At 41.6% G+C, this 60,948-nt stretch overlaps 2 protein-coding genes across 5 annotated transcripts in view; both read right to left on the bottom strand.

Moving 5' to 3' along the window:
- Positions 1-200: 200 nt before the first annotated feature.
- On the bottom strand, positions 201-27,496 carry LOC137286240 (uncharacterized). 2 transcript variants are annotated; one of them, XM_067817974.1, is made up of 4 exons: positions 27,204-27,496; positions 24,281-24,542; positions 10,529-10,672; positions 201-4,477 (listed from the first exon to the last, which is right to left on the bottom strand). In XM_067817974.1, exons 2-4 carry the CDS (start codon positions 24,537-24,539, stop codon positions 4,278-4,280), a joined length of 603 nt encoding a protein of 200 aa, XP_067674075.1. In that variant the 5' UTR covers positions 24,540-24,542; positions 27,204-27,496; the 3' UTR covers positions 201-4,277. The 2 variants fall into 2 exon arrangements, with proteins under 2 accessions (XP_067674075.1, XP_067674084.1); XM_067817983.1 differs by having other exon boundaries at positions 27,200-27,472.
- A 26,721-nt stretch (positions 27,497-54,217) lies between these two features.
- Positions 54,218-60,948, bottom strand: part of LOC137286211 (uncharacterized) — a 22,390-nt gene continuing 15,659 nt past the window's right edge. For 2 of the 3 annotated variants that reach the window (XM_067817942.1, XM_067817951.1), the window contains exons 2-3: positions 58,216-58,376; positions 54,218-56,224 (exon numbers count right to left, since the gene is read on the bottom strand). In XM_067817942.1, the coding sequence (XP_067674043.1) occupies positions 56,075-56,224; positions 58,216-58,376 (311 nt within the window). In that variant the 3' untranslated portion in view covers positions 54,218-56,074. Of the gene's footprint in view, positions 56,225-58,199; positions 58,377-60,948 lie in introns of all 3 variants that reach the window. The other variant, XM_067817934.1, reaches the window with a different exon arrangement.

Genomic DNA, 60,948 nt, shown 5'->3' with positions numbered 1-60,948 from the left:
TTCTAGAATGCCAATCAAAGAAGTTCTAAAACTTGTTGCCCCTCGTGGAGTCGGAGCAGTGTCCGGCATGTGTCCAGACCTGTACATCAGCCTCAAACCCAGCATTTGTTATTCTGGACTTCAGAACTACCCTTATCTATATCCCCTAACCCTCCGGGATCGAAGCCTGCAGTCTGGTAGACATTAACAAACACAAGGGCTGCATTTCGGTTGTTTATTATACACAATACAAATCAATACTAAGTATCTAAAATAGCCTAGTACATCAGATTACAAACAGCTGGGAGCACTCCCAGCATAGGCAGGTACAAAGTCATGGACTAGCAGGCTGGCTGGGTTACCTCCCCTGACATGACACCCGCTCAACAAAACATCTTCACATAAACAACCTGTTGGGTAGCTCCGACATTACTGGTGAATTTAAAAAAAGAGTTCACTGAAGACTTGCCATCAAACAGTGAGTGGAAAGAGTTCTGCCCGTACCACCCTGTTTTCACATATTGGTGTAATATTCCAACACAGTAAAAAGGTCACTGATTGTGTTTATACTTGTTCTAGTTTACTGAATGTATACATTGTGTAAGTATGCATCATTGCATGTCAGTTTGTAATTTTGTTTTTTGAATGGTGTTGGAGGTACAGGCAGAACTCTTACCTAGTGAATATTAAGAAACTGATTCATACTTTAATTTGTGGCTAATAAAATGTTCAGCACAATTCAAATGAAGGTACCTCAAGGGACCTCTTTGTGAGGTCCATCAGCCAAACATCGTCCAAGGCAGGAATGATGCTTGACCTCTGTACAACAACATTCTCATTCAACTTTTGTCTTAGTATTTTCGATGCCAGACATGCTCTTAGCAACACTGAAACTAATTAGGTCTATCACAAACAGTTCCTGTTATAACTTTAAAATAACTTAAAAAAAAGAGCACCACTTTTTCATTTAATTATCCAAGATTGTTTTCTTGGCTTTATTTTGGCAGTCCATAAACTGTTGATGAAAGTGTGACCCAATATTCCCATTGTAACTGTAACTATTGTGGCTTATCGAACACTGCCAGGTAGGGGAGTATTTGTCAGTTACAATAGTTAAGTGACCAGTTAAGCGTAAACATCAGACAGAGACTTTACATGACATTCTGTAATGTACATGGATACACTTTATCACTGTACACCAGTGTACACAACCACGTTGTTCCATTACAAAGTGTGCAAATACAGATAAATGTTCCCTACTAACAATCTTTACACTAAAAGTCATCTCAAAATCTTTTGACTAGAAAATTTTATCTCATTCCTGAGGTAAAAATATAGAATTTAACAATTTACAAAATACTAGTTTGATAGTGATGGAAGCACAGTATCACATGACCCTGATCGATGCTCTCCGAAATACAACATATACTTACATGTATATCCAAACCTTAAAATAACTTCCAAGGCCTTATTCAAGTTCAGATGTTTTATGAAATAAATGATATAATGAATTGTTATACAAAATAATGTAAGTATAAAACATAAAGGTCTAAAATAATAAATATATTATGAATCCAAATATTGTGAAGAACTGTCACCATGTTCTCATATAGAGAACCAACAGAAGCAAATCAACGTTACATCATAAAGTCTGTTTAGGAAAATAAACCATTTTTTTTCACAACACATAATGACAACATAATATTGAAAGAAGATTAAATTTTGTAACTGGGGTGATTAAAATCAACATTAAAATTAAAATCAAACTAAAAAAATAAGAGGTAACCTATAGAAGAAATCCTGTGCAGATGAATCTCATTGTTCTGTGACTAGAGATGTGACAGAAGACAGCTATGGACTCATCATTGTGGAACACAATGACTGACAATCTAACACAACATATGACCGCCAATAGTACCGCAGAGTGTATAACAGAAATATGATGATGAATATATGTACATATATTACCACAGCAACCATCAGTGGGTTCAAGTCAATCAAGACGACGCAATGGCACAAACATTTGTCACTTACAAACTAGCACACTTTCACCAAATGCCAAAAGTATCATACTATATTTTGAAAAAATCCCAATTGTACCACTCCAGTGATATTCCAGACTTTGATAATGTAGTTTAGTCACACAAGAGGAAGCGCCACTGTGAGTTCATCACGTACTAAAATGGCAGGCAGACAATTGGAAATAAAACCACAGTGGACACATTTAACTTCAATTTCCTGTCTTTCCCACATGACTTGATCCACCTGATAAATGTTAACACATTGGGTCAACACAGCCAGTGTAGTGTGAAACACAATGTGTTAATGGGTGGTGTATAATCTCTCTGGTACATATTCCCCACGGTGACTGAGCACTGATTTCAAGCACAGAAAATGTTTTCAATCCAACAGCAGAAACAGACATCAGTACACCTGTTTTTGTCAAGATGAAGTAAACAAGAAATTGTTCTCATGCCTAAAAAGAAGCTCCTTTCATTTGAGCTCCCATTTAATGGATGATATCCCAGCCCATTCCACACATTTGTCAATCAACATCAGGAGTACAGAAAGGCAAGAGTTTCACAATGTCTTCACCACATGGTGGTACTGATATCCATCCCAATGTTGCTGATACCTTCAGGAGTCCTCTCAATTGAGTTTGCATAACCATGATATCATGTTCTTAGCATATGACATCTGATCATGCCACCATGGTTACAAGAGTTCCAAGTTCTCCCAGTCATCCCCAACATAGAGGAAACAAAATATTGCTTCACTTCATCACAAGTTGGAAAACTTCAAATTTTTATACATTGTTAAAAAGGTTCCCAAAATTCCCCACTTCTGACATTTGGTTACATTTTCCCAAAGACAAAACACAACCAATTTTAAGGGGAGGTAATCCAATGTTGGCCAGATATAAGCACAACACCTCATGTTCCCCTTGGTGTTCAGTGTAAGGATCTGGTACATACAAAACAAGATTACACAATCCCAGTATACAACCGCTACACATGCTCAGGTACAAAATGTAAGAAAGAATATGTTATAAGAATATCTCATACGTAAAAATAAAGCATCAAGGTGATGATGTGTATACAAATGATGACGGTAGGACTGAATGACATCAGTGGAAACTGATGGCATGGAAGAAAATAACATGAAAATTATGACACCAGGTATCACATGATGTACAAGCAGGCCAACATCTTGAGTGAGACCACACAACCTTAACACAGACAAATGTCCAGAGGAAAATGTGTATTCCTAGAAGATCAAATATGCAATATCTAGTGTTGCATACACAGAAAACCTTCAGATCCTGAAGTATATATGTCGGATACATAGGTGTAAGTGATACTGCCAGTGACACAGGTCCAGAGTCTGATTTGATGCGGCGGCTTCACTTTAACCCTGACAAGACAGTGTGACCCTGACAAGACAGTGTTCTGTCAGTGTGACCCTGACAAGACAGTGTTCTGTCAGCATGACCCTGACGCGATGGTGTTAAGTCAGTGAGACCCTGACACGACGGTGTTCTGTATGTACATCATGTGACCACCACCAGTGTTCAGCACCAGGGAAGCAGGCATCTCACTGGTGTAAAAAGCTCTGTGACACTAGCACTTAACACCAGTGTGACACCAGCACTTAACACCAGTGTGACACCAGCACTTAACTTTGTTCTCCCTCAGACAGAGCATCTCTTTGTCCTCTATGCACAAGAAGACATCATGGGTGTTGTCCTGACGCCCTGTGTTAAGTCCATCTTCAAAATACAAGATCATAAGTGAGTTCATGACCAGAAAATTACTATTTGTACAAACTGCCATAATTTGACATATATTCCTTTTATCTGAATTTTGATTTTCTAGCTGAAGTTCATCCCTGTCACAGGCAGTACCAGGGTAGAGTAGACTTGAGAGCCCCTTTCCACCAGGAGTTTTGGAGTTGTGCCAACATAAAACGATGCCCAACTCGCTGGACCACATAAGTAGTGTACATACAATGAAAACTTCAGGTGTTTACATAAATACAGGTAGCACAGATTTACTGTGCATTAAAAGTCTGATCATGTTTGTGAATTTTCACAACAAAATCACATCCCAGGATACTTTGAGCTTGATAAAATGTCAAATTTCTGTTAAAATTAGTCTCAAAAAGTATGTTTTTGTTAGTTGTTGGAAGAACATTATCCCTGTTGCCTTGGAAGGCAGGCAAGATGACAAAAGTCAAATGAATTCTCAATTTTGCCCTCCTGACCATGACTTTTTGACCTTGACCTACATGTTGACACCTCAGCATGAGTAGTCATCAGCACGCCCAACACAGAAGTAGAGGACACTGGAGATGAGGGACATCCCAGTTGCGCCCACAGCGCACCAGAAGCTCCAGTTGAAGAGAGGCTCGGTAGTGTTGGGTTCCGCTAATACCCGTGCCCGGTTGTCCATGTGGGCCTTCGCTCCGAACACGCAGACACCCGCTGCCAGAAGTAGGACTAAAACAAGAGCAGACAAAAGTTTTGCATAACTGTGAACTTACCCGGAGTGAGTGAGTGAAAGAATGAGTGAGTGAGTGAGTGAGCGAGCGAGCAAGTATAATTTAATGACCCTTTAAAGGGGCACTGATGCCGAGCGAATAATGTTTCTCACCAACAATCTAATTATGAAACCAAGTTGCAAGTTGGTCAGCACCTGCTCCCTCCACCGTGACAGACACAGGGACTGGACTACTGTCCACATTGGCAGAATTTGTTCACCCTAATCATCACTGTATGTCTGAAATATTGCCAATGTTACATAAATATTAACCCACTCTTCACCCTAACCAGTGAGAAGGATGGATGCCCATCACATGCTCTTATTTGAAAATATCCCTTGTATACCCTGTCTCATTGTAATAAAGTATCCCAGCAGCGTAGGTTTTCCTAATGCCCCCATGGTATGGTGACTGATCCAGTTAGATCCTATTTCTGTGTTGTTACCTCGATATTTAACCTTGTCATGTAAAAATATGATGTCTACAGCATGTAGCAAGTCATTTGTTTCGTACAAGTCCAATAGATTGCAAAGTTTAAGGCGTAAATTTTGGTAGCTACGCCCTTGGTCTATAAATACATACATTTGATTTATTTGAATCCGTGTACTAATATGAACTTTGCCATTGGTTCCGAAAAAATATTTAGAAAATTACTGATAATACCTATTTACCCAAGTACACAGCAAATACTTGTATGCATTTCTTATGCAGAAACATAGTTCCATTGGTATCCATTGGTATCAACAGTTCGAACCCATGTGTTTTCTGGCTGCATGCAATGTGGCGATTACTTCTCCTTTGCTATAACCAGCGTTTGGTGGTATAAACCTACATGTTATTTGTCATTCACTTGACAGTCAGTTAATGAATTCATAACAGGTATAATTAGTGGTAACACTACACAGATTATTCGACAAAGGTTACTTAGTACTTAGAATGGCAGACATTACACAATTAGTTACCGGGTTTGCTATCTTGTGTGACTAATGAGACTATACGCCACTGTGAACAACCTGAAATGATGTATCACTTTTTGGATGTTGACAGACACACAGCATACAGCAGGATTATCTACCAGCTGCAGATGAATGGTATGTTCTTCCTTTATGTGGATATTGATGGATACATTCTTGAACAAGGTAATACCCTGACATTGTTGCTTACAACTTTAGTCTGTTTTAAATTTGCATTTTGTTACAATTTATTTGTTGTAGTATTCAGCAGAATCTGTATTACAGACAACATACACTTGGTCGCACATAGTGCTTGTGTTAATCTACTGAGAAACCGTGAAAACGCAGAGCCAAGTTTGATATGAAAAAGGATATAACAAGACATGAAGTGAAATCAAATGTTTATTTTTGAAAAGCCCATGGAAAAAACATTCAGTAAACAGAACAAGAAATGCAATGGTGTCAACAGGACAAGCACTGTGTCGTACCCCAATATCAACAGTCAGTATCTTGTGTGGCCTCCCTTGCACAAGCATGGATATGCTGAGACACAGAGATGAGTGATAAATGACATAGGAATGTTCCTCCATTCTTGATGCAAGGACAAGGGCAAATCTGCAATGGTGGCTGGCAGTATCAGACGTCTGTCCACTTGTCTTCCTAGTTCATCCAAGAGGTGCTCAATGAGATTTAAGTCTACTGAATATGCAGGCCAGTCCATCACACTGATCCCAACTTGTTGAATGACAGCTAGTATCACTTCTGCAGCATGGGGACATGTATTGTCATGCTGGAAAGTCAACTGATGTCAATGTTGTTGATGGCGGTGCAGCAAAGGAAAGACTTCAGCCCATAGAATTTCATCCACATAGCACTGTGCTGTGAGACTGCCCTTGATAACATGAAGATCACTCCTGAAACCTGCCTTTACGGCTCCTCAAACCATCACACTGCCATCGCTGAATCACTCCTGAAACCTGCCTTTACGGCTCCCCAAACCATCACACTGCCATCGCTGCATCACTGTCTGAAACATGCATTGCTGTAACATTCACCATGTCGCCAATAAACCTTAATACTTCAAAGTACCTTGACTTGTCAGAGAACATAATTCTATGTAAGAAAAGCCATGTTTGACGTCCATATACTGGTGGCAGGCTTGGCAGTGTCGGGGCTGCAAGATGGGACCACAGTAGGAGCGTCGGGACTGTAACTCTGTAGTGGGGTGGATCTGTCTCCCATGTCGGCCTATGCTGTTTGCTGCTGTTGTTGCTGTTGTCCTCAAGCAATCTCTGAATTTGTCGGTCACTGCCTGTTTGCTGATGTCTGACTGGTTGACATGGAGACGCCTGGCAACAGCTGTTTCTGAAGTCCCTGCTCTCCAGAAGCACATTGTCGTTCTTGTAATGTCAGCCATGTCATTATCTGAAATGACTGCTCCCCCACTGACAATGCACATGCATTTCCTTCTTCACAATCATACTGCATTTTCCAAGCAATGAGAAGTTGTGTTTTAACGACTTGGACTGTTTCCGACAACATGGAGCAGATTTGAACTTTCTTCAAGCATTTCATTTCAAATGTTGGATACCTCATATTCATTTGGTACGTTTTTTAAATTAATATCCTCAAAAATCCTCTATGCGTTTTCAAAGTTCTTCAGTATATGATTCACACTGGCAATCTGTCCAGTGTTTCGGTATTACGATCATGTTCTACATGCACTTCTGTCCTGTCCCATTTATCCGAACACTTGTGGTTTTATTGAAATCATCCGGATAAGCAAATTTTCAGATATCTGAATCACAGGCCATATGTACAAAGAAAAGTACAAAGAAACAAACACGGTAGGCATCAGACATAATCTTTATTGATTACACATGAATAAATATCAGTGCATACAATTACAATGTCTCATACGTGTTCATGGTCGCTTAAAAAACAATCAGTCATAGCCTTTTGCACTGGCTGTATAGAAATTAAAGCAAATAATATGACTACACTGGGCCTGATCGGCTGAAGTGTATCTATGACGCTTTTCCTACGAAGTGTACTCATCAGACAGAGATACTGGAGGCGGCTGATTAGTCGCCCCTCTTTAGACTGCTACATCAGTTAGTGTCAGCAGCATAGACGTTTTAAGAATGTCCTCGTGAGTGGCACCAGGTATGATTTCTTGGTATTCCTTTAGAATGGTATCAAACTGCGAGGAACTGGGTTCGCCGTAGCCGGTTTCCCCTGGGCGGATCCTGTTGGGGACATCATCTCAATTCTGCTGTCTATTTACCACCCATGGTTCGGTGATCAGTTGATCCTCCTTTATGGTATGGGACCAGTTGCTGAACGGTGGGACAGGCGTGAATCCCATGTATGTTGCATCTGCCGTTGCTGGGTGTTTCCAGACATTTGTGGTGCCGGTGTCGCGACCGGGTCCTGGTTTGGGATTGTTAGTGGGGCAGGTCTTTACCCAGTAGTTGAGGGTGTCAAGGTTAGGGCCGTGGATACAGCAGATGTGCGACAGACAGTCGTCCTTCCGACAATAGGTTTTAGCACAAATGGTACACTCATGTCTGACGTTTGAGTGCTGGTTATTTGAGTGGTGTGTAAGTGCGTCCTTACGAGAGAATTTTGTACAGCATACCGCGCAGATGTATGGTGTCTTGTCCATATTGGTTGATTGTGACGTCAGCTGTTTGTGACGTCACATTGTGACGTCAAGGTTTGTTGTGTATACGTTACCGGGGGTGTTGATGGTTTATCAATGTCATCATTTGGGTAACGTAGCAGAGTGAGTGGGTGTCTGCTATGGAGGACTAGGTGTCGTGTTTGTCCATAAGGATTGTGACTGATAGTATCAGAAATAAAGAATAGATAAGGCAAAAGGGATATTTCAGCCTACAATCCAGATTCCGGATTGTCTTTGAGTTGGGTGATGACTTGAAATTTTAAATCACTTTTGCCATGATGTTCCAAGTTGAAATGGAGTGCGACGGGTTTGTCACGCTTGTGCGTGATATCAGCGTAGTTTTCTGTTAGTCGGATTCTAAAACATCTTTTAGTTTCACCTACATATTGTTTCTTGCAGCGTTTGCAAGTAAGTAGGTATACTACATTGCGGGACTGGCAGATGTAGCTTCGTGTTTTGAAGACCTTATTGGAGACTGAACTGGTGAAAGTGTCACTGTTGCTTAAGATTCTGCAGATTCTGCAGTTCGCTTTGTCGCACGTATCGTCGACAAATTTGACTGTCTGTCCACTGATTTGTGGTAGTTGTCTGGGATAGGTCAGAGTAGCTTTGACTAAGTGATCCTTAAGGGTTTTATTTTTGCGATAAGCAGCAATATGTGGTGAGGGGAAAGTGTCTAGGCAGGCGTCTGAGGCACTTAAAAGGTGCCAGCGTTTTCTGACAATGGCTTTGAGCTCCATGTTCAAGGGATTATAGTTGCTAACTAGAACCATTCTATTATTCTTTTGTGGCTCTTTGTGGAGGAGGATAAAAGAGATTTTCTATCCTTTGAGTCGGACCTATTTTTGTTTTGTTGTATATATTTCTTTGGATATCCTCGCTGAAGGTAATGCTTGATGAGGTTGAGGCTATGTTTTTCATATTCCTCAGGGGTAGAACAGATGCGCTTCAATCGTAGAAACTGGCTGAAAGGAACTTTCATTTTGATATGTCTAGGGTGACAAGAGGTATACAACAGGTATGAGTGCGTATCGGTGGGTTTGCAATAAAGTGTAAACTCCAGTTTGTGGAGGTCTTTATTGTATGAGACCCAAGTGTCAAGAAACGCAACTTTGTCTCTTGAAAAATCAGCTGTGAATTTGATTGTGCGATGTGCATTGTTGAGAAAGTCGAGAAATGATTGTAGGCGTGTTTGTCCTAGTGTCCACATCATGAAGATGTCATTGATGAACCTCAGATAGAGGTGGGGTTTGTCTGGGTATTGGGCTGGAAATTTGTTTTCTAGTTCGCACATGAAGACGTTAGCGTAAGAGGGTGCAAGTTTTGTGCCCAATGCGGTGCCCCCGGTTTGGAGGTAGTGAGTGCCATTAAAACCAAAGTTGTTTTTGTGGAGGACCGTTTTAAGTAAGTTGAGGATGCTGGTAGGGGTGATGTGCCAGTCGGGTTTGAACTGTCTGATCGCCTGGGCGACGGCTCGTAGGCCGTCGCTATTGGGAATGTTGGTATAAAGGGACGTGACATCCATGGTGACCAGGAGTATATCTGGGCCATGACGGAGGTTAGTAGATTCTAACCGTTGGATAAAGTGGGTGGTATCTCTGATGTAACTGTCATAATGTTTGACGAAGACCTTGATGTGTTCATCTACTAGACTGCTGATTTTCTCAGTCGAGCTGTTGTTACCACTGATGATGGGACGCCCAGGGACTTTCCCGGGGATAAGGCATTTGTGGATTTTGGGCAAGAGATAGAATCGGCCAGCTTGGTAGTCATTGGGGAGAAGGCCCAGAAATACTTTGAGGGAAATTTCGTCCTTTAGGTAGAGGTTGGTGAGGTCTCTACTGATTTCTGCGCTAAATGATTCGGTGGGATCGTGGTCTAACTTGCAGTAGAACTGTCAGCAAGTTGTCTTTCGGCCTCAGCGATGTAGTCCATAGTATTTTGGATTACGACCGCAGAGCCTTTAGTGACTTTTTTAATGATAATTTCATTGTTATGTTTAAGCCGTGCTATGGCAGAGAATTCGTTGCGGGTGAGATTCCGTCGTCTGAATTGAATATCTTTAAGTTTAAAGAATCGTGCCATTGAAACAATCAATCAGAGGGAAACTACCTCCAATCGGGTGGTACTTGTGGGTACCTTTGTTATTACCCATAACAGTACCAACAGGTGTGGTTGTGTACCAACAGGTGAGGTTGGGGCGTATTTACAGGTGCCGTTGGGGTATACCTACTGGTGAGGTTAAGGTGTATTTACAAGCAAGGTTGTGAAGTGCCTACAGGTGAGGTTATGTTTTACATACAGGTGAGGTTGCGGTCTATTTACATGTGAGGTTTGGGTTTACATACAGGTGAGGTTGTGGTCTACTTACAGGTGAGGTTGATGAAAGCTCCAGCGGCCTGGTGGGGGTTGCAGCACTTGCAGCTGCAGCAAAGGGAGAAGAGACCGATGAAGAGGGAGATGAGAGCACATGCCACAGCACAGGACATGAGACCCTGAACAGCCTTGAACCAATCTGAAACAAGCATACCACACATGAGACTCTGAAAAGCCCTGAACCAGTCTGAAACAAAAAGGCCCACCACACATGACACCATGAACAGCCTTGTACCAGTCTGAAACAAACACACCATAACTGAGACCCTGAGAAGCCTTGAACCAGTCTGAAACAAACACACCATACATGAGACCCTGAACAGCCTTGTACCAGTCTGAAACAAACACACCATACATGAGACCCTGAACAGCCTTGGACCAGTCTGAAACAAACACACCATTCATGAGACCCTGAACAGCCTTGGACCAATCTGAAACAAACACACAATATGTGAGACCCTGAACAGCCTTGTACCAGTCGGAAACAAACACACCATACATGAGACTCCGAAAAGCCTTGTACCAGTCGGAAACAAACACACCATAAATGAGACACTGAACAGCCTTGTACCAGTCTGAAACAAACACACCATTCATGAGACCCTGAACAGCCTTAGACCAGTCTGAAACGAACACACCATACATGAGACCCTGAACAGCCTTGTACCAGTCTGAAACAAACACACCATTCATGAGACCCTGAACAGCCTTGTACCAGTCTGAAACAAACACACCATACATGAGACCCTGAACAGCCTTGTACCAGTCTGAAACAAACACACCATACATGAGACCCTGAACAGCCTTGTACCAGTCTGAAACAAACACACCATTCGTGAGACCCTTAACAGCTTTGAGCCATTTCTTGTTTGAGTGGAAATGTATCAAACACATTGATTGACCTGCTAAAGCCTGCCTTGGTCGTGACACAGAGCAGCACAGAGATACAAAATCTGCAGTGAACACATTCCTCCAAGACAGCAAAATACAGAAGCATATACAGTCAACACTCACTTCATGGTAAGCAACAAAACTGATTGTTGTTTAACGCCACTCTCAACAAATTTACAGTTACATGGCAGTTATCTGTAAATGAATGAGTCTGGACCAGACTATCCAGTGCTCAACATCATGAGCATTGATCTACACAACTGGCATACAATTACACGTGTCAACCAAGTCAGTAAGTCTGACCACCCGATCCCGTTATCCGCCTCTCACAACAAGCATGGGTTGCCGAAGACCAACCTTAACACAGATCAAAAAGATTGTTACATGCAGGGTAAGATTATTGTTGCACTGAGCACAGTGGAAACATACATTATCTAGCCTAATGTAAGAATGTCGAGTTTTGATTGGTCTGCGTGACTCTGATAAAATACCATGTACATCCAGGGGGAGTATAAAAGTCGTGTACTCCCGCTACGAAAGTCATATCACCCCGCTACGCCTCGGTGACGACGCGAAGTGAGAAAAGCGTGCATCGACAAGCCTTTAGAAACGTGCGGTGCACTGAGGTCAAACAATCAGCTGGTGTCAACATGGCAGCAAGTCGATTCGATGCATGTTGTTTTGTTTTGATTTAGTGAAAACATTCAGCTAGATAAATGCGTCATCACATCGTGTCGAGGGAAATACAGCGTTTTATCAGTCCCGAGTAAGGTTGTATTCCCCGAGCCGGGAATAACTTACAGTATCCCTTAGAAATTTTTATGCGGACAAAGGGTGATAAATTTGGGCCGTAAATATGAAATGATGTAAATATGTAACCAATGATAAAAAACAAGAAAAACAATTTGGACTCCTCGTAATTCTGACACAAAAGTCAGTCCCACTTGAGTCCGAATTAGACAGCTTCCACTTTATGACGTAAATATGTAACAATAATATCTACACAATAGTGACTATGATGTAAATTAATTATGTATTCCACACCCAGTAAGTGGGACAATATACTTTTTATTCATCAAGTGAATTAGCGAACAAAGTTTTATGTATTTATGCATTTCCTTTCACTTAAATATTGTCCAGTAGGTGATGTTCTGGCTATCTGGAGTGTGGACACCTGGTGTTCCTCTGGAACTAGAGGAGGATAGTATTACACTCCATGACTCACTGTGTGACAATCAACACCTTCAGACATGACATGGCAGGAGTCTGGACACATGGCCTCACAACATAACCAATGTAGCAGGAGTGTGGACCCATGGCCTCACAACATAAGCAATGCAGCAGGAGTGTGGACACATGGCCTCACAACATAACCAATGTAGCAGGAGTGTGGACACATGGACTCACAACATAACCAATGTAGCAGGAGTGTGGACACATGGCCTCACAACATAGCGACTGTAGCAGGAGTGTGGACACATGGCCTCACAGCGTGGCCATGTGGCAGGAGTGTGGCAGTGTAGACACGTGGCCTTGCAACATGACCAATGTTGGTTTGTTTGAAGCGACTGACAAAGCAGCTACTTTAACCTTTCGTGACAAATTTTTGGCCATCTTGAAAAGCAATAGACAGCTATCTGGTTGGAATAGCTCACCAACATCCACAAATTGCTGTCTCCAACCTTGACTCTCTATCTCACACATCAGGTCTGTATGCAGCCGTGAACAGGCATTTTCCTGCATCTACTTGATCTACCTCCAGTGTTCCATGAAGCAACAGATTCAGTGTTCTATGAAGCAACAGATTCAGTGTTCTATGAAGCAACAGATTCAGTGTTCCATGAAGCAACAGATTCAGTGTTCTATGAAGCAACAGATTCAGTGTTCCATGAAGCAACAGATACAGTGTTCCATGAAGCAACAGATTCAGTGTTCTATGAAGCAACAGATTCAGTGTTCTATGAAGCAACAGATGCAGTGTTCCATGAAGCAACAGATTCAGTGTTCTATGCATCTGACCATATCAGAAGCCGAAAAATAAATTATAATCTTTGTTTTAAACATACTATTTCTGACTCAAAGTAATGCTTTGAGTTTCCAAGACCGTAGCTAAATAATTACATTACGGTGAATTCAATACAAGGATTACAACCAAACAGAAGGCATTAAAGATATAATTTCATCTTCTTTACCGCAGTGGAGAATGTTCTGTCATGGAAAACCCAAATAACTGTCATGACTTTAAGAAATGAGTTGCAGTCTTCAGGTCTTATCTTTTCAGCAAAGAACCATATCCATGTAATTTCAAACTACATTGTTTGGTTTGTGTTATGTTCACTAAATACAAATGACAAAAGACTTTTAGAAGTTGACACTTAAACAATAATCTACACAAAATGAAGCTTTCAAATCTGTGCGTTTCTTAAATGGATTCCATGAACATATGTTGAATACTGCCTTTGAGTCACAGCTCTGAAATAATGAATTCTCAAACAAATATTACCTATTTCATTTCAACAGACAGAACACACTAAGATGGGGTTACTGCGACATAAGTCGTTTCAAGCAAACCTGAATAATATTTTCAAATCAGTAAATTCATCATGTACATATCCCACATCCATGTTTGACACTTCATCTCCCCACCATGACGCTCAGACATTACACAAACCTGAAGTGTGCTTCTCACTACATATTACGTCAATGCTTGTTTTCCCAGAATAACCGCATTTGAGGTTTTTCTTTTGGAGGTACAGGTTTTTCTTTTTGCTAGAAAGAGCTCTTCCCAGGTTTTACTTTTCGTAAGACCGCTTCCCAGGTTTTACTTTTCCTAACTTTATATGGACATCAACATTCAAATGATACATGAGTGTTTGAAATCAATTGAAAAATATCATTCAAGATATAATATAAAGATTTTCCGAAGTGGGATTAGAACAGCAAATCTCTTATCCGTTGGCAGATGTTCTACCGCACGGACACCAGGCTTACGCAGACGGAGGAGTTGAATTATCTACTCATAGTTACTGTCATTAAATTGATTTTACGTTCGCTTCAATTATTGTTATGTAGCTTCATTAAATGATCTTCTACATTGTAACTACCCATGATTGACGGTATATATGATGGAGAAAACACTTCTCCTCTGTTTTGGTAGACAATGTAACCATCAGGGTCCCCCTCTAGTCTTACATTGTCTACCAAAAAATCAGAGGCGTGGTTTCTCCTATATTTAAAATATGACTACAGAGCTAAAGAGGCTCCATCCCTATCCCGGTGCTCCCTCCAAAACTACACCTGCAACAAGCGTCAGTGGAGTTGCCAATCCAGCATCAGAGTCTACAGCCTCAGCCGGATTGGCCTGGTCACAGATTCACCATTGTCTCATGAGACAGAAGGATGCCACAAACAAGTGGTAAAATCTCCTAAAACCAAATCCACTCACTGTTTGACAGTCACATAAAACAAGACCCCTGTCTGTGAAGAAACTTAATGAGATAAAAAGGGATCCCCCAAGTGACTGTCCATCTTGGTCACTGTCTCGGGTGGTTGCTATAGTTGCTATTGTAATGTGTGCGGTTGCCATGGTATCTATTGCAAGTACTACCATGGTGACCAGGGATGGTGTGGTCACTGTGACCCAGCAAAAGGGACTACAGGAGAAATGTCAAAGCTGAAAGACTGCATCGGTGAGTGAGACAGGTTGACATTAAACACTGGTGGCACCAGCAACTCATAGAAGACTGACTGACAGATAATTAGGAGAAGGACATACATATATATGCCATATCTTGAAGGTCACATGCAACGTAAAACACAACTTTGCAGATTCTAGTACCTTTTGGTATGCACTTACCGAAACAAATCATAAAAAATGTCAATTCAACCTATGAAGTTGGAAAAAAAACACGATGAAAAAAAGCCCGCGAAATCGGAGTTCAAACATTTCACTAAATTCCCCCCAGCACTGGGGGGAAAACTGGTTTCAACAGCTGTGCTGCGCTGCGTTCATAACGCATGCGCAGTGAATAGGTTCGCGGAGCTTGAAACAGTATGCATGCCCAGCGTCTGAGGTCGTGAGCAGTAGTCTAATCTTGGTTGTGGATACAAACAAGTAAATAATCTACTCGTTACGTAAAAAACCTTGTTGATTGTGGTAAGCAGTCTCTGTCACAGAGAAAGTTCAGTGTCTGGTTTATTCACACCTATATGTCTGCCTGCCTGTCTGCTAAAGACAACATGCAATACACAGCTTCGATCATTGACCACGTGCAATTTGAACTTAACACCTATCAGACTATACGACATAAAGAAAATAAGTTGATCCATGACTCGTGCACCCGAGTCCCGTGTCTGCCACATTATGTATTTAGGCACGTGTGATACACATGACATGTTCAAGTCCTGCTTTGTACTTGGACGAATGCCAGATTCCAACCACACAGTAGTTTACCATCTTTTATTGGATCGAGCGCAAATTCAGAGAACATGTATCTACCAAACCCAACGACTTCTTTTCGTGTATATGATTTTGTTTGACAACAGTATATGAATCCATACTGAAAACGACGCATCAAGTACACAAAAAGAAGTTGTTATCCATAAAGAATCTTACTCTCTTGTGACTGGCTATACTTCTAACATGCCCATCAAACAGATCATCTTTCTGTATACAAAATGAACCCTCAGCATATCAGCAAATGAAACAGCCAATCGGAAGCCGTTGTTACACTTGAGTGCATATCCACCAGCTATGACTGGGTTCGGTCTCCCGAGGGCTTCGTTTCGGGGGACGTAAGCCCAAGTACAAAATATTGCTCTTTTGAATCGCGACTGTACGCTTATAATTGTGCTTATTTGTTTTTTTACAAGCAGCAATGTATATTATATGTCATGAATAAGAGATAAATGTGTTTTAATTACGTTTGATTTTTGGTTGCATGTGACCTTTAACACTGCCATCAAACGACTGAGTGTGTATGAGGATTCAACACTGATCCACGAGGAATCTGTTATCAATTATCTGTGTAGACAGTAGTTCATGTTATAAAACTTCCTCTCTCTACAGATGGCCGTCACACACGGGTTGCTAGTGAGCCATGGGGAAAAATGGCCGTACAAATGTAAACAAGCAAAACTAAATCCATGGTCGTATTATTCGCATAGGAGAAAACACACCTTGGAGGTTTTGGTAGACAATGTAAAACCGGAGGGGGATGGAAATCCTGAGGGATGGAGCTTCAGAAAACCTTTGTATTGTGAGTTTAATCTTGAACGATATTTTTCAATTGATTTCAAACACTCATTTAACATTTGAATGTTGGTGTTCATATAAAATTAGGAAAAGTAGGCCCTGGGAAGCGGTCTTACGAAAAGTAAAACCTTGGAAGCGGTCTTAATAATGAGAAGTAAAACCTGTCCCGCCAAAACAAAAACCTCAAATGCGGTTATTCTGGGAAAACAAGAGATGACCTAATATGTAGTGAGAAGCGGACTTTTGGTTTATATTTATGGCTCAAACTTGTATCGTTTTTCCCATACCTAAACAGGATTCCAGATGAGGTCCTTCATACTCCTGATTGTTCACAAATTATCTGGGGTAACAAGGAGCAGAAGAACGTCTCATTACTCTTGACTGAAGACAAACATGATCAGAATGTCACACATCTAACGTTCCCTAGACATGAACACCCTCAGGCTGCCAGGGGAGAAAATGTTTCCTTTCCAAGTGTTTCCTTTGGTTGTCACAGTCATGACTGGGATGTACAAATAGTAACCCACCCAGTATCACAGCTGTATACCACTGTTACAAGGAACTATGTATTATCAAGGGTTTAATCTCCACACTACTTCCTGTACACCATCACTTCCTTGTACATCAATACCACCCATAGCTGTATTAACAGCCTGACATTTATACTCCACTATATATTTCATTATGTCAGCCAGTGGCCCATGAACAAAGGCTGTATAAGCTCACTCATCTACAGGTTGGTACATGTAAAGGAGATCAACCATCAATATGTACTGATACGTTGCTAAGAAAACAATGTTGTATAAACTGTACGTGTCAGCATCCCATTCAGTCATAGTTTGTTTCCTCACAGTTTTGGTTTTTGTAGCAAATAAATGAAATTTCAATATCGACGTCTTTTGTGCTAACAGAAGAGTTAATACTGACTCTACCATATACACTTGCACCAATCTTGGGCAAAATGCCAAACTGACAACTTGCTGACTTAACAATAGATTGACTGCTAGTGGTTCTTACAACTTTACCTGTGTGTTTAAGACTTTCTAAAACACAAAAACATTTATTCAAATTAAAAGAAGCCAGGCAATCCTTTCAGCAAGACACAGCCACCAGCACATATCAGCAGCAAGAATTACAAACCTGCTGTTGTATGAATAACCCTGACTGCTAATACCATGAATACATTCTGTGTATCTGAGATCTGACAGACTGACACTTATGAAAAATGTCTCCAGTTCGACAGTCACATCAGCCACACATTGACAACAGACCTATCCATGGCTACTTGCATTTCTGAATAAGTTGGGGACACTTTCATACAGTTACACATGTTGGCCACAGTGTTGTCTGCTGAGCACAGATTACTGGGCATCTCCTGGACTATAACCAGTCTAGTCTATGGGTGACAACCCATGGTATTCAGGCACTGCTCCAACTATTGGTTGGTTGGTTGATTTGTTGCACTCAGTAATATTCCAGTATAGTAATTCTAGTATGGCTGTGGTCTATACACAGTGCAGTCTGGACCTGACAATCCAGTGATCAGAATCATGAACTGGTGCCTCACACAATCAGACAGACAGCAGAACTCCCGATAAGCTTTTGATCATGAAGGTAGGATACCATCATCATTTTAAAATCCAGGTATTTATTTCAAATAAGAAAAACAGATTTTTAATTCAATTATAAAATTAGACAAAAACCTTTCAACAATGCCAAATTATAGCTAACACAGCTTTACCCATGAGTAGTCCAAAAACTTTTAAAGTCAGTTTAGCTCTACATACCTTTTTCATCATAGAATTTGTTGTTTTATAATGGCAAAATGTCAATACAATCACACATGGCTGCTGTGATGGGAATGGTGTAAATCCAGACAGGGTCCATGCAGGTAGCCAAAGTATGGTAAGTCACCATGATCACTAGAAATTAGAATGGTGATCTAACTTCAGTTGCTGGCAATCCTCAGCATTTTTTATACTGTATTGTCCTAATCTGAAATCCTATTTCAGAGATATATGCCAGTTTTATTTCTTATTACTGTAATATACTAGCTGCTTTTACTGTCTCGTACTGTCCTTCTTTAGCAGGGTTTTGGAATTTGCACATTTATCATGAATTTACAATGATTGTAAGCCATGATATGGCTGATATACTGCCATTGTGACTATGTAAACCTTAAGTGTACCTCACTCCATCACTCGCTCATTACCCATGTGTGCTGTCAGAAATATTATCTGCCTTAGTCTGCATGTTTGGCGTCATACACGATACCAAGATGGCTATTTGATGATGTAACAGCCATGTATTCATTCTGTCAGTTTTCTTCAAAACCTTGTTCCCATTGTCTTGTTTCACTTCCATGCCACAAATAGCTGATGCTACAAGTTCATTTAAAATACAGCCAGCAATTGATTCTGATTGTGATACACACTACTTGCATGTTAATTTAACTAGTAGTAATCTAATGAAGTTGTTTTTTTTCTGTTTGTGAGGCATTAAAAACCAGACATTTTACTCTGACAGATAACCGCTATTTGATAGGTCATTATTTAGAGATGGGTAGATAAGTGAAGGGTTAACAAACCACAACTGGTATTCTATCTCTGTTGCAAAGTTTAATTGCCTTTAGAATTATTCAAGAAATTTTCAGTCGTGATTATTTAGAGAAGGAAAAGCTGTATGTTCGACTGGCTTGAATTGATATGCAACATTACTTTGATATGAAGCGCGTAAACATAAATATTTAGTGTTTTTTCATACGCTGGCATTCATTTTTCTTGTGTATTTCAACTTTTCTATAGCGTATTTTACACAAATACGCAGCTTATCTGAAGCTCTGAGACCGGATGTGTCTGTCCAAGGAGTGGATGAACTCACAAATACACACAAATATGCAGTTTATCTGAAGCTCTGAGACAGGATGTGTCTATCCAAGGAGTGGATGAATCCACAAATACGCAGCTTATCTGAGGCTCTGAGACAGGATGTGTCTATCCAAGGAATGGATGAATCCCCTGCCATCTCAACTGGTGAACACATTGGAATAGACTTGTCAGCTGATGCTCTGGCTCATGCTGTCTGTCATCATCACCATGGTAACAGGACAATTTCTGATACTAATTGTTTGTGTTGGAGAAGTCCCAGCATGGGCCTCTTCCCCTGGTGAATATACAGTGTCACAGCATCAATATCAGCCTTCTCACATTACCATGGTAACAAGAGACTTAGCCAGTGTTGTTAGAGGCTTGGTGACTTTCAGAAGGTTACTATGGTTTTTGCACTTGGGGCTCCATAATGTTTCAGAGTTGTGATCAGCTTGATGTAAATAGTCAGTGATGTGTACACAATAATCAGGAACAGACTATAGGTAAGTCTTGACAGGCAGGCTGTAGCTGACCTTTCTACACAAGTAGAAAAACATGTTGATCTGTCCCACCCTCTACCTGCTGTAGGCCTGCACAGCAGCCGGCCTACAGAGCTGCTCATAACCCGCTATTTCAAACCTCTGGCCATAAAAACTGGCATGAGAGTTGCTATAAGTAGAAGCCACTGATGTGCTGCTTCCCTCCATGTTTCCGACCTGTAGGAGATCCTGAAGCTGTCGCTGTACAGAGAACAAGCAGACATTCCCTCATCCCCAACACCCATACATGTTGGAATCAACGAGACCACACGCTCTTACCTCTCACTAGCACATACATCTATCTGGGGTCACACATACATCTATCTGACGGTCATAAATACATCTATCTGGGGTCACACATACATCTATCTGACGGTCATAAATACATCTATCTGGGGTCACACATACATCTATCTGGGGTCACATACATCTATCTACATCTATCTGGGGTCACACATACATCCATCTGGGGATCACACATACATCTATCCGGAGGTCAGGGAGATGATAGTGATGTCAGACCCCACCCACAGACAGGCCCAGACTGTTAGTGGGAGACTGCATCAAAATGGATTCCACAGAAACCCCTCCCTCTGAAACTGGCCTTGAACCTACGATTTGTGAGACACTGTTACAACACACACACACACCCAACCACTGTCCACATTGAACAAATGGGGATCTGGCCCATGTACGTCATGTTCCCCCATCCCCCACCACATGTTCTATGTTGATGTTGATGATGGCAAAGATCCAGTTGATGCTGATGTTCAAGCTGTTCTTGCACAGACTGTGTACTTCTCCAGAATGAGAATGGAAATCAATTACCATAAGACCAAATGACATTACAAATCAATCGACTCAGCCAGAGATGGAACAATATTGGTTTGTATCCTGTTAATTCCAGGGAGTTCCCAGTAACACAACTAACTGGCCGTCCTCATCAAGACGGTACTTGACTGACAGCAGCTCCCTCACAGAGCCTGACTAATGACCCTGTTATTACCTGCATGGCTGGACACAAGATAATGATAATGCTACACACACGACTGAGTCGGTAACTCACGTCAGACAACAGCAGATCCATGACATGACATGCATGGGTGAGCAGTTCTTGTATATCACTACTACCTGAACAATTAGCATCAAAACACTGCACTGCTACAGTTCATACATTCCACAAAATGTTCTACAGTTCACCTAATGGGACAGAAGTCATTAAGCAACCAGATCCAGCGAGGTCATCTACCTGGTGTATCCTGTCTGCCTGAGATGAGATACAAGTCAACATACACCCAGATCTAGCAAGGTCATCTACTTGGTGTAGCCTGTCTGTCTGAGATGAGATACAAGTCAACATACACCCAGATCCAGCAAGGTCATCTACCTGGTGTAGCCTGTCTGCCTGAGATGAGATACAAGTCAACATACACCCAGATCTAGTGAGGTCATATGAGAAAGAAGTCACCCAGATCTAGTGAGATGCGACACCAGTCAATATACACCCAGTGACCCAGATCTAGTGAGGTCATCTGCCTGTCTGCCTGAGATGTGAAACAAGTCAATATACACCCACTACCCTTTATACACAAGACACGTCAGTGAGTGTGGTCTGACACCAGCCATGTGGGTTCACCTGTCCCCTTCCTCAAGATGTCCCTAAAGATTTCCCCTACAATGATCAATGATGCCATACATATGATGGCAAGAGGCAGAACACTAAAGCTGTGTAAAAATGTTGTTACCAACAAGAAAGCTGTAAGCTTTGGCCCCCACAGAATCTGACTGCTACAAGTATGATGACAGAAGATAGCACACTTGTTTAGTTAACATCACACGGTCAAGTTATCAGTGTGAACATAACATCAGTATGACAAGATGGGGAGGAAATAAATATGAAAGAAAGGCACTTGAAGACAAATGTGATGCTTTACTTGTTGTTTTGTGGATGCCACAACACTGTTGTTATACAGAAGCACCGGCAGTCAGCTCACTTCCACATATACAGGAAGAAGCTGAGATGCCAGTGTTACTGTTAGGCTACTGTCTAACCTGCACAGCACTGACATGTATGAGGTGATGAAAGGAGGGATCTGTGTATGCCCTGTCCTAAACAACAGGTCTAACTTCATGCACCAAATATTCCAGGTAGTCATAAGTTGCTACACTTGCTGAGTCTGTCAGACTTGACCAGGTTAATCTCAAGTCCCTACATCTTCGACTCTGAATACAAGATGAGGCATGGGAAACTACTGATAACACTGAAAATATGTCAACACCAGTCTCAGCACAGACAGGAATATATGACAACACTTGTCTCACTACAGGCAGGAACATATGTCAACACTGCTCTCCCTACAGTCACAACTATATGTCAACACCGGTCTCACTACAGGCAGGAACATATGTCAACATTGGTCTCCCTACAGTCACGACTATATTTCACCACCGGTCTCACTACAGTCAGGAACATATGTCAGCACTGGTCTCCCTACAGTCAGAAATATATGACAACACTACTTTCACTACAGATAGGAACATATGTCAACACTGGTCTCCCTACAGACATGAATATATGTCAACACTGGTCTCACTACAGTCAGGAATGTATGATAACACCCCTTTCACTACAGACAGGAATATATCACAACACTGGTCTTACTAACGACTGCATATATCCCGTTCTAACGATAAATAAAAGTAGTAAGAACTATACATAACCATAGTAAACCGTGATAGCACAATTACAATTCATGCTGAAGTTTACAGCTATACTAATTTATTTCATTGTGCTTGACAAGTTATCAGAACACCAAAGTGTAGATTCAACAGGTCTCCAACCTCGGCCACATTTGGTAACTACATGTCTTTGTATTCCACTAGAATTTCTTAAAGGTCACATGCAACGTAAAACAGAACTTTGCAGATTCTGATACCTATCTGTATGCACTTACCGAAACAAATCATAGAAAATTCAACCTATAAAGTTGAAAATCTGAGTTCAAACGTTTCACTAAATTCCCCCCAGCACTGGGGGGGAAACTGGTTTCAATAGCTGTGCTGAGCTGCGTCCATAACGCATGCGCAGTGAATAGGTTCGCGGAGCTTGAAACAGTTTGCATGCCCAGCGTCTGAGGTCGTGAGCAGTAGTCTAATCTTGGTTGTGTATACAAACAAGTACATAATCTACTCATTACGTAAAAAACCTTGTTGATTGTGGTAAGCAGTCTCTGTCACAGAGAAAGTTCAGTGTCTGGTTTATTCACACCTCTATGTCTGCCTGCCTGTCTGCTAAAGACAACATGCAATACACAGCTTCAGTCATTGACCACGTGCAATTTGAACTTAACACCTATCAGACTATACGACATAAAGAAAATAAGTTGATTTATGACTCGTGCACCCAAGTCCTGTGTCTGCCACATTATGTAATTAGGCACATGTGATACACATGACATGATTTTATGTCTGTGGGTTGCAAACTAACTACATTCATTTTTTTCGGATGACTGGATCTGACGGAATCTGATGCAAACTCTTGTCAGCTTCAAGTCCTGCTTTGTACTTGGACGAACGACAGTTTCCAGTTCACCATCTCTGCTGAGATAATTTTTGATTGGATCGAACGAAAATTCAGAGAACATGTATTTTCCAAACCCAACATCTCTATATACATTCTCCATGGATAACGACTTCTTTTCGTGTATATGATTTTGTTTGACAACAGTATATGAATCCATACTGAAAAAGAAGTTGTTATCCATAAAGAATCTTACTCTCATGTGACTGGCTATACTTCTAACATGCCCATCAAACAGATCATCTTTCTGTACACAAAATGAACCCTCAGCATATCAGCAAATGAAACAGCCAATCGGAAGCCGTCGTTACACTTGAGTGCATATCCACCGGCTATGACTGGGTTCGGTCTCCCGAGGGCTTCGTTTCGGGGGAAGTAAGCCCAAGTACAAAACATTGCACTTTTGAATCGCGATTGTACGCTTATAATTTTGTTTGTTTTTTTAAAAGCAGCAATGTATATTATATGTCATGAATAAGTGATAAATGTGTTTTAATTATGTTTGATTTTTTGGTTGCATGTGACCTTTAATGTAATTCTAACCAGCCGTGACCATGATCAACTCAAACCTGCAAAATAAACACATATATATCCTGTCACATTAGTGTAAACGTACCTGGCAAGCTTTTCTCGATTAAGTTATCCTGGGCAAAGAATGTGTGGCAGTTGTCAAGGGACGCACCGCTGGCGACGTAGTTCCCCGCACAGTTCATCCATAGTCCACAGTCACAATCCCCACACTTACACAGGGTGCCAGCACTGTCAATGTTGCGGTCACGAAACCTGAGCCAGTTGGGTGTGGCAAATGCAACGATTGTTGCCACAGTGGTGAGGAGTACACATATTATAGCAGTCACCACCACGCAGGACGCCATGGCCTGCAACAAAACATAAAACTGTTACCACAGTTACCACACAGGATGCCATGGCCTGCAACAAAACATAAAACTGTTACCACAGGACGCCATGAGTTGCAACAAAACATAAAACTGTTACCACATGGGATGCCATGACCTGCAACAAAACATAAAACTGTTACCACACAGAACGCCATGACCTGCAACAAAACATAAAACTGTTACCACAATTACGCCCGGGCATGGAACAAAACAAGAACGCTTTTGCCATACATTACTGTATGCCCTGGAACAAAACAAAAACAATGGCTCCAACATCAAGGAAACCTGTATATTCTATTTGGGCAACGCCTCAGTATTGGCTGGTTCTACTCTGCAGCAAGGTGTGGCGGGGCAGCAAAGTGCACAAAGCATTTGCTCATCACCCCAAAGACCTAGGTTGGATTCTCCACATGGGTGTTTTGGGTATAAGTACTAAAACAATGTCCTCACTTCAGTCCGTTTGGGATATGAGACCTTACTTCCAGGAAAATAGCAGCCGTCTGCAAGAACTGCATAGATCTTGACAAAATGATTCAATTTCTAGACATTTCAGAAAAAGTTTCAGAAGGTTAATAAGAATAACGGTACAAAATCCGAAAATAGAGAATATCTGGATTGCATTACAATATACCAAACCAAATGCCTAATACCTTCATTCTACTGATATCGCTGTATACTTTTTCACCCGAAATGGGTATAATATGGGTAGGTAGTGATTCTACTTTTCAGTGTCCACCTGCTGTGATATTGTTTGAATATTGATAAAAGAGGCATAAACTCCTTCACTCACTTTCTGCAGCAGGTGCTTCAGATTTATTTATTTAAATCTTTTCATTCTTTGAACTGAGATGTGTCCAAAAGCTGATCAAAGAGGCACAATGCCAAAAAAAGCTCACTTAATAAATTACAGAGACGTAAAGTAAGAACACACTGTTACATGAAATGCCTGACATGGCTAAAAAAAGACGACATCAGATAAACTGCAAAGACATAGAAGACCTTACATGATTGAAGATTCATCCAGCAACAAAACGGGAAAATTTATGTCCATTCCTCTCACTACAAGCAGTACTTGTTCCTTGCAATATTGCTGACTGACTGATTTTGAGCGGGTCCAAATTGATGAAAATAATGTTTCTGGACCCCCCTCCAATGTTAAATAGATGGGGTCCTCACTGAATTTGATGAGTCAAAACACTCCAAAACCCTCTCTAGAGCAAACACTGCTGACTGCACCATATGATCGTACATGGAGGTTATCTCGCACTCCTCATGATACTGCCCCGGATGTCACCTGTACTGAAACTACTCGGCTGTTTTGTATCGCTTTGACAAAAACACAACTGCTTATTGATCATGTTTTGTTTTATATCTTCAGAACTTCAGAGACACAGAACTTGCTTTGGGACTTTCAAAAATCAACACATCCATTCAGGAGCTGACAGGCACTGATGACTATCGCAGAGTTAACACAGGTCACAGCTGTCAGCCTGTTCCAACAAACACCTCCAGTGAGTGAGTTGGCCACTATGTCGCTTATGCTCTTTCAGCGATATTCCAGCAATATCATGGTGGGGGACACCAGAAATGGGCATCACACATTCTACCCATGAGGGGAATAGAACCCTGGTCTTCAGAGTGATGAGCAAACACCTTAAGCACTAAGCTACCCCACCATCCCTTACAGACACCTGGATACTCCTGGTCCATACAAGCTTACAACAGATTGCACTGGTGATTTTAGAGAGAAAGTAGTTATTTTCTCAATGTTCATAAGTGTTGAAAGTTTTAAAACACTATTAATATATAAGGCATATGACAGAAGACTACAAAAGATATCTATATTGATATATCTCAATATATAAATATTATCTGGAATGGGGGAACCAATATGTTTGAGGTGACAAGTTTAAATATGACAACATCCCTTGATGTTCACAACGTAAGGCAGCATTGACAGAGTACACTGGTGGAGATAAATTAAGATAAAAATCACTCTACATTTCAAGAACATTTAGCAACGGTTGTTTTCTTGAGTCTGTTGTAGGACATGGGTGCAGAGAAATCTCATGCAGACAGTTGTGATGTATACTCTGTTGAGAAACATTTTGACATTTCTGTTTTTCCTGGTGGAGAGAGGACTGATATTTCGTTTGATTCAAGAGTCACTGCTGCAGCCTAGTCCCAGTCGTACACACAATTACATATCAGAAAGGATTTACCATCGCAGAATTACACTGAAAGTTGTATGATCTAAGTAAATATTCACACACGAGGAGCACAAATTGACCAGGGGCGTGTTTACACCTGGTAAACAAACTCCCGCCTTTCACTAAAACATCGTGCAGGACCACGTCCTCTCCGTACAAAACTGACAGCAGCCAGTATCTATGTGGCACATAAACAGATATAACGAACTACAAAACATTTTAATTCAACATGACCATAAATGGTTTTCCCAGATAAGGTCAGCAATATGTGCCGTATCGTCACAGCGCCATGCACGCTATTCCGAAACAGGCTATATCCAAATTTCCTCATCGCCTTCACAAAATTTAATTATTTTCAAAACAACATCAGACTAATCTCGTTAGCTAATATGACTGACAAGTAATGACATGAGTAAGAGTAGTTACGCACGTAAGAGAGCAGAAATCCTTTGTCTGTGAAAGTCCAACGCGAGATGTAACACAAGCTTCGCACGTCCCTGAACTTGAGCGTGAAGCTTCCAAACCAAAACACTGGCGATCCACGAAAAACCCTTGGTTGTTTACACTGCAAATTCAGTCAGTTGACAGCTTAGGGCTGACAAGACGTATTTCCACACACGTTGACGTATGGTTGCAGTATCAAGAAAGCAACATGAGTGTATTCCACGGACACGCAGTCGCTGTTAACTGCTTCCCGCTTCCTGCATTAACTGCTTGACAGATCAGTTCACGATACTGAATGCTCCCTCGTGCAGGGAGAAGTCATTATTTCATGCCTGTAGGTGTGCCCACTCTGGTATGGGAGTGGCTGGTGTCTATAAGTATATTGTAAGCCATATACATAATGCCAATGATTGATTGCGTAATTAATTGTCAGACAAACTAAAAATGGATTGGTGTGTCGTTAATTGTTATAAATGAACGAGACCTATACACAATTCAAACTTTCGGAAAGGACACACAAAATGTTATCTATTTGAGTAAATCATTTGAATGGCTTTGTATGCTTAATGTGATTCTGACGTCATAATACAAGGAGAGTTAATCATGTAGGGGATATTGTCTCCAGCGATATGTCGAATATTAGGAGGTCGAATTCTATTTGCTTGGCAGTTGCTGAATAATAAAATAAGGTATGAAACTTTCCGGATGGCAATTTCTGTATTATATTACACTGAAATACGGAAACATAGCATCATAATATCATAGAGATACCATTTTTTATGAGCAGTCAGATCAGTTACACGGCGGCGGTCTTTGGTGGCATGACGGATAATGGCCTATAGAAGTATGCGAGATGTAAATGACCTTCCATTGTCATCATTCCGCCATGAAACAACATCCATGACGTGAACACCAAGCACGTGTAATACAAAAGTTGATGCCAATGTGACCCTAGGTTCCTTGGGTGAGTTTGTACAGTCAGTGTTGGGGCATTACTGAGCGTAGTGGCATTACTGAGCGTTGTGGCATTACTGAGCGTAGTGGCATTACTGAGCGTAGTGGCATTACTGAGCTTTTGTATGCTGATGATCATAGTATATTGGAGTATATGGCCATTATTTTGTGACCCAATTCTTTTGTTTCTTTGGGCCGAGAGAGCAAAATGGGTAAAGCTAAAGTTGATATACCAATTAAACCACAAAAAAAAGGACATTAAAACAACTATTTAGTTATATCGTTCTCAGCTAGAGTGGGGTGGCTGGGTACCCTGGTGTTTAAAGCGTTCGCTCGTCATGCCTAACACCCGTATTCGATTCCCACATGGGTGCAATGTGTGAAGCCCATTTCTGGTGTTCCCCATTGTGATATTGCTTTGCTAAAAGCGGTATAAAATCCATCTCACTCACAATGAACGTGGACAGAGTGTAATGCTGGTACTGGTAAGCCGTCCACATTCGCCCGACAGTTTAAAGTTCGAGCTGTCTGATAATAGGACGATGTGATATGCGGGCGAAAATATGAGGTTTTGCAGAAAGAAGAGTTTTTGTAAAGGATGTGATTTGTCATGTTTCCAGTAAAGTGGCCAACTGTGTAACATTTACTATTTTAACCGACTGTAGTAGATTTAGTATTTCGACGGACTGTGATTAATATAGTATTTTGATTTAGCATTTGTATTGATTATTGTGTAAAGTTGGCAACGGGTACATGTTGTCAAGAATTTGGGCAATATTACACAGTTGGTTTACTTCCACTTAAACAGAAGAAATAACGAATTGTGCAGTGTATTCCTGGTCACTGAAGAATATCCCTGGTAAGATCAGCTTATCCCTGGTCATAGTGTAATTCTGGTAATATCACCTTATTTCTGCTTATATTAGCTTCCTACTTAGATTTCCCACGCTGGAAAGTATCTGAATGTCGGCCAAACAAACCGAGATACATTTTCATGTTTGAGCGTGAACTACGTCGCGCTTCCGGAAAAAGCCACGGTGGTGATCCAAACACAGATTAATTAGCATCACGTGTACACACGTCCTTACCAACTGTTGAGAGTACATTAAAGAAGCATGTGATACGTGTCAGTGTCTAAACTATACTGTCATAGAAACACATGCTACTGTATGACCATCTGAAATGTTGAAACGTTGAACAGGGGTCAGTGGGCAACCAAACCGAAATCCAGTTGATATTACGTATATCTTCCATTGAACAATGCGTGTAGTGTCATCACCACACCATCCAACAAGAGCAGTGGTCTGCTTGATGTAACTCTACATAAATAGATTTCATATCTTTTGCTGTGTATTAAGGAATATGAAACGATATATAATTAGATTGATATCATGATACATTATGTTTTCATTACAAGTATTCACCTGTCCTGCTCCATCTGCTTGTATATGTCAGCGACATACTGGAAGATCATATCCGCACGCACAAACGCATGCTGATAAATCATGATGATTCAACAATCTCATATAAGGACAATCTGTACATTCAGCACATTGATTCAGACTATTCACGGTCCACTTTGACGCAGTACTCTCAACCAGATGCAATCAATACGGCTGATTAGATAGATAATTCAACCACCTGTTGAATGACGGCAACATTAATTCCCATGAATAATGAAAACCCAAAATCGACATAATAATATAATGCATTTTAAAATAAAGCGAAACTCCGTGAACAACCTCAGCTGTGATCCAGGCGGAAACCCTCACTCACTCACTCACTCTGATGACGTTATTCACCTATTCACTGTCACTCTCATGATACTAAACCCCTATCACCCTTTCACTCTCTCACTCACCCCGAAAATAACGTTAAATCTTAATACTTTCAGTCACCCGCTCTGATGACGTAAAGAGCTCGCTCACGTTTTCACTCACTCTGATAATAACGTTAAACCTCTGTTAATATAATTCATTTACAGAGCATTTCACTTTCTGTTGTTGCGTCCAACTTATCACCCTGTGAAGTGACCACTTCCTTCTATTATCAAGCCGGCCTTCTATAGTTACACAAACTCTATTTATTATGAGCTGTGATTCACTAAGCTGTTAACATACTTGCCAGATTTTCCTCATTGTTAGTTAAACGTAGAAGGAAATGCGCATGCATACTGTGAACGTCAGATACCTGCACTGACTGGCCCACCCAGTCTTCAAGCACGCGAATAACATCCCTTCTTTGATGACGCGAGATGTGACGTCATCACAAGTGACATCCTAGACAGGACGGGCGCTCGTTTGTTTATGCGGACGAGGAATGAGCGTATTGGGGACACCGATGCGAGTATCATAGCAACATATCATCCAGTTACGAAAGTCACACGCCGCTTACCTGTAAAGGAATTAACCAGGATCCGAACCCACAGTCATCTTTTGTCCGGCACAACGTGACACGTGATGTCCTTGCACGTGTAAAAAACAAGTACCCGAGCTCAGTGGCAGACAAGTTTGTTTGGACAAGGCGATAGAATTTACATTCTCCAAGTTGTGAAAGGAAGAAAGGTACAGGTACATAGGTATAGACGGGAAGAAAGGTATAGTTACATAGGTACAGACAGGAAGAAAGGTACAGGAACATAGGTATAGACAGGAAGAAAGGTATAGTTACATACAAGGGTTTGGTTGTTTCACGCCGCACTCAGCAATATTCCAACTATATAGCGGAGGTTTGTAAACAGTCGTGTCTGGACCAGACGATCCTGTGATCAACAACAAGAGTATCGATCTACTGAACTGAGCTCGGTGACACATGTCCAGCAGGTCAGGAAGCCTGACTGCCCGATCTAAGTTGCCTCTTTTCTAGAAGCATGGGTTGATGAAGATCAATTGTAACCCGGATCTTCACTAATATGATATTTATATAGAGTTGTAGACCTATAGAGAGAGAATACGTTCCGGAAATCACCCGTTGTTCAACATCAATATATAGACTTTGACGAGATTTGATAAAATTAGTTTTCCACTTTTTTCTATGGTCATGTTTAGTTCATATTGTCTCATTTCTTCATCCAAGATTAGTGTCTATTTCCCCTACCATCGGAATCAAATAAATGTCACTTGATATTTTGTCTGTACGTTTCGCTGTACAACGCCAGTGATAGATTTCCCATTCATCGACAACTTGTGACGATATTCGTGTTGGGATCAGTGTTCCGTCCCCCGCTGCTTGAGCTGTGCTGACCGACATCTACGGGCTTGTCAACTACCGCTGAACACGCTGGGCCAGTAATGTCGCTGCGTGGAGTCACGTCACGTCGACAACCACATTCCTCAGTGAAAGAGACCTGTTTTGAGCCAGGCGGAATTAACCTGAGAAGAAATAAATCTTTTGAACTCCATTTTCGAACTGTTTCTGTTAATTTTAAAACGTAATAAACATGTTTGCTGACTGCTTCTGCAATAAATCAAAGTTTTCACACACCTCCCATATCTCGATTGTTGTTGAGTGCGGCGTTATTTTGATTTGATTTAAACATATTTTATTCAGCGAAGAAATGGTTTAGGAACAAGTTATGCAACTTAGGTAACCATCTGGCAGGGCAAGTCTGGACGATGACCCACGTTGTGGACTGACCTCTACAGCCATTAATGTAGAAACAGTAGAAGCTGTAGAAAAATGTATTCTTGCAGAATGTGACTATTGCTGAGGTTGAACGAGAGACGGGTTTAGACAATGCCTGCTTTGTTTTGATGCATGGTTTAACCAAGTCTAAGTAAACTCATTCTCAGTGTATTTCGTTACACTCGGAGTGTAACGAAAAATACTGAGGCTAAGTTAATTTAAACTGGGTTTAACCAACTTAAATTTCAGTTAGACAACGGCTGGAACTACTTTTCCAAGCATAGTACTTAACTTGGAATAGTGTGTTGAAATTTCCGACTGGGTGTATATTCTACTTCTGGTCATACAAGTAGCTCTTAAATGAGACTACAACTGACCAGAAATAGAATATGAAGGAAAAAAAACAGGCAAAACGATTACCCCTTTATTCAGCTTTACTGTCGATTTGCCAGCGCTTAATTCATTGAACAATTACGCTGCCACTTGTAGTTTAATGATAGCCATGTCACGTGAAGTTGACGCTGAATTCCAGCTGGACAGATCGAGGTCCTCCGGGATCCATCGCCGCTTTGTCGCTCCGGATCCTGTGGATGGTGAAGTCGTCAAACTTTCAACTGTACGCTTGCGAAAACCCTGCACAATCTTGCATATGTCGTTCTCCTGCACTTGCCCTCTTGTATGACCTGATGGCGAAACGGAATGTTCATCAACTCCTTAGTGGGAGAAGCATGTAGCACACGTCACTCACAATGAGTGGTTGGTGTAAAAACCTGTAAGATAAAACAGATTTTCTGGATAATTTTAGTGATTACTACAAAGTAACATCCTTCCGTTCCCCAAATCTAAACCTGACCCTAGACCTAATCTTTCCCCAAACTTGAGTTTTGGACATTTAGTGATGTTTGTGAGCTGTCCAGTAACTGTTGTTTCAGTAAGGAAGTAGGTTTTGTTAATAATGTAGCATATAATCACTGACAAATAGTATTTGGGGTGCGGACACATGACATAAGCAAATATTTCCATGACACGTTTGATTTGATAACGATATTCAAATATGTCCTCAAATACATTTCCCCGTGATAAAACCACGACGTGATGTTATCTTGAAAGAGCGGATTGAATATATATCACTTTCCTACTTCTCTTCCCTCCTAACCCGTGAAGGTCCCGGGGTAGAATAGGCCTTCAGCAACCCATGCTTGCCATAAAAGGCGACTCAGCTGTCGTAAGAGGCGACTAACGGGATCGGGTGGTCAGGCTCGCTGACTTGGTTGACGCGTGTCATCGGTTCCCAATTGCGCAGATCGATGCTCATGTTGTTGATCACTGGATTGTCTGGTCCAGACTCGATTATTTACAGACCGCCGCCATATAGGTGTAATATTGCTGAGTGCGGCGTAAAACTCAACTCACTCACTCACTCTTCCCTCCTTCCTTCCTTCCTTCCCTCCAACACCCCCGACACACACACACGCGCTAGCACACACATACACACACACACACACACACCCCTCCCTCCAACACACTTTCATAGCTCTTCTGCACAGACCCGTGAAGGTCCCGGGGTAGAATAGGCCTTCAGCAACCCATGCTTGCCAGAAAAGGCGACTATGCTTGTCGTAAGAGGCGACTAACGGGATCGGGTGGTCAGGTTCGCTGACTTGGTTGACACATGTCATCGGTTCCCAATTGCACAGATCGATGCTCATGTTGTTGATCACTGGATTGTCTGGTCCAGACTCGATTATTCACAGACCGTCGCCATATAGCTGGAATAATGCTGAGTGCGGCGTAAAACTAAACTCACTCACTCACTCTTCTGCTCAAGAAATGAGATGTATGTGTGCCCTGCCGCAATCTAGTTCGCGCAAAACTTATCAATATTGCTTTATTAAATAACTCGTGTCATATACGTATTATTGATTGGTAATAGTCTAAGTAAGTTAGAATAGACAACAGGCTCTCATGATCTAACTATTACCTAAGCCATGGATGGAGCCAGAAAAGTGATATTTCAAAAGAAAATTTTGAACTGATTGAGCATGATTTTGAATATTTTGAAAGTAGATAAGTAACAGGGGATGAAACATGGATTTATCGTTCCGATCCGGAGTCAAAACGCCAATCCATGGAGTGCCACCACCCCACTTCTCCTCCACCCAAGAAGTGCAAGTCTTCAAGGTCAGTTAAGAATGTAATGGCCACAGTGTTCTGAAATGCGAAGGGCATCATCCATGTTGACTACCTGCAGTGTCAAAAGCTATCACCGGTGCCTACTGCTCTGATCTACTCCACAGACTGAGAGTTAGTATCTACACCGAAACGTCGCATCCACTGCCAGAAAGATGTTGTCTATCCATAAAAGTCTTCATCCTCATCATACCAGCTTCTAAAATGCCACTTAAAGAAGCAAATATCAAAGAAAAGCGACATGGTTTGATGAGGGCAGGAGTTCCGATTTTTCATAGCAATGCTTCATCTCACACCTTTCGATTGGCAAAGTCTGCAGTACATCAATGTGGCTTCGAGGAACTTCCTCATCCTCCACATTCACCTGACCTGGCCCAAAGCGACTTTCACCTATTTCCAAAACTGAAGGAACACCTCCGTGAGAAACGATATGCAGATAATGACGCTTTCAAGTCTGCGGTAAAGGAGTGTTTGACAGGACTTCCAGATGAGTTATATGCACAAGGACTTGAAACACCGATATGAGAAAAGCATTGCAATCATTGGCGATTATGTGGAAAACTGAAATATTAAAATCTTACCAAATCGTTTGTTGTCTGTGTTAGGCTTAGAACTTTGTGATCATCTCTCGTATTGCAGAGATAGTTATGTACATACATGTATATGAAGATATTTACAGCAGTCAAGAAAAACGCTTGTTTTTTTATACACACATGCACCGCTGAACTGCTTTACATATTGCCCGGTTTTGAGTTATATGATAAGTTCTTGCTGCCACGTGATAATAAAACAAAATATAAATCTTTATCATGTACATGTTAAACATTTTCATCCTGCGTTCATTGATAGGAAACACTCAAGCATGAAGTGATGGACATTTTCATCCTGTGTTCATTGATAGGAAACACTCAAGCATGAAGTGATGGACATTTTCATCCTGTGTTCATTGATAGGAAACACTCAAGCATGAAGTGATGGACATTTTCATCCTGTGTTCATTGATAGGAAACACTCAAGCATGAAGTGATGGACATTTTCATCCTGTGTTCATTGATAGGAAACACTCAGGAATGATGGACTGAAGGACGGTTCGTGGAATGCGTATACGGACATGTTTAGTTCATGGATTTTTTGTTCTTGGACAGTGCGTTGTACTCGCTAACGCACTATGCTTCGCGGAGAGGACCTCTGCACGAGATTGCCATGCATGTGTCATATCTAAGAACAATTCGTGATTCTGCAAGAGAGTATTAGGGTTAGGTTAGGAGAGTTATGGGGTTGATTATATGACGTCTGTGTGTTGGATGTTGAACGGTTGACATGTTAGAAATTAGATGAGCTGTTCACAATCAGACTTCAATGGGATATTGCCAGTGTGCAATGTTTTACACTCGTTAGTTTATTGTAGACAGACAATTGTGGGGAAATAGAATTTGGGGTTGGATGATTGGATCCACTGCAAAACAAAATGGTAGCAGAGTGTGGTTGTTTTAGGTTAGATGCAGGTAAGGTCAGTTGCTGGTTAGTTCTGTCAAAGGTTTGGTTAGGTTGATTTTACATCATGTCGGAGAAAGCAGTGAAGCAGAAAGCTTCAGTGGATGAGGCCAAGGTTGCAAAAATAGAAGTTGGTGACAAAATCATCAAATTAAAGAAACAAAAAGCAGCAGCTAAAACTGCTTTTACAAAATGCAAAAACAAGCTGTATAATTTGATAGAACAGGCTGATGTTCCTTCCCGTCGGGAGGTTAGAGATGTAATTGACAAGGTAAGTTCACTTCATCTTAAAGCAGTGAATATCATGGTTGACTTGATTCAGGCATATTCAGATATTTGGACACTGAAAACAAAACGCAAGTCTACAAAGAACTTGCGTCTGTAGAAGGGATAAATAAAGACGTTGTTAAAATGGCACAAGTATATTTGAATGAGAGGTCAGATGCCATTTCTGTAAGCAGCATAAGAACAGGTTTATCAATGCTATTCCATCAGGAAAATCAAGTCGAACAAACAGCGCAATCTGATCAGAATACAAACTTCAAACAGAACATTGACAATGAACAAGACATAAATAAGAATGTTGTCACAGAGAAAAAGGAGGAGGAAGTCGAATGTTTGGATCCCAAGTTATATGTGGTTGAAACCTCTGGAGCACATTGTGATGTTCGCGGAGCAGATCCTATCACAACTAGACATGAGCATGGAAAAGATATGTGGAAACATCTCAAAAGAGTTTCCATACCCACATTTAATGGTGACATTAAAATGTTTGAGAATTGGAAAGCGGCATTTGTAGCTTGTGTGGACATGGTACCAGCCAACCCCGAATACAAACTGTTACAGTTAAGACAATGTCTTACCGGAGAAACCCGTGAAGGTCCCGGGGTAGAATAGGCCTTCAGCAACCCATGCTTGCCATAAAAGGCGACTCAGCTTGTCGTAAGAGGCGACTAACGGGATCGGGTGGTCAGGTTCGCTGACTTGGTTGACACATGTCATCGGTTCCCAATTGCGCAGATCAGTGCTCATGTTGTTGATCACTGGATTGTCTGGTCCAGACTCGATTATTTACAGACCGCCGCCATATAGGTGTAATATTGCTGAGTGCGGCGTAAAACTAAACTCACTCACTCACTTACCGGAGAAGCATTGAAAGTAATAGCTAGTTTAGGTCATAGTGCAGCTGCATATGACATCGCATTAGAACGTCTTGAACGTAAGTATGGTGGCAAAAGGCGTAACATCGCTTTGACGTTTGAAGAAATAACACGATCAGACCAATTAGGGCAGGTAATGCCAGGGACTTGGAGAAGGTTGCGGGCCTGCTTGATATTTTAGTGGCAAACCTTAGGGAATCAGACAAGTAGAAGAGTTGGGTAATGGAACCTTATACTCACAGTTGCTAAAGAAATTAACGGAGTCCATGGTAATACAATATCAGAGGTGGGTATTTGAGACATAGAGACAGGAATCTGTCGTTGATGTCCTCATAGGCATTGACTACACTGACCTAAGTCCGAAAGTGGTGCAAGACGTACACCTCTTGGGTGGACATGCATAGGACGTGTTCATGGTGAGAACCAAACATATTTTGCAAGTACTTTTCTCATTGATAACAATAGAACTGATCTGCAGAATCTCAATGCTTTAGTGCACAAGTTCTGGGAATTGTAGCTCAATGAATGACTACACTGATGATGAAATGTCTGCAGTTGAAAAGGTTAAACAGACACTTCAGCATAACAATGGTCATTACCAAGTAGGTATACCTTGGAAATATGACACACAGACGTTACCAGACAATTACAACATGGCTTTCAGTCGTCTTCTTAGCACTGAGAAGAAACTGTCGAAGGGCAAAGAGTTTACTGAAGCATATTTACTCAATTCTTGATCAGTATGTGCAGAAAGGATACATTCGTAAGGTACAGTCAGAGGGAAGTGACAGTCAGTGGTTACTACCTCATTTTCCTGTAGTTCGTTCAGACATGACTACAACCAAAGTACGCATTGTATTTGATGCTTCTGCAAAGTGTCATTGAGTTTCACTCAATCTTGCTCCGTTTTAGGGAAGCAACCCATAGCACTTTTTTGTGACATCTCAGATGTACCAACAAATTGAGGTGAAACCTGAAGATCTTAAATACCTCGGGTTTCAATGGCGATCCATGAATTCAAATGAAGAACCAAAAGTATATGAGTTTAACAGAGTGTTGTTCGGTTTGAATTGTTCACCATTCATAGCATAATTCATTTCTCTAGCTGCGGACACTATAGTCAACTTCACATACATGGACGATAGCATGAATTCGGTTGAAGATGACATGACTGGGACCGAGTTGTACAATCAGTTCAGTGAGTTTTGGCACACAGCAGGTATGAACGCTAGAAAATGGCTTTCAAATTCGTTAGATGTCCTCGATGGAATTCCATTAGAATCAAGGGCACAGAAGGTAAACATCAACAAAAATTAATTGCCTTCAGGGAAAACACTAGGTCTTATGTTGATTGCAAATGATGATGAATTCAGTTTCTGTATGAATGTTCCTGAAGACAATTTGAAGACAATAACCAAACAAATGTTTCTCGGTGAAATCGCAAGGATCTTTGATCCACTTGGACTCTTCACGCCTTTCACCATTGTGGGTTAAATGATGATTCAAGAGATGTAGATAGCAGGTGTCGGATGGGATGAAGAGCTTGATCCGGATTTGAATCTTAGAACTTTGAAATGGGTGAATGATGTTACAGAGTTATGCCATATCAAAGTATCACGGTGCTTGAGAACCAAATCTGATATAGAAAGCAAAACATTTCCTGTATTTACTGATGCTTACCAAGATGCATATGGAGCAGCAATATATGCAGTTTATACTTACCAGAGCGGGGAGGTGGTGAGTCATTTAGTTACCTCCAAAAGCAGGGTGGCTCCTCTTCACTCTGTAAGCATTCCAACGATGGAGCTGATGGCGGCAGTCCTTGGGGTAAAATTGTTTGTTGCTTCAGCAAAGGTGTTAGAAATGTCCAGTGTCAACACACATTTTTGGTGTGACAGTAGCAATGTGTTATGTTGCATAAAAAGCCAGAGTAGACAATACAAGTCGTTTATGGCAAATCGCATTGGTTACATCCAGGAACATACCAGTCCATATCAGTGGAAATATGTTCCATCTCAGTTCAATCCTGCAGACATACTTACCAGGGGTACATCAGTGAAGAACCTAGCCAGTAGTACATGGCTGACAGGACCAGCATTTCTGACACTCACGGAAAGTGAATGGCCAGACCACACGGATAGAATTCGTAGTGAAAGTACTTCAGAAATGAAGAAAACATCTAGCAAAAGGGAACCTGTTACTCTCCTGACTGAAGGTGAGGGGAATACATGGCGTCTTCATCCATCCAGATACTCTGACTGGAAGAGGTTGACTAGGATATATGCATGGGTATGCAGATTTATTACCAATGCACGGATTTCACCAAAATTGCAACACATGGATAATTTGGAGGTAGAGGAAATCCAAGATGCTGAAATGAGAATCATTGGTCAGATGCAACAACAGGAAGTTGCAAAAGAGTTTCATGCGTTACAACACGGAAAACAGCTTCCAAAATACATCAGACTCAATGGACGTAGGACCAATAATCGATGAAGACGGGATCAATAGATGCAGTGGCAGGCTGAAATATGCTGATTGCTTGTCTTGAGTCCCAATAATCTTGCCTCGAAAAAACTGGGTGACAAGACTTATTGTAAAACATTACCACGAAGCGGGTAAACATGCAGTAGGTACAAATCAAACTTTGTCTGCATTGTCCTCAAGATACTGGTGCTTGAGAAGAGATTCGAGCCTGGGAGACCGAATGTGCCTTTTGTCAAAGACGAAACAGTCAACTAAGACCTCAGATTATGGCTCCATTTCCAAAGCTCAGAGTTAGCTATTCATTGAGAGCATTTACTCACGTTGGAATGGACTATGCAGGGCCGTTTCTGACTATCCTAGGAAGATCAAAGAAAAGACAAAAACGATATTTATGTCTCTTTACTTGTTTGTCCACAAGGGCTGTACATCTGGAAATGTCATATGGTCTTGATAGTGACTCATTTTTGAATGCCTTCTTTCGTATGACAAATAGGAGAGGGATTCCTAAAGAGGTAGTATCCGATAATGGAACTAACTTTATAGGTGCTGTGAAGGAATTGCGGGATTTGGTTAAACAACTTGGTGTGACTGCTCGATCATCCTTGGCTAACAAGGGAGTCATCTGGAGATTCAACCCTCCTCATGCACCACATTTTGGTGGTGTCTTTGAATGTATGATTAAATCGGCGAAAAAAGCTATCTTTGCCATTTTGGGTAAAGGGGACGTCACGGATGAAAAACTAACAGCATTCACTGCAGCCAAAGCGCTCATCAATTCTCATCCACTCACTTATCAAAATGCTAACTGCCAAGATGATGTAACGTTAACCCCAAATCATATTATGCATGAACAAGTTGGTGGGACATTTTTGCAAGATAGTGTTGATACAACACCATACAACCCCAGAAAAAGATGAAGACGGATACAAGAAATTGTTCGGCACTTCTGGGGGAGGTGGTTGAGGGAACTACTACCAACTCTTCAAGTCTGAAAGAAGTGGAGAGAGACTAATCGTAATCTGAAGGTAAATGATGTTGTCATCTTAGTATCACCAGATTCTCCACGTGGAAGTGGCCTCTGGGGAGAGTCGTCAACACATATCCAGGCAAGGATGGACAGGTTCGGGTCGTGCAAGTTAAGATGGGGAAGACTACGCTGATCCGACCGGTGACAAAGGTATGTCCACTGGAGTGGAACTCAGGGAGGATTAAGCAGATCATTGATGCAGAGAAGACGTTAGGACGTCGCCTGGAGAATGGATTAATCGTTGTCGTCTGGAGGTATCAAGAGGATGGCACATTGAAGACAAGGATGGAGCATGGATGATGGATCAAGTTCGTGTGGATAACTGGATTCGATGGACTTCTGTATGGAGGATTGGCTTTTCAAGATTAAAATAAGGATACAAAAGGACTATTTCCGAGGATTTGTGTATGTGATGCTCATTAAAATGTACATTTTCATTTTGTGTGATTCATGATTCTTTGATATCTACGTAACCTCTGATAGACAGGAGTCTATCATGGAAGGGGAATGGACTGAAGAACGGTTCGTGGAATGCGCATTGGGACATGTTTAGTTCGTGGATGTTTTGTTCTTGGACAGTGAGTTGTACTCGCAAACGCACTATGCTTCGCGGAGAGGACCTCTGCACGAGATTTCCATTTCTTATATAAGAACAATTCGTGATTCTGCAAGAGAGCATTAGGGTTAGGTTAGGACAGTAATGGGGTTAATTATATGACGTCTGTGTGTTGGATATTGAACGGTTGACATGTTAGAAATTAGATGAGTTGGTCACAATCGGACCTTAATGGGATATTGCCAGTGTGCAGTGTTTTACACTCGTTAATTTATTGTAGACAGACAATTGTGGGGAAATAGAATTTGGGGTTGGATGATTGGAATTTGGTTTTGTTTTGTAAAGTCCACTGCAAAACACATGAAGTGATGGACATTGGCATCCTCTGTTCATTGATATGAAACACCCAAGCATGAAGTGATGGACATTGGCATTCTCTGTTCATTGATATGAAACACTCAAGCATGAAGTGATGGACATTGGCATTCTCTGTTCATTGATATGAAACACTCAAGCATGAAGTGATGGACATTGGCATTCTCTGTTCATTGATAGGAAACACCCAAGCATGAAGTGATGGACATTGGCATCCTCTGTTCATTGATATGAAACACCCAAGCATGAAGTGATGGACATTGGCATTCTCTGTTCATTGATAGGAAACACTCAAGCATGAAGTGATGGACATTGGCATTCTCTGTTCATTGATATGAAACACTCAAGCATGAAGTGATGGACATTGGCATTCTCTGTTCATTGATATGAAACACTCAAGCATGAAGTGATGGACATTGGCATTCTCTGTTCATTGATATGAAACACCCAAGCATGAAGTGATGGACATTGGCATTCTCTGTTCATTGATATGAAACACCCAAGCATGAAGTGATGGACATTGGCATTCTCTGTTCATTGATAGGAAACACTCAAGCATGAAGTGATGGACATTGGCATTCTCTGTTCATTGATATGAAACACTCAAGCATGAAGTCATGGACATTGGCATCCTCTGTTCATTGATATGAAACACTCAAGCATGAAGTGATGGACATTGGCATTCTCTGTTCATTGATAGGAAACACTCAAGCATGAAGTGATGGACATTGGCATTCTCTGTTCATTGATAGGAAACACTCAAGCATGAAGTGATGGACATTGGCATTCTCTGTTCATTGATATGAAACACCCAAGCATGAAGTGATGGACATTGGCATTCTCTGTTCATTGATATGAAACACCCAAGCATGAAGTGATGGACATTGGCATTCTCTGTTCATTGATAGGAAACACTCAAGCATGAAGTGATGGACATTGGCATTCTCTGTTCATTGATATGAAACACTCAAGCATGAAGTGATGGACATTGGCATTCTCTGTTCATTGATAGGAAACACTCAAGCATGAAGTGATGGACATTGGCATTCTCTGTTCATTGATAGGAAACACTCAAGCATGAAGTGATGGACATTGGCATTCTCTGTTCATTGATAGGAAACACTCAAGCATGAAGTGATGGACATTGGCATCCTCTGTTCATTGATAGGAAACACTCAAGCATGAAGTGATGGACATTGGCATTCTCTGTTCATTGATATGAAACACTCAAGCATGAAGTGATGGACATTGGCATTCTCTGTTCATTGATATGAAACACTCAAGCATGAAGTGATGGACATTGGCATCCTCTGTTCATTGATAGGAAACACTCAAGCATGAAGTGATGGACATTGGCATTCTCTGTTCATTGATATGAAACACTCAAGCATGAAGTGATGGACATTGGCATTCTCTGTTCATTGATATGAAACACTCAAGCATGAAGTGATGGACATTGGCATCCTCTGTTCATTGATATGAAACACCCAAGCATGAAGTGATGGACATTGGCATTCTCTGTTCATTGATATGAAACACCCAAGCATGAAGTGATGGACATTGGCATTCTCTGTTCATTGATATGAAACACCCAAGCATGAAGTGATGGACATTGGCATCCTCTGTTCATTGATAGGAAACACCCAAGCATGAAGTGATGGACATTGGCATTCTCTGTTCATTGATATGAAACACCCAAGCATGAAGTGATGGACATTGGCATCCTCTGTTCATTGATAGGAAACACTCAAGCATGAAGTGATGGACATTGGCATTCTCTGTTCATTGATATGAAACACTCAAGCATGAAGTGATGGACATTGGCATCCTCTGTTCATTGATAGGAAACACTCAAGCATGAAGTGATGGACATTGGCATTCTCTGTTCATTGATATGAAACACTCAAGCATGAAGTGATGGACATTGGCATTCTCTGTTCATTGATATGAAACACTCAAGCATGAAGTGATGGACATTGGCATCCTCTGTTCATTGATATGAAACACCCAAGCATGAAGTGATGGACATTGGCATTCTCTGTTCATTGATATGAAACACCCAAGCATGAAGTGATGGACATTGGCATTCTCTGTTCATTGATATGAAACACTCAAGCATGAAGTGATGGACATTGGCATCCTCTGTTCATTGATAGGAAACACTCAAGCATGAAGTGATGGACATTGGCATTCTCTGTTCATTGATATGAAACACTCAAGCATGAAGTGATGGACATTGGCATCCTCTGTTCATTGATAGGAAACACCCAAGCATGAAGTGATGGACATTGGCATTCTCTGTTCATTGATATGAAACACTCAAGCATGAAGTGATGGACATTGGCATCCTCTGTTCATTGATAGGAAACACCCAAGCATGAAGTGATGGACATTGGCATTCTCTGTTCATTGATAGGAAACACTCAAGCATGAAGTGATGGACATTGGCATCCTCTGTTCATTGATATGAAACACTCAAGCATGAAGTGATGGACATTGGCATTCTCTGTTCATTGATAGGAAACACTCAAGCATGAAGTGATGGACATTGGCATTCTCTGTTCATTGATATGAAACACTCAAGCATGAAGTGATGGACATTGGCATTCTCTGTTCATTGATAGGAAACACTCAAGCATGAAGTGATGGACATTGGCATTCTCTGTTCATTGATATGAAACACCCAAGCATGAAGTGATGGACATTGGCATTCTCTGTTCATTGATAGGAAACACTCAAGCATGAAGTGATGGACATTGGCATTCTCTGTTCATTGATATGAAACACTCAAGCATGAAGTGATGGACATTGGCATTCTCTGTTCATTGATAGGAAACACTCAAGCATGAAGTGATGGACATTGGCATTCTCTGTTCATTGATAGGAAACACCCAAGCATGAAGTGATGGACATTGGCATTCTCTGTTCATTGATATGAAACACTCAAGCATGAAGTGATGGACATTGGCATTCTCTGTTCATTGATAGGAAACACCCAAGCATGAAGTGATGGACATTGGCATTCTCTGTTCATTGATAGGAAACACCCAAGCATGAAGTGATGGACATTGGCATTCTCTGTTCATTGATAGGAAACACTCAAGCATGAAGTGATGGACATTGGCATTCTCTGTTCATTGATATGAAACACTCAAGCATGAAGTGATGGACATTGGCATTCTCTGTTCATTGATAGGAAACACTCAAGCATGAAGTGATGGACATTGGCATTCTCTGTTCATTGATATGAAACACCCAAGCATGAAGTGATGGACATTGGCATTCTCTGTTCATTGATAGGAAACACTCAAGCATGAAGTGATGGACATTGGCATTCTCTGTTCATTGATATGAAACACTCAAGCATGAAGTGATGGACATTGGCATTCTCTGTTCATTGATAGGAAACACTCAAGCATGAAGTGATGGACATTGGCATCCTCTGTTCATTGATAGGAAACACTCAAGCATGAAGTGATGGACATTGGCACTCTCTGTTCATTGATATGAAACACCCAAGCATGAAGTGATGGACATTGGCATTCTCTGTTCATTGATAGGAAACACTCAAGCATGAAGTGATGGACATTGGCATTCTCTGTTCATTGATAGGAAACACTCAAGCATGAAGTGATGGACATTGGCATTCTCTGTTCATTGATATGAAACACTCAAGCATGAAGTGATGGACATTGGCATTCTCTGTTCATTGATAGGAAACACTCAAGCATGAAGTGATGGACATTGGCATCCTCTGTTCATTGATAGGAAACACCCAAGCATGAAGTGATGGACATTGGCATTCTCTGTTCATTGATAGGAAACACTCAAGCATGAAGTGATGGACATTGGCATCCTCTGTTCATTGATATGAAACACTCAAGCATGAAGTGATGGACATTGGCATTCTCTGTTCATTGATAGGAAACACTCAAGCATGAAGTGATGGACATTGGCATTCTCTGTTCATTGATATGAAACACCCAAGCATGAAGTGATGGACATTGGCATTCTCTGTTCATTGATATGAAACACCCAAGCATGAAGTGATGGACATTGGCATTCTCTGTTCATTGATAGGAAACACCCAAGCATGAAGTGATGGACATTGGCATTCTCTGTTCATTGATATGAAACACCCAAGCATGAAGTGATGGACATTGGCATTCTCTGTTCATTGATAGGAAACACCCAAGCATGAAGTGATGGACATTGGCATTCTCTGTTCATTGATATGAAACACCCAAGCATGAAGTGATGGACATTGGCATTCTCTGTTCATTGATATGAAACACTCAAGCATGAAGTGATGGACATTGGCATTCTCTGTTCATTGATAGGAAACACTCAAGCATGAAGTGATGGACATTGGCATTCTCTGTTCATTGATAGGAAACACTCAAGCATGAAGTGATGGACATTGGCATTCTCTGTTCATTGATAGGAAACACTCAAGCATGAAGTGATGGACATTGGCATTCTCTGTTCATTGATAGGAAACACTCAAGCATGAAGTGATGGACATTGGCATCCTCTGTTCATTGATAGGAAACACTCAAGCATGAAGTGATGGACATTGGCATTCTCTGTTCATTGATATGAAACACTCAAGCATGAAGTGATGGACATTGGCATTCTCTGTTCATTGATATGAAACACTCAAGCATGAAGTGATGGACATTGGCATCCTCTGTTCATTGATAGGAAACACTCAAGCATGAAGTGATGGACATTGGCATTCTCTGTTCATTGATATGAAACACTCAAGCATGAAGTGATGGACATTGGCATTCTCTGTTCATTGATATGAAACACCCAAGCATGAAGTGATGGACATTGGCATTCTCTGTTCATTGATAGGAAACACTCAAGCATGAAGTGATGGACATTGGCATCCTCTGTTCATTGATATGAAACACTCAAGCATGAAGTGATGGACATTGGCATTCTCTGTTCATTGATAGGAAACACTCAAGCATGAAGTGATGGACATTGGCATTCTCTGTTCATTGATATGAAACACTCAAGCATGAAGTGATGGACATTGGCATTCTCTGTTCATTGATAGGAAACACTCAAGCATGAAGTGATGGACATTGGCATCCTCTGTTCATTGATAGGAAACACTCAAGCATGAAGTGATGGACATTGGCATTCTCTGTTCATTGATAGGAAACACTCAAGCATGAAGTGATGGACATTGGCATTCTCTGTTCATTGATATGAAACACCCAAGCATGAAGTGATGGACATTGGCATTCTCTGTTCATTGATAGGAAACACCCAAGCATGAAGTGATGGACATTGGCATTCTCTGTTCATTAATAGGAAACACTCAAGCATGAAGTGATGGACATTGGCATCCTCTGTTCATTGATATGAAACACCCAAGCATGAAGTGATGGACATTGGCATTCTCTGTTCATTGATAGGAAACACTCAAGCATGAAGTGATGGACATTGGCATCCTCTGTTCATTGATAGGAAACACTCAAGCATGAAGTGATGGACATTGGCATCCTCTGTTCATTGATATGAAACACTCAAGCATGAAGTGATGGACATTGGCATTCTCTGTTCATTGATAGGAAACACCCAAGCATGAAGTGATGGACATTTCCACTGAAATAACCACGCATACATTTTTAATCTGACCTAAAAAAACATTAGATAAATCGTAATTCAGTTCGCTTACATGGTATCTTAAACGAGTATTAATAATGATATTTTCTCTACGGACACCTGTAGAAACATATGATGGTGTTTCCAAATATGATTTAAATGTCCTTCTTGATGGTAACATTCGCTTTTCTAATGAAACATTCCTCAATACTGCAGCTGATGGGAGAAAAGACTGCGATGAGTTTTGAAGTCTATGTGATGGGTTTACAAATGTTCAGAGTCTCCATATCTAAGGTCATGCATTGTAAAGTCTCTAACAGTCTCGGGATATACATCTATCAGATGAAGGCGCACTGCCACGTTTCATTTTACAACATAATGGTAACTTTCTTCTTTCCCTGTGTACCGATAATTTTTAGAATTAGAACAGTTCTGTGTGAGTTCCTCTTAGTGGAGAAGGTGTGGTCACTGTTAGCTGAATGCCCTGAAGCTACGGGAGAACCAACAGCTCGGTGGCGAATGTTGGACGGGTGTGTCTACGTCCACTGTGGTCGACTATGTACAGGTGTAAGTGACCTGCCCCACACATCACAACAGTGTAGTCACGATCCCTGTCATTGATGTCCAATCTATAGTCGACCCAGCAACGTCTTGTTACCCTTGTCCGCGCTGAAGGAGAAGGATCAAGACGGCGAAGGTCGAGTACATGGAGTACGTCTTCTCAGTGACTCACGCACTATGTCTCATGTCACTAAAATATCACTGTATCTTTAACTAATCTTGAACAGACGTGACGTCGGAAGTGGAGGTCGGGAAACAATAACGTATAATCTACTGACCGCGTGTGTTTATGCATAAAACCATCCACTGCTGTGTCCACGGTGAGTGTTTATTCCCACCCTGCTGTGTAGACGTAGCGGGGTCTACTTCACCACCGAACACTGCCGTCCTGACAACGACGAAACACCGCGGATCAAGCTGCAGTTACCGTTCCTGTTTCTGTATCCCTTTCTGTGTCACCCAAGTATGACAACATGCACTGAAGGGTTTATACACCTCGGTCTGAATTTAACAGCGATACTTTGAAATGTCATGTGGAAATATATCTATACCAAGATCTTCAGAAATCACCTGTCCGCAACCATCCAGCAGATATGTTCTGTGGGTTACAAGCCAGATGTCATAATCAATACACGTTTTGGCTTCTGAACCCATGCTCATTAAACTGATGTTTGCAAAAGAGATGATCCCGCAAAACTGACCATATGTTACCTTGGAGACACAAATGAAGAAAAACTGACCGATGGCACAGTTTGAAATCAGTCCTGTATTTTTCAGCCGCCTTCCGCCTTCGCTTGGGTTTGTAGTTACTGCGTAATCCTCTCACTTGTCTGGAGGACACGATGTGCTGGCCGCTGTCAACTTGGTGATTGATGACGACGATTACTATCACGTGGATCTCAAAATGTACAAGTTATTATGACGTCATTGTGCTTAGCTATCAACATCCGAATTTGGGATCGATCTAACACTCATTACCTGAGTACATGACTTATTGTCTGCCTTGTGACAGATGACCGAGTGACACGCGTTGATTGTTTGGTCATTGTCACTGAACAGGTGCACCCAGGATGTAGTTATTGTATTAACAACACCATGGGGGCTGATCATGGGTCACGTGATATACATCTACCACAAAAGTGAAGCTCACATGGCGACCAGACACGCCTCCTTCCAGTCAGCTGCATGGTGAACATCTTGTTTGTCAACAACGATATGTCGTCACAGTCATGAAGAAACAAGAAAGGTGACGTAACGCTGTCACGTGTCCAAAGGTTATTATGACGCCACAGTAACCATTGGCTCTCTGTTGATATAACGGGTGGTTTAATGCGCTTTCTTTTGTACATAAGTGTATATTGGTCCGTGTAGGTAAATTATTCTTCCCCCCTTATAACACAGCACACGTCATAGTACCACGGACATCATACCATTGAGAAGACTTACAGACTTATTTCACACTATCCACAAACTGTGCATATTTCTGACGAGTTTAAGATGTACAATGAACTAATTCATGTGTCCTAAAGCTGCGTTATAGTGAACATTCCGTCCACTTATTCACACCTGGTTGCGTTACAAGGGCACTTAGCATACTTGACGGCTGTCTAACATCTCACGGTGAACAGAACTACAGACTGCTTGTAGCATACTGATGGACGGATAGGTGTTGACTAGTACTCGCGGGAATTGATATATCAGACTGATTTAGTGAAAACTTATAATTATGGGTAATTTGGACAGTTTTCTTGAATTGACTGCTCCACCAGAGTTAAGATCCGTGAGGGGGTGAGATTCAAATACATCACTACCATTGTGTACCACTTCCGTGGTACATCACTACACTGATATATATAACTACCCTGTACACAACTACCACATCACTACCCAGGTTCATCACTACCCTGGTATGTCACTAATATAGCTGGTACATCACTACCCTGGTATGTCACTACCCTGGTATGTCTCTACCCTAGCTGGCACATCACTACCCTGGTATGCCACTACTCCATCTGGTACATCATTACCCTGGTATGTCACTACTCTAGCTGGCACATCACTACCCTGGTAACCACTACTCCATCTGGTACATCACTACCCTGGTATGTCACTACTCTAGCTGGCACATCACTACCCTGGTATGCCACTACTCCATCTGGTACATCATTACCCTGGTATGTCACTACTCTAGCTGGCACATTACTACCCTGGTAAACACTACTCCATCTGGTACATCACTACCCTGGTACATCACTGCCCAGGTTCCCCCACATGGGTACAATATGTGAAGCCCATTACTGGCGCCACACCGTGCCATTGCTAGAATATTGCTAAATGCGGAGTAAAACCAAGATCACTCACTTACTGACCTAATTCACTACTACCCAGGTACGTCCCTGCCCTGGTGCATCACTATCCTGGTACACCAATGCCCTGGTACACCACTATCCTGGTACTTACCTACCCTGGTGCATTACTATCCTGGTACAACAATACCCGGGTATACCACTGTCCTGGTAATCGTGTATGTAACTACCCTGGTACATCACTACCCTGGTACATCACTACCCTGGTACATCACTACCCAGGTACATAACTACCCCGTTACATCACTGGGACAGTTGGGACGATGGTGCCTGTAGACAGAAACACTCGCCGGGAATTTTCCCCTTCGTTTGATTAACGTTGTTCATATCTCAGAGAAATGTTGAAAGGTGTTCGTAATTCCATCGAGTTCATTACAGTGTCTAGGTGACCTCGAGCTCTCCGTGTGTCACGGCGGGTAAAATCGCCGTCAGCATGGTACAAGCTACTTTGCTCCATAGGATAATATAGTCAATGATTATTAACCTCTCTACAATTATCCCCAACAATAGACGTGGGTATGGACTGGGTTTAACCTTTCTTACACGTTCTCACAGGACCTGTGCATTATCCACAACGTACGTTCATGGTAACGTACTTCTTCCTGTCGTTTGGAGTTTCCCTCACGTATTTTGTTTCTGACACTTACAATTTCCCTGACACTGTACTACTTTCTGCTACCTATTGGTTTCCCGCAAACGTACTGCATTCTGATGCACGACACTCACAGTTTCTGTGACAACCTACTGCTTTCTGCCACACAGTGGGATTCCCCGGCAACCTACTGTTTTCTGGCACACAGTCTTTCCCCGGCAACGTACTGCTTTCTGGCACACTGTGTTTCCCCGGAAACGCACTGCTTTTTGCCACACAGTGGGATTACCCGACGACGTACTGCATCCTGCCACTCAGTGGGATTCCCCGGCAACCTACTGCTTTCTGCCACGCAGTGGGATTCCCCGTTAAGCTACTGCTTTCTGCCACGCAGTGGGATTCCCCAGCAACCTACTGCTTTCTGGCACACAGTCTTTCCCCGGCAACGTACTGCTTTCTGACACACTGTGTTTCCCCGGAAACGCACTGCTTTTTGCCACACAGTGGGATTACCCGGCAACCTACTGCTTTCTGCCACGCAGTGGGATTACCCGACGACGTACTGTATCCTGCCACTCAGTGGGATTCCTCGGCAACGTACTGCTTTCTACCATACAGTGGATTCCCCGACAACGAATATACATATACGGTTTCCCCGGCAACGTACTACATTCCGTCAGCTAGAGCAGAAAGATATTATAGTACTGTGCCAATTGTACCATATTGCTTGAAACCCTTGTATCTTATATCACTTATTATTACACGACCGAGGAAGGTACTGCAGTGTCATATCTTTACGACAATATTACTCAAGCGTGATAACGCTATCCTGGCTAGTAGTTATGACGTCAAAGTGCTAATATCTCTTCTACTCTAGGCAGTTTCTATCCATTTGCGTCAGAGAGAAGTAAACAAAATACTACACTCGTGAGTTTTTCAGATAAAAATCTCACCCATATGTGTACTGATATCAATTATGCCAACACGAGTTGAAAAGCTCCGAGGCTTACGTGGGATATTTTTACTTTTTATCAACATGTGTAGATGCATGTGATGTCAGAAGACACGCGGGTGAGATTTTCTTTATCACAAAAAGCATTCTTCAGTATTTTTCAACGAAAAATGTACATTTCTGACCACGATACTAACAATAGACGTACAGTGTTCGTATTATCAGTGTAATGGGACGTCTTTAAGTTTTTGACGTCATGACATTGCGCGTTATATCAATTGATGACGTCAGAGCATTGTACAAAGTTTAATGTCAAAACGATCTCAAACAAGCAAAATATCCAGTGGAACACAGTTTGGGATGATAAATCATATATCATGTATCATGTGTCATGCATGTGTTAATGCTTGTTGCTGACTGAAAGTACAGCTCATTGTATGTGGGCAACCCTAACCCGGTGTATGACTGCAGTTTAACTGCCCCCTCCCTCCAATGTACACGTCAGTTGTGAACCTGTTGCACACGGCTCCAGGCTGGGAAACAGGGTGATTAAAGTGCTGAGGGCGTGGGTGAAACGTATGCTCGTTCGTCTGATGTTTGCCATATGTCAGCCGGAGATGTCGAACACGTTTCACCGGGTGACTGATGCGGGGATGAATTGACGTTCAACGAACACGTAAACTCTTTCTCGTCTCACTGGTTTTACCTGTCTGACAGAACAGCGACGCAATGCACGGCTCGTGACAAACAGTGAGTCAGATCTACTCATGTCACAGGCTTGTAATGTCACGTGGTAAGGTTAAGTGAAATCATGTATGAATACTCAAGTCATTCTCGTGTTGACAGTTTGACGGGTTGATGATATTTTCATGTTTTAACGCCCGAAAGTGCTGTCCAGTTTGTTGTAGTTTTGTGAACGAGAATTGTACCTCCAGGCTCTCGCTGAAATGTTTTAACGCCCTTCATGACACATATTTCGTTTATTTTTTTCTCTTTCATTCAGCTTTCTGACAAGAAAGAGACAATTCCTGTTTCTGAAATTCATCTTTCTTAGGCCTTCAGCTCAGTGTATGAATTAATGTTGAAAAGTCATTGACCTGCACATCTACATAAGTAAAATGTTGCTTCGCTAGCCCACATCATACTTCACTGACCCTGCCAAATATCACTAAGTGAGTGAGTGAGTTTAGTTTAGTGAGCAGTTTTAGTAGTATACCCGCAATACCCCGAAGGTCATACCAGAAATGTGCTTCACATATTGTACCCATATGGGGGATCGAACCGGGGTCGAGCACTTTAACTACCAAGCTACCCCAACGCCCCCAAATCTGTATCAAATATATATCAGTCGGAACTGGTGTCATGTTTGGTCATTGAAGATGGTTACTGTTGACCCTTGAAATAACATAAATCAAACAAACACAAAAACTGAAGTTTTCACGCAAACCTATTTAACACCCCAATAAATGACTTCATCATATCCATCTGCATTAGATCAAAAAACAAAATAATTATCTTAGATTTTTAGCTAGCCGGTCGGGATAGCTTTAACAATGTATTAATGGACTCATTGACAGTCATCTTTCACTTGGCTAGATCCCAGTAGCTATTTGGAACGTTACGTTCTGCTTAACCTAGTATTGTTCTGTTTGTGGTGAAGGTTTTATGCTTACTCTGGCAGATGGTCACACAAAGATTTGCTCATGCAAAACAGCTAACTACATCCTAAGTTTGACAGCGAACATTGAAGTCCAGCCGATATGAGGACAAAACTGAGACCGAAAACGCTGAAACTCCAGAGCACACGCAGCCGTTCAGATCTTTGGCAACTAACTAGAAAATAAGGCACATTGTCATATTTATTCCAAAGCCTAGTTTGCTTCACAGAAACTTGTTTTCCGATTGCTCTAGACATTCGTGTTTTATTGATGAAAGTGTGTTGTGCTGTGACATGAGCGTTGCAGGAGTTATGTCCCTTGTCCTTGGGTTGCCGTTGGTTGGTGAACCTGTATGAATTAGGATCATATCAGTCAGAAGTTAAAGCACATGGTATCATGTGACTGGCTCGGTGCTGACATGGATGTAAAACACAAACAATCTATTTTGACATTAATCGTGATTTGGCTTCCATATCGCAAGCAACGCCGTTGGGCATGTCGAAATGACAGATCATCTTGTCGGTCGACCTAATCCTTGGTGGAAGTTATATTGAAGCTGCATGGTGGCGGTCCTGATATAATCTAGTCTGGACTGTTTTAAGACAGTTCGGGACAGAAAGCCCCCGATGGACAGCAGAAGGAGAGCATTTCACCTGAGGATGAAGAACATTCTGGGAACTCAGTGGCAGAAGTTTCAGCACACAGGGTTCTGTGGTTTCGGACTGCTGCCCGGACTTTTTAAGTTTTGTTAATGCAAGGTCCAACTGTACACAAACCTTTACACGGAGGATCTAGAATTGGTATGCAGTGAGATCTAGAGTGAGTGAGGTTTACTCCGTACTCAACACTATTCCAGATATATGTAGGCGGTCTGTAAATATTAGAATTTGGGCCAGACAATCCAGTGGTCATGTGCATCGGTCTGCACAAATGGGAAAGCTGTCAATTACCTCCATCCACACCATCTGCAACTACTGCCACGCACGTCATCTGTCAGTACCATGGTGTCAATACGACATCACTTAACTAATGCTAGCTCTGGCCACAGGAAATTGTCTGTCAACTTAGAACAAATTCTAGTTCCAGTTGAGATTAGAATCCAGACTCAAAGACTGAGGCACCATGTTTCCAGCCACCGAAGCTTCCAACATCTGATGGTCTCTATCACCCACCTAGTACACCCCTCTGGCAAAAATGTATCACACGGTTGCCAAGGCAACTCAGGAATGCATTGTTTACCTCGCTCAAATAAACATCGTACTACGCATGCTACTAGGTAACGACGACAACTGTAACTAGCTTGATTCCCACCCTTGATTGACGCCAACATGAAACAGGGAAGCAGTCATTAACTCAACTTGATGTGGAAACCGCCAAACAAGAACAATAAAGCAATTTTATTTTAAAATAACCAAGTTTGCAAACTGATACAAATCAGTACAAATCAAGAGGCAGTGTGATACAAAACCAGTGATCACATCAATACAGAAAGAGATGGTGATATTCACTTCAACACATTTAAGTAAACTTACGCTGAGTATCCAAGATAAGAACTCACATGATATCCGCACATTACATGTTTTCTTGTAATCCATTCCTGGTTCCAGAGCCTCAATATAGAATATCAATACAGAAGCCCTGGAACCAGGATGGATGTAATGTGACATGAGATGCAAGAGTTAGCTCCCTTTAAAGGGAAAACGACCTGAGATGGGCACATCTGTTGGTTGGCCTGCTTGGGTTGTCAGCCCAGAATGGAAGAGATAGCTATGTACCTATGTAGTATATCCATGTACAGATGGACATTTACCTAAGAGTGAAAATAATATGAACGTGTTTATCCTCTTTTTGATGAGAAACTGTCAAGCATGCCCTACTTGTTTGCACATATATTTTTCACAAGGCATATATTTCAAATTATCATTAAAGGACTTTTTAAGCATTGTTTTCTTTCAAGAAACAGGATCGAATAATTTATGTCTTGTTCTTGGATTTTTCTGTCTCTTTTAAAAAAAAAAAAGAAAAGAAATTGATAAAATATGTTAATAACTGCGATTCTAGTTATCTAAGGCGGTATGTGTGACGTCAGTTTCAGTCTCCTCCGTAAAGGTATCTAAGAACACCTTGTTCAGTGTTTCTTTTTTAAATCGTAGAAAGTGTGCTATTTAATTGGCTAAATTTCTCAGTAATCGCCAACGCCAGAATGTATAGCCGCGTTCAGTCTGAACGACATTCGAACAGTGTACCACATGTGTCTGATCTGAACCAATCTGTACCACATGTGTCTGGTCTGAACCAATCTGTACAACACGTTATGTGTGAACCAAACACGACGAGGCTGCTTCCGTGGAACACGTTTACATATTGAATAGTTGGGTTGGTAACCAGACGCCTGAACACACCTACAGTTTTAACCTGTTTTCGCTTATAGGAGAAACACAAGTGAACATGCTGCTTTCTGTGCTATCTTTCAAAGGTGACAGGAAATACCTCGGCAGTTTTAAGACCATATATAATATGTTATGGAATTTACTATAGTAAACTGGCAACGATTTCATGTCAAGTAAACTACACGTTATGTCGTATATAACATGTCGTCTCCACATGTATAAAAACAGTAAAAGCAGAAACCTAATATACAAATTGGTGATATATCGATTACAAGGTGCAGTACGAGATTAGACAGAAAGGAGACTGCCAGACGGCAAAACAGTTCATCATCATCTGGTTATTCCAAACGATATAAACAATACTGTCATCGGGAAATTCAAAGCATCTGCGAACCATCAGTCCCAAAAAGTATTTTACGCTCCTTTTAGCAATATTCCAGTAATACCAAGGAGAGGAACGTCTGAAATGGGCTTCATACATTGTACCCATGCGAGGAATCGAGCCTAAATTCGGTCTATTATACCCTACGCCACTAGTCCCAGTGGTCTGCCCAAACAAACTCTACTAGGTGTAAAAGACAAAATAATATACAAAGTACATGAACGCTTCAGTGTAAATCAGCGACCAGCTGCACCTACAACGGCGACACCAGGAATGGGCTTCAAACATTGTACCCATTTAGGGAACTTGATCGCTTAACGAGCATGCATGTCCTGTCAACATTCCTAGAAAACTTCATGTGAAGTTGTGAGTATATACAGCGTGGCGTGGTGGAAGTATATATACACACATATATACAGAGTCTATGTACAAGAGTCGGGTCGCTTTGTCGTTATGCCTCTCCAGCCTCACTCTGACAGAGATATCTTCCTGCCGGAAGCGGCTGACGTAGCAGCGACATCTATGGTGGTGTATTGTGTAGGTGGCGCTGCTCTCTTTACATCAGCATCCGGGTTCTGCTGTTGTACCTCCACTTCGATGTAGTTGAGAGTCTTTGTCTAAAACAAAGAAAAGGCTAACATAATGCAGGTAGACTGAAACTGACAACTGATAGACTGAAACAGACAAGAGGCAGACTGAAACAGACAAGAGGCAGACTGACCTAAGCAACAGGAGGGTTTAACATGAAAACTGACAGACTGAAATACACGAGAGTGTGGGACTGACATTATTACGACAGATGCAAACAATACACGACAGGAAAGACAATGAAACAAGCAACACATCTCATGTGAAGCTTTTGAGGGCGGAAGATCATACACGCAGTTAACACCTTCACATGTATACTTCGCAATTAAAGAAACTGTGCATACCAAAATTTAAAATCTAAATTTATCAAAGCTGTGTGAATACATAAGGATATAAACTCAGAGATTAGTGACAAGTATCTAAAATGCATGCACGTGCCACGTTCCTTGACGTCAGTGGTTTCGTCCTTGAGACTTGCAATACGTTGTTGCACGTGCATTCCGGGAAAGAGAAACACAGCAAATGAATCCCACACAATACCGTCATTTTGGAAAGCTCAAGCCCTGCGCTTGCGATCGTTCAAAAATTCAAATGGCTATTGAAACGCAAGGCATGCAAAGGCTAACGTCTGCACAACGTCATGAGACCATTGGCATGATCTATGGGGGAATGGCTCAACAACAGGTGGCTGCACATTCCCACTGCCACCGGAACAACGCCAAGACAGGACAGATGGATCTTCGCCACAGGTTTCAGACTGCAGTGATGACTGCCCGGACCATTCCAGGACTTCGCCGTATTCACCCAAACACAGTTCGACAACGTTTACGTCATCACGGGATCAGACCACGACGTCCCGCCATACGACCTATCCTGACACAACCTCATCGACAAGCTCGCCGAATGCGGTGCCGAAATTATGTCCGCAGACACTTGTTTTGGTGGAGAAATGTTGTTTTTACACATGAGTTCAGGACAACTTAACGAGTGTGGGCTACAGGAATCAGATTCTTCGACCTGTGGCAATTCCTTTTCTCCAACGTCATGGCGTTGGGTTAACATTCCAACAGGACAATGCCCGCCGTCATATTGTAAGGGTTGCTATGGATTTCTTGCAACACCACAACGTTGATTTATTTCCTTTGCCTACAAATTCACCGAACCTGTCCCCGACAGAGCATGTTTGGGACGAGGTGGATCGACGTCTACGTCGTCTTCTTCATCCGCCAGATAACGTCCTTGACCTTGCAACAGAACTTCAGAGAATCTGGTATGACATCCCACAAGCCTTCCTTGCACGTTTGATAGGCTCTGTGCGTCGATGCACTGCTGTTCTCAATGCCGATGGTGGACATACCTGTTATTGAACTTGTGACATGGTCGTTTGACCCCTGTCCTGCTTGTGGACGTCATTGTGATCTACATTTCAGTTGAAATTGTCCCGACCTGTTATGGTCTCTTGATCCGTCCATTAATGTCTATAAGTACCTGTGACAATGTTATCCGACTTATCAACTGGGATAATATTTTGACAATGTACAGTTTCTTTATGTTGCTAGTATACATCACGTTCGTGTGCTGATCATAGTGTTTGATATCACATGACCATGTATGTACGGAACAAAATGTACACAACACACGTATCCCCAGTTGTATTCATGTGTGTAAGATGGAAACTTGATTGTGAGTTAATTCTATTTAAACTTTGAACTGCGAGCTGACGTCTCAGTCAACTACGGGTCAATAGACAGAGGCGTCACGGCCTAATGATTTCACAGCCGTTAACAGAACCAGTCGTAACATTCCCTGTGCATGAGAAGCCTTTTCAACAGATAGACACATACACTGTGCATGACGACGACATCAGTGTAATAAGTATTCCTACTGTGAATGTGTGGTTCACAAGGTAATTGTGACTGCCATTTATTGTGCTGGAAATACAGTCAATGCAAACTGTGCATGATGGTGTTAGTACCAGTGGTGCTTACCAAACTGTCTGCCTACCTTGTGTACCGCCTACCTCTGGCTTTGTGGAACTCTCAGCCACCACTGATGGACCGGATCCATCGTCTTCGATCTCGATCTCGTCATACTCTCGCGGTCGCCGCTTGGGCGCTGATTGGTTGTCTTTGATATCCGCCTCGTTCACCTCGTCATACGGGTGTTGTCTCGGTGGTTTAGCTGCAAGAAAGTTGTGACAACGTCTGTACACACATTAAGGTAACTGACCGCAATTGCATTACCTAATTCCTGGTGGGAGATGTGGGCATACGTCAGGAGCAACTTCCTCGAGAGGTGTGCTTCCCCAATGTGGACACGAGATAGATTTTTGTGTCCGTGGACAGTACACCATTGCTGGTCGCATGTACGGTCATTGTGTTAGTACTTGTACATTGTGTTGTGCGTACTCGCTTTGGTGATAACACATATACAACAGAAGACTGTGACAACAAGTTGAGAAACTGCGCAGATCATACCCAGCAGAAGATTAACATGACAAAGCTCACCCAGAGTTATGCAAATGCCACAATGCTTGTACAATAATATAAACATAACTCACGGCAAGCATGGGTTGCTTAAGGCCTATTCTACCCTGACCTTCTAAAGAAGTCAGATCGCCTTCAAGATGATTCAGTTCAGATTTCGCCATGTGCTATGTCTGCTCAAGTTGTAGAATCACTTCCTCGCTCAAACCTATCAGAGTCATCTTGTGCTCATGTCCTCTACAAATCGTTAAAGGCTCTTTAACACTTACTTCAAAATAACAGGAATGAAGGAGAAAAAATATTTCCAAAATTCGAGCCGCATGCGGGAGAGTTTGTAAACTAAACAATTGTTTCAAGCTTTGTACGAATGCAACTGCCAAACTCTATCTGACGTTTCAGCGACAGTTGGCATCGTTTACATGAAGACATCATGATTAATTAAATGAATGATTAATTAAAGTGCCGTATTGCAAACAGCGTTTTGCGAACATAATGATAAAGGTAATAGTATAGTATAACATGAATTTCATGATCAGCGTTTTTTCGTCAGTGCAAAACTATATGTGCGTAACTTTTGTAAGTGTGTTTCAGAGATCCATGCACATTCAAATCCAATATAAACATGTGCAAACATAAACAAAATAAACAAAAACATGAATACGTTGAACTGTTTGAGCTTAAAGACTCATGTGACCTCCGAAAACGTAGATCCTTCAATACAATGTCATCATAGTCTGTAACACGTATTTCGTCTTTGGCCTTTGTGATAACATGATAACATGTGTCCCAGTATAAAACATACTATGGTCACTGAGAACCAGAGGCTTTACTAATAAGTCCAAATACCAAATTGGTCAAATCGCTTAAGTGGAATGCAGGAAAGAAAAGCAAGATTTATGGATGTCAATTTCTTTATTGTAAATCACAGGATGTTTCGGAGTGTACGCTGCTTCCACATGACGCTGTAGAAGGAGCAAGCATACACTCCATATATGTTGCTTTTTAAAAGAGTGGTCCATATGAGGCCCCTTATTTCTCCAAAACGTCACACATGAAACCACTAAACCGCACAAAACAAAGCATTTGGTAGAATGTGCATTTTGGCACTTTTGGAGCCCCCCATAAAGACATTTCCACCTGTAAAATGTTACGTGAAACCTGAGGACATTTTGTTGCGACGGAAATGGAGGGCAGATAATGTATGATCCAATGTATTGAAGAATCGGAGTCATATCGCAATAATCGTATCGCGAGATGCTGTACCGGTTTACCGGTAATATTGCACCGCCCTAATAATCGACATGTAGTCTGGTGCATCCTCTCCAGACTGGGGTCAAATACTGATAAGATCCATTACAGAGTTCACTGATTTAGACAGACTGAATTCGGCCTTAGTCGTCACTGTCTGAATCGGTCTGAATCACTTGTCAGTCCTAAATCGATCACGATTCTGTCAATTTCTTTTTCTACTGCAATTCCCCGTTGCCAGTAGCCATCTTCAGTGGTTTTGACATGTTTACAACATTCGGACCATTCCTTAGCACCGATTGAAGACATCCTCTCAATTTATGGCATCTCTTAGAGAAGTTTTTGTGAACTGCAAGTTTTGTGTAGCAACATAATTTTTCACACTGACCCAAGTCAACTCAGTTAGGTTCAGTTCTGCGTGGTAAGGAGGAAGACGCAGTACGTCATGGCCGTTGCTTTAACATAATGTCTACTCTAGAGACAGGGCCCGATTTGTTGGATTTTGCCAGAAACAGCAGTTTGACTTTGAGAATTTTATCATCAATTGCAATATTGAGCCTTTGTAACCATGCTTTTAAATGATCTTTTCTCATAGCAGTTGTTGGACACTTGTCCACTTGCTTCCTGTGGTATGGCGCATTATCCACAACGATAACGGTGTGGGGTTGAATGTTTGGGATCAATATTTCATGCAGTCATTTTGAAAAAGTTTCAAAAGTCATGTCGTCATGATAATCTGCTGATTTGAGCTTTAAATCAATACAAGTAAAGCATTTGGTACAAAACCATTATCTTACCCTACATGAACTACAATACTCCGAGGTCCGGTGCCAGACAGAGGCTTAACCCCATTTATTACAACCTCACCATCAAGTCTCAAACATGTTTGGACAATGTGGTGTACATGAAACCATGTTTCACCGACAAAGATGACTGTACGATTTTCATCTCGGTATATTTTATTGTTCGCAAGTATTGCGAACGCTTTTCGCTCCAACAAAACCTTACGATTTGACAAC

The sequence above is a fragment of the Haliotis asinina genome, chromosome 1 (assembly GCF_037392515.1).
Source record: "Haliotis asinina isolate JCU_RB_2024 chromosome 1, JCU_Hal_asi_v2, whole genome shotgun sequence".
NCBI classification, from domain to species: domain Eukaryota; kingdom Metazoa; phylum Mollusca; class Gastropoda; order Lepetellida; family Haliotidae; genus Haliotis; species Haliotis asinina.
This window is presented reverse-complemented; position numbering and strand designations above follow the sequence as displayed.

Excerpts from the sequence above, each read along its gene's own strand:
- LOC137286240 (XM_067817974.1), bottom strand. The coding sequence starts at position 24,539 with ATGGCGTCCTGCGTGGTGGTGACTGCTATAATATGTGTACTCCTCACC. Across the intron at positions 10,673-24,280 it reads AATCGAGAAAAGCTTGCCAG|ATTGGTTCAAGGCTGTTCAG; the intron begins GTACGTTTACAC and ends TGCTTGTTTCAG. Across the intron at positions 4,478-10,528 it reads AGCTTTCATCAACCTCACCT|TCCTACTTCTGGCAGCGGGT; the intron begins GTAAGTAGACCA and ends CTCTTGTTTTAG.